Source organism: Peromyscus maniculatus, chromosome 10, assembly GCF_049852395.1.
Source record: "Peromyscus maniculatus bairdii isolate BWxNUB_F1_BW_parent chromosome 10, HU_Pman_BW_mat_3.1, whole genome shotgun sequence".
Lineage (NCBI taxonomy): Eukaryota > Metazoa > Chordata > Mammalia > Rodentia > Cricetidae > Peromyscus > Peromyscus maniculatus.
Window position 1 is genome coordinate 51,321,407 of NC_134861.1, and position 72,089 is coordinate 51,393,495.

General features: G+C 35.3%; 1 long non-coding RNA gene across 1 annotated transcript; it reads right to left on the reverse strand.

Moving 5' to 3' along the window:
• Positions 1 to 10,694: 10,694 nt before the first annotated feature.
• Positions 10,695 to 53,088, reverse strand: LOC143267518 (uncharacterized). Its single transcript, XR_013042655.1, has 3 exons — positions 53,015 to 53,088; positions 35,280 to 35,457; positions 10,695 to 10,872 (listed from the first exon to the last, which is right to left on the reverse strand). It is a non-coding gene; the product is annotated as an uncharacterized LOC143267518 (long non-coding RNA).
• Between the last annotated feature and the right edge of the window lie 19,001 nt (positions 53,089 to 72,089).

Consider the following 72,089-nt stretch of genomic DNA (forward strand, 5'->3'; position numbering starts at 1 on the left):
AACATGTAAATTTTCAAGTCTTTAGGACTGAATGGGCTCATGCTGAGCACTATTACCACCAAGAGAGAAATTTCTATTATGGAATGAATTCCTACTTGTCTATGAGGCCTATGAAGCTCTAAAATCTAAAGGTGACAAACACAAACTTGACATATATGCAGCTGATCTGTAAGGGCACTGGGCTTGAAAACTGACAAACTACAGTGACTTGGATCTTTGAAGTTTGGTTTACGTTTTATAAATAGACATTGCAACAGATCCTTCCCAAAAGTAGAACCTATGGGAAAACTTTCAGTGTTTCTTGTCTCTGAAACAACTTTAGGGTTCTCTGTTCACAGAAACAGATACCCACAAGACAGGGGCCACATGACTTGGTAGCCTCCTTCCTCCCTCCATCTCCCTTCTTCCATCCTGTGTGTGTGTGTGTGTGTGTGTGTGTGTGTGTGTGTGTGTGTGTGTGTGTGTGTGTGTGTGTAAAAGTTGCTTGCAAACAATATGACACACTTTGGAACTACATTAAATTATCACTGATATATTGTCACTGACATTATGTCTTTGTCAGTGGTCATTGGAATAACTTTTAGAAAGGGAAACACATTAGAAACTGGACATGGAATCAGAAAGTAATGTCCTGAACATGGGATTGCTTGTATCATGTTTCAGGAAAGTTGGCAATTTTACAGGGTTTATCAGTCTCTTAGCTTACCAGACTGACCATTTTTACTTGAAACGGGTATGATAAGTTTTTATTTAGTTTCTTCAATGTGAATCAATCCAATGCTATTTGAATATGCCAGAAGAATAGTTGGAGAATTAATAGTTAAATGTTTTTTGGAATGGTGGTACACTGAGAAGCTGTCTGTTATTTGGAAGATTTTTAAAGTGATGTAGGGCTTATTTTTTACTTAACAATTTTCTGTTTCTTCACATTTTTCTCATAAGATAGTGGAGTTGAGAGGCTCACAATTCTTCTTTCACTAAAATACAAGATGTTACATCAGGAAATGTTAAAATGAGTTTAAATCAACAAGATTTCAAAAATTAAATTGACTCATTTTTAAAGTGAGTTAATATCAAAATGAGTTATCATCTGAAGGAGGCTGAATTGGGTTATTTTAATAAAATTGAAAAAGCAGAAAGAAGCTGATGAAGCCTGGCAGTCTCATCATCACAAACATTCTCTGCTGAGATAACGAACTCGATTGTAGCTCTTCTTATTCTTAAAATATGATAGCGCAGAGTCATGTGCAAAATCTTTGAATGAGGGAACAATTCATACTAACTAGAGAATCCTTCTTTCGAGACTAGGAGATTTTGTGATTGATGCCTGATTATATAGTAACCCTTCTACTTTCAAAGGACACAGTAAGAATGGTATGCTTCCATTTCCAATGTATGAACAACGCTGTCAGAAAAATTGAATAATGGCAGGTGACTTGTAGAAGTTATTTGAATTAATGTACTCTAGTGTTAAACTGAAAATTCAGTAGGAAGGGTTTTCTTCAAAATCACACAATCAGCAAGACTTGTTCAACTTCTGAGAAGAACTTAAGCTGGTTGAAATATTTCTGAGGTACAAATGATAGTGTGCTACATTTATTTCCATTATTACAAACTCTACAGCATGTCTCTGGACCAGATACCAATTTTGGCTAGAATCCTTGACATTAGTTAATTTCCTGATATACTTAATCTCTTTATGCTAAGAAAAAACTTGACTTCTGTCACGTCATGAATACTTACTTTGGATACATGAATTACCTTAGCACCCAAGAATGCTAAGCCTAAGTTATGCACATACTGGAGTAATTTTAGTTGTCATTGATGAAATATGATAGCTTCCAGAAAGTTAATTGTTGAACCTATGTAAGGACAACTGCTGAGAAGCTTGTAGGGTATGAGGATTATGGGATCACAAAGTACCTATTTACTTGTGTTAATAAGAGACATTTTTAGAGGGCAATGACAAATGATCTCACATGTAGGTTTATACTATTTGATAATCTTATATAGTAATGTGGTTTGGTAACTTACAAGGTTAGACATGATTAACTGTCCTTGTACATGTCTGAGTTTGAGAAACAGCAGTTCGCCAACTTACTTAACTAGGGTTCAGGACAAGAATAAAGTTAATTGCTTTCTCTATGCATGCATGTTCTGTAAAGCTAAAATTTTGATACAACGTTGCTTTCATATTCCAGTACTCTAAATTAGTTTTAGAAGTTATTTTATAATCTTTAGGGCATTACTATCTATGGATTAAATTTATCATATACATAAAAATGAATATACAAGTCTTCTATGAGTACTTTGCAAAATTTCTCAGTGGACATTGCAAGAAATGCCTATGTTGTTCTCATTCCATTATCTTATTATTATCTATCCCAGGGTTACATCCTAACTGCCCATTTCTTCTGTTGATTAGAAGTTGATAGTGCTAAAGGAGATAATCAGTTCAGACAGATGAGGGAGGCATTGATTTTTTTTTAATTCTCCAAATCATAGTACTTGTCCAAGTATTCTCAATGGCAAGAATACTGTTTTGTAATCCTTAAAGTTCTCCACGCTGTGGATAATGACATATACTACTCATACTTGAAGGATATTTAGTCTTGAGTAGAGACAATAGTATCTTATGAGAGATGCTTGTTCAATTAAAGAGTTTCAAAAGACCTAACCTTTCAATCTCTTGCCAATATCCTTATAAATACATGCTCCATGCTAATTCACTCTATTTTTTCAAGCCCAGAAACTGGTCCAAGAAAGCCTTAGGGTGTAAGCCAGGGTGTTGTTAATCTTCTCTTTTGTAATTACTTTTTTAATTTTTGCGAATATAATACAATTACATCATTTTCCTCTTTCCTTTCATGCCTCTAAGCTCACCCATACACCCTTTCTTACTTTCTTTCAAGTTTTTCTTTTACACTATTATAATTTTGATCTGTGAATGTTATTCTTTCATGGATTCATTGTTTACCTAATCTAAGTATCAACTCTATCTTCTACTTCACATGGCTTTTAAGAAATGATTCATTTGCAAATAAAGGCACTGAGGCATGACATGTAAAGCGTGGCCATGACACTGGGATCATCTATATATACCAGTAGCACTGCAATAGTATCAATAACAGGTGAAGGTATATGTATGGTTATCCGGCCTACAATTTTTCTCCTTCCAATTTTTAAAATAATACAATAAAATTAATATAATAGGATAAAACAAACACATCAGAGTTGAACAAAACAAACAACCAAATAGAAGCAAAAGAGTCCCAGAGACCACTGGTTTGCACACTCAGGAATCTCATGAAACACTAAATTGGAAGCCATCATATATACAGAGGTGACCTAGTGCAGACCTGGGCAGGCCCTGTTCATGCTGCTTCAGTTTTTGGGAGTTTGTATGAGCTTTGATCATGTTGAATTAGAGGGACTTTTTTCTTGGTATTCTCCATCCTATCTGAAACATACATTCTTTCTGCCTTCTCTTTCACAGTTTTCCCTAAGCCCTGAGGGCTGGGTAGGAGGTGATTTGATGGAGATATTCCGTTTAGGTCTGAGTGTTACAGGCTCTCTCATTCTCTAAGTAATGCCTGGCTGTGGGTCCCTAAATTAAGTACTGATTGGCCAGTAGCCAGGCAGGAAGTATAGGTGGGACAAGGAGGGAGGAGAATTCTGGGAAGTGGAAGGCTGAGGCAGGAGACACTGCTAGCCACCGCCATGAGAAGATGTAAAGTAAGCCACAAGCCACATGGCAACTTATAGATTAATAGAAATGGCTTAATTTCAGATGTAAGATCTAGATAGCAAGAAGCCTTCCATGGTTATATACTTTATAAGTAATATAAGCTTCTGAATGACTACTTTGTAAGTGGGCTGCAGCACTGCGGGGGGGCTTGTCGGAATGCAGAGAGAAACTCTCCAGCTACATACACCACCCAGTTTAGAGTCAGGGCTTACTACATATTAACAATGTTCATTTTGTATGATTTTTTTTCTGGTGCAATAGAATTTTGTTATGTTTGAAGGTTGTAATTCCTTTGTTCCATAGTTTCTTTGAACTCCTAATCAACGCATTATGGTTACACAATATTGTTAATTTCATTTGATGTTAGTTAACCTATTGGCTTAGATAGCTCTTTAAAATAAAGTGATTTGGATACAGTAAGCAGCAAAGGGCAAAGAGATATCTCAGTAAGCAATTTGTTTGAACTTGCAAGCATGAAGTCCTGAATTTGAAGAACAGTACCCAGTTTAAAAACTCTAAGCCTGCTGGTAGTCACCACCTCCCTTTTTTTCCTCACTTCTGTTAACTTTAATCATCTTTGCAAGATAAGGAAAGAATGAAACTCTCACAGGGGACTCTTTAATACTAGCCCTGGTGGAATAGAGGCAGGAGTTTTACTGGGGCTCATTGGCCAGTCCATATACTCTAATTGTTGAGCCCTAGACAAATTAAATGTATCAAAGTAGGTAGGTGAGATACTTGGGACTAATACACAAGGTTACTTCTGAATGCCACATACACCTGAAAATGTATGCAAACACATAAACACAAACACACACACACACACACACACACACACACACACACACACACACGGATATTACAGTTCTAAACACATGTGCACCAAAGCCTGGTGTACCTAATTTCATAAAGCAAACACTCTTAACTAATTTCATTTTAAATACATCTTGTCTAACTATTCTATCCTTTCTCCCTAAGGCAGATATTGTCATTGTTAATGAAATATATTTCCAGTAGACAATAAATAGATACTGAATTTTAATAAATATGCTAATCTATTTTTATTTAAAAATTGAGACAGCCCTCGGAGTTATTATTGAAGGATGTGTGTTAATTCCTACCATTTCATGGGTTGTGTAATGGTGGTTGGTATTTTTTCCATTTCTCATTTATTATTTTCTGTAGAATGTATATGTATTTATTTTTCTCTTTCGTATGTATGATTCCTTGAAATATCTCTTGTTTCTGGCTTTCTCTTTATGGATTCCTTAGTTTATATTTGTCATGTGTTGTTTTTCTTTTCATTAAATTTTGAAGAGCATCATTGCTGGATATAGTAATGTGAGTTGGCGGTTCTTACTACTCAGAGTTTGAAGTACAACATTCTGTGCCTTCTGTGGCTTAGAGATTTTCTTGAGAAATCCTCTGTTATTCAGATGAGCCTACATCTATGACACTTCTTCTTTTTTCAATATATTTCTTTGGCCCATGTGCTTAATAGTTATTATTAATACCAGGAACTAATCATCTTTTCTGTTACTATGGTCTATGGTCTACTACTAATAACTATATAAATATTCTGAATTTTGAAAGCCCCTTTCTTGTCAAACTTATTCTTTCAAATAAATTGAAATATTTTCAATTTTACTTCATTTATATATTAATTGTGACAAGAAAAACTCCTATCTTGGAATCATTGATATTTTGTGTTGTTTGATGTAATTATACCTTCCTGAAGACTGTAAATTTTCCCAGGATGATGGAACACAGCAAAAGGACTCTCAGTTTGGACTACAGTCTAAATGTAAATATGATTATAAGTCTGTATTATTAGGGTACAATATTTGAAGCACATTGAGACCAGCAGTAAAATCTCACAGGAAAGTTGGCTCTGAGTTATATTAAGATTAAATATTCTTCAAATACATAATTAAAAATGTGATGAATTGTGGATATTGATTAAAAGTGCCTATGATAGGCACATACATTATCTCACTATCACCATTGATATGATGTCATAGATTTTGAATTCTTAAATTTATTTTATGTGTAATTGCATACAATAATTAAAGATGCATAAAGAAATGGAAATCAACAAATCAGTCTCTTGAAGTCTTACTTCTTAAAATCATAACTACCACAAACCATATTTTCTCTTTCATCTCTGTCAAGAGGAGGTCTTTGAAGGGTCAAGAACAAAATAAATATCACTAAAAGCAATTAAAATATGATTCATTCAATTATGAGAAGTTCTTATTTGCTGGAAATCTATTTGAATTTCTTTCTCCCTAGAATTTTCTTTCCAGAGAACTCAGATCATTTGCATATGAAAACACTGAGACTTGGAAAGATTTACAAAGTGCAATTAACATGCACTGCTCAAAAAGACCCTTGAATTTATGTAGTCTGAAAACAGAATAATAGCTTCGATTAAAAATTGGTGGAAATATATATCTTTCCAACAGAGAAGAGATCAATGGACTAGTAATGTGATGATTTAGATAAACTAGAAATTAATAACCAAAAAAACAGCTTTTATTTGTGTTTCCTTAATTAAGTTATTCTTCTGATGGCTTAGAAATATTTTATAATGTGTTAGAGATTGACAAAGTGCTGTCCTTACTGAAATTTTGTATCATGTTTATTTTTATATGATTATGATTTTTATTAAAGATATTAACTTTCATTCTTATTGGAACTAAAATATTTTATAAACAATCATGCTGATTAAAAAAGTGGTAGGATCTGATAAATAAAAGTAGAAGAAATGGAGAATAAAGAGGCAAAGACAAACAAATCCTTTGTCTTCAAAGAGAACTCTCTAGTTAATTTAAAAAGTAGAGTTTTGAAATTCCAAAAGGGAAAAATAAGTAACAATATGATGGAGGTCCCAAGGAAGCAAGAACAAGAACTTGCAGGTACATAAAGAATAGGGAATGGGCAACAGGTACTAAGATATAAACTTAAATAATAGTAAAGAAAAGGTATTGGCCAGGACAGAAGTCATGGAATCAGGATTAAAACAGATAAAGCTGCAAAAGTTATTTGACAACATTTCATTTTTTACGCTATTGAGATTAGTTTTGTAAAATATGATACTATCTGCATGAGAGTCCTCTGGACTGATGAAAAGAATGTGTGTGTTTACAGGGTTGAGTTGGAGCGTTCTATGCAGGTCTCTCTGTTCATTGCATTCTTCCTAGGGAGCTGTTTAAGTCTTGCATTTATTTTAATTCTCTATCTGAATGATCAATTTCTTGTTCCTTGTCTTCTTTTAGAGATAAAAAGAGGGAGGGGTAAAACTAAAAAAAAAAAAAAAAAAAAAAAAAAACAAACAAACAAAAAGAAAAAAACTTTTCTCCCTGTCTTTAATGTGGAGGAAGACCTGGGAGGAATTATGATCATAATATATGATATATATTGTTATATATAATGTTTTGAATAAAATATTGAAATAGATGATAATATATACTATTTTCAATCAATTTTTTTTAAAAAATATGCTAAAAGCTGACACTATGGTCCCTCGTAAATATATAATACAGTATATCCAGTCATTTGGTTAGATGTGTCATTGATGAAATAATGACCACATTACCTTGCTTAGCCTCCATCTTCTCCTTCTTCCTTTTTCAGATATAAATATTATATATAGTGTTTCTATTAATGAATATTACCTTTTACCCTTCTTAGTGGTACCATGTTGGTAGGCAACACTAAATGTTTATATAGAATCATATATGGGCACATATGTTTCTCCTTTCACTTTAAAATAATATAAACAATGTAATGTATTTTAAATTATGTACTGCCACAGCACAATTATTCACAATGGAATCTTGAGTTACACTATAACTTCATTCTCTTTTTACTGTGTGTATAATTGCCCTTTGTTTATCTTTTTCATTGTTGGTATACAAGTTTACTTATATTTACTTATTTTCTGGACAAATTAGTAAAAAGCACAGCTTTCTATAGTCAGACATATCAGGCAACTAACTGTTTTCACTTTAATTCTGTTAAAGAAACCCCTCCCACTATATATGTATTCATATAGTGCCTTTCTTCTACAATTTGAACTGATTGGTTTTCTGGCCAGTAGCTCAGTTGCTGCCCTGGGATTTCTCTTCAGGCCCTTCCACCCACTCCCCTTTGCCTTTTTTCCTAGACTCAAACTTTTTTTTTTGCTTAAATCCTGTATTTATTACACTTCTATTTAATTCATTATGCAATAGGAGAAAAATCTTATGCAGTCCTCCTGAGAAACTCCTCCCAAAAATGGTTCATAGAAGGCAAAATGTTTGGAGGAAATCTTGCAGTGCAAAAACAAAACAATCTTTCCTCTTAACATACATTTAGCATTCTAAGTATTTTATTTGGAAACTTTTACAAAATAGTGAGTGAGTGTATGTGTGTGTGTGTGTGTGTGTGTGTGTGTGTGTGTGTGTGTGTGTGTAGGAACTTCCACACTGATTTCCATAGTGAATTTACTAATTTATATTACCACTAGTGGTACATTAGGTGACCCAACTCAGCCCTCATTAGTATTTGCTTTTATTTGTGTCTTTGTTGACAGGTGATGTAACATAATAAAAAAAAACTTGAACTTCTTGAAACTGATAGAGCCTATTACTTAATTTTTAGTATAGTGATTGTGTAGTGATATATTGTGTACCCTAATAAACTTGCCTTGGGATTGGAAAACAGAGCTAGCCACTAGATTAGATATAGAAACCAGACAGTGGTGTCACACACCCTTAATCCTATTACTTGGAGGCAGAGATCTGCCTGGATCTCTATGAATTCAAGGCCACACTCGAAACAACCAGACAGTGGTGGCACACACCTTTAGTCCCAGTACTGGGAAGGACACATGCCTTTAATCTTGGGAAGTAATATCTGGGCAGAGAAAGGTATATACGGTGTGAGGAAACAGGAATGCATTCTCTTTGGGCTGAGGATTTCCTAGAGGTTAAGAGCTAGTGGCTGGCTATTCTGCTTCTCTAACCTTTCAGATTTCACCTTCATATCTGGCTCTGGGTTTTTTATTATAAGACCTTTTAAGATTCATGTTACATGATCGTATTAAGTATGCCTCAAAATTTAAATATAAAAGAAAATTTGTTGCCAAGATGACCCAACTATCTTCTTACTCCTGAAGATAAACAATATTCACACTTTCTCATTTTTCTTTGTGAAACTCCTATTGAGGTAACTAAAATTTTACTTGCAAGTGGTAATCAATTGGAGATTTCTTCTGGGTTAGGGATGGGACATGTGTCCACTTCTCTTTTGAACTATAGGACCCCATCTGGTGCAGATCCATGCAGGCCCGGTATGCTTTGTCAAATTGTGAGAATTAATGTGTGTTGATCCTGGTGTTTTATGGGGCCTTGTTTTCTTCATGTCTTATATCCCCTCTCAGAGCTCTGTTCAGCATTACAGAATTGCACCAAAAGTAGATATAAGTTGCATAATCCTAGACAGAGGAATCAGCCAATTCCTTGAGAAGGCAATTTCACACCCAAATTTAAAAATATGTCTATATTTAGGAAGAAGCTAAAGATGTGAAAAAAAAACTATTTTTTGTATCAATAGTTTATGGCTTGCAATATTCCATCCTAAGTGAAAAAAACATAGTTTATGAGATTGTTGAAACTCCCGAGGCTTACAAAACTCAGGAATAGCACAAAACATTCTTCTGAGGGCTCTCTAAGGTTATATAATCTGGGTAGAGGAGATTCTTCAGTGGTATAACTTGCTGCAGTTTATACATGGAATGAAGAAGCCCCCATGGATTCAAATCCAGGGTAGGGTGTGACTTTTTGGTGAAGTAGATGGCAGAGAATTAAATATGCTCCTGTAAGTAACCTCTAACCCATGTTCTTATAATCAAATTCAGTAGACTCATAGGTTCACTAAGCTAACAGAGGGAGAAGCATATCTTTGAGTTGTCTTACTCTCACTGTCTGGGATGAATAGGCATTTTTATGTATTTTTTCAGGAAATATAACATAGTAGACTGTGATTTTAAATAAGACATTCCTAAAATAACTTCAGGGGACAACTAATTAGAAACTTCAAAAATGTTCTAATGTTCTTTACAACAAAATCTCTTAACGTTCCAATGACTTTCAGAAATAGAATTGGAAACCATTAAAATCTATATGGAATCAGGCAATACAAGTTATCAAAAAAAAACCTTGAAGCACCTCAGGGCATACTACCTTGGCCTTTTAAATTTGAAAACTAAATCACAAAATGAAAGTCATTTAATCTGGTATTGACATGGAGACTTGCATGTTTAGACCAATGAGCCAGATTAAATAGTATGAACTGAACTCACACATCTGTGTCATCACTTCAACAAATAGTTCTATGAAAACTGATTTCCTATATGCAAAATAAGGAAATTGAATGGTTGTCTTAAAGTACATAGAAAATAAGTTAAATAGTTGAATGATAGTTGAGTTGCCTCAGACATAATAACAGTTAAGTTTAGTTTGCCCAAATTTGTTATAACTAATATAATAAAAGTAATAATTATGAAGGATTAAAAAAATAGAACCTCTGGCATGTCAGTGGCAGAATTTGGACTTACTATCCCCATTTTAGAAAACAGTATGAGATTTTTTCTAGAATTAAATATCAAACTCCTATATGACACAACAAGTGAATTACTGGGTTTCAAAAATCAAGATGCAGTTTCTCCATGAAATCTCCACACTCATCCTCATTACAGCATCATTCTCAATTTTCCAGTTATGGGATCTACCTAAACATTCACCAGTGAATGAATGAACAAGAAATACTGTACCGCCCAAACACAGTCACATTTTATACCATGATTTCACCATAAAATGAAATAAACCCTGGAATCATAAATCCAAGAACACACAAACGCAGAGGATGTTATGTTAAATGACATAAACCAGGAAGAGGAAGCTACTTTTGCAAGATTACATTTATAGGCAGAATCTTTATGACCTGGATGCAGAAGTAAAGTGCTGATTTCCAGGAGTTGATGGCAGGATGTGGGGATGAAGAAATACTCTCAGAGGTGCAATTATTTTCTGGGAGCTAGAAAGAGTGTGTTGTAGAGATCACCACATCACAGAAAATTGCTAGAAGACAAAAAAATTAAATTATTCTTACTATACAAGCAGGTAAGAACTATATGAGTTAATAAATATATTAAGTAACTTGCTTAAATATCCCACACTAAATATATTAATTTGTCTGTCTACATGTGTTTAACATTACTTAATGTTTAAAATTTTTGAGGGTATAGATCGCATAATATGTGAATTTTACCAAAATGGCAAAAAATTTTTTAAAAAGTCACCTAAAAGATTGTTACAAGGACAAAATGGTAAAATACAGACCAAGCAAATATCTTTTATCCTATTGAAATACTTGTAATCAGTTATCATATATAACTCTCAAAATTCAAAAACATAAAAATAGCCCATTTTAAAAACTGGCAAACTATATGAACTGATGTTTTCCCAAAGAAGTTGTGAAGATGGTATATAAGCATCTGGCCTTATCATATCAAATGGCCTTAATCATTAATGGATGCAAACTGAAATAGGTATCAGTATGTTATAGATGTCTGTATATAACCAATTCAAAGAAAAATAGACTTGAGAATACAAGAAATAGCAAGGGTGATGACCACAGAAAAATACTTTAATGCTGTGTGGAATGTAGATGCCCAGGCTTGTTAGTAACCATTTGTACTGTCTTATAAAGATAAACTTATGCTCAATGTGAGTCCAGAAATCTCATTTCTATGTATTTACCAAACAGAAACAAAGTGGATATTCTCACAAAAGCCTGCACATGAATATTTATAATATCTTTATTAGTAACTTCCCCATCAATGGAAATATGCCAGATGCTTCATAATTGGTAAATGAATAAATTAACAACAAAATGCACAAAATTCATTAATGTATCTTGGTTGTATTAAGCTGGATGACAGATGCCATGCTCAATAGGCCCTCTGGTCCTTATTTCCAGTTTAATGGAGTTCTTGACAAAGGAAAACTACAGTATTTATCTGAATGCAAAGGAAGAAATGTGCAGATTGGGAATAAAAGAGACAGTGTGAAGAAATTTGAGGAATGGTCAAATTGTTCTGTCTTGCCCCTTGCAGAGTTAAGTGGAATTTCCATTTGTCTACTGTTATAGAAATACACACTGAGCAAAACAAAGCAAAATCAAAACCTGAATTTTACAAAATTTAATTTTGTTTGAAGCAAGGTGTCATATGTAGTCAAGGCTGGCCTCAGTTCACACCATCTGCCAAGAACTGATAGGGTAACAGTTTTGAACAAACATGCCAAAGTTTAGGGAGTATGAATTTAAAAATAAAATATAATGAGTTAAATAGTAACAGGATATAAAAGGTCAAGTATTTCTAGCCACTATCTCACAGGTCTTTGCTCTGTTCAATCCCCATCTTTCCCTATAAACACCCAGGTAACTTGATTAGTGATTTCGGTTGTCAGCTTCATTCTCAGCCCTTATACATGCATGCCCTTGCTCTCTTTCTGCTGGTTTTAGTAAACTATGTTTATAAATGATTTCCGATGTCATTTCATTTATAGTCTTCTCCCATCGCTGAGGTCCAGGGAGATCTATTTCCTGTAATATATCACACTTCTTGTGTGTGCCCATTTTGTCCCATTAATTGTAGTAAATCATGTTACTTTGTTTTGTAAGCATTTTAAACATTCAGGTAAAATATGGAGAATATTGGGTATGAAGTACAGAAGAGAAGGATATTTGAGAGTGAGATTTCAAGTGGACTGAATAGATAACCCATGCCTTTCTTAGTCATCATATGTGCACCCCAACTCTTCTTTGCAACTTTTTTCTAAGAAACAAATGTGTGATACATACATGCATTATATATAAACACAACAAACTTTCTGATACATTTCTATAGCCCATACCTCTGAACCACATGCTTTTCTATTTTTACCCAGTGGCAGAGAGGAGGAGAATGTGTATCTACACAAAGATAAACAGATTATTTGTTCATGGCTTTGGAAAGCTCTAATGTAGAGATGTTCTTCCTAAAGCAATCAAAACTTTAGCTCAATAAAAGGTTTTTGAGGTTTTTTTTTTCTTTTTTGAGCTTTACCACACAATAAGTCGAGCTTACAAATAACTCCTTCTGCAACTTTAAATTACTTTATATATTTATTGAAAAACTTGGCAGGGTTCATAGATAAATTTTCAATCTTCATTTTGTATATAATCTGACAATACCCCTGACTGTAGAATTGCAGTAGAAAATATTGAGTCTCTCCATATCTCCCTCGGAGGTGAAATTTCTCCATCAACTCTACTTTTAGAGATGCTCCTACAGGGTAACTCAAGCAATAATCTAGAGGATTCCCTTGAAAGAGGAACATGCTTTCTGCTCTGTACTTTAAAGCTTGTTAGCAAGTTGCTTAGTGCAGGTAAGTGGAAAGCTAGGGATTGATCATCAAAATTCCAGTAAATTTTTTGCAAATTATCTTATAGCAAGGAATTATAATCTAATTTTTCAATGATTCAAAGATTTTGACAGTTTAGAATTCCCAAATGTTTAGCTTTATCTCCTAAAACTGAAACAATTGTGTGTCTCTTTGTCTGTCTCTGTGCCTGTTTCTGCTTCTGTTTCTGTCTCTCTATCTATCTTGTTCTCTGTGTCTATGTATTATATGAACATATATTGGATGAAGTGGCAATTCCCACGCATGAATTTGTCAGAAGGTGTTTGTCTATTACACTTTGATAAAAATACTTTAAAATTAAAATGTAATATAAGAAAACATGGCCACAAGAAAAATATAGTGTGAAAACGATACTAGAGGCCTACCTATCACTAAATTGCCATTATTAGGCTTTCTGAACATCATTCTGCAGTTTGGGTTATATATCTACATTTTCTTTCCAGTTCCAGGGCTGACATTTTAGTGCCAACCTTTGAATAGAAAACACATTTAGCAATCTTACATTTCAATATGTTTATGCTTCTGCTTTATTAAAAACCAAACTAAGGAAAAAACATTCTATTGACTGTAAATTCAGAATTATGCAAAGAGAACACATTTAGCGGTAACTTTATTAGCATTAAAGAGGTCTAGAACTTTGAAAATAAAAGTAGGTTTGAATAAAAACTTAAAAAATGGACTAGGAAATCAATAGAATTTTTCTTCATGACTTCCGGTGTTTGAATAGGATTTCTCATTTCAAAATGAAAATAACCTTTTTGTGGAAGAATCTGAAGCCATGCCACAATGTCATGCAAGCTTCTCTGTCCTTTGTGCCAGGAGGGTCACTAGGGTGTTTCTTGAGACAGCAGTTGCAGATAGGGATGTTTAACAGAGCCTTGACAGAAGCATTTGGAAGAGTCACAGGACTAACCATTAGGATTCTGGAGCAAAGTTTTTTTCTTAAATTGGCTTGTGTTTAACATTTTTCTCTATTTATGTATATGCGTATTTGCCTGGTTGTGTGCAGTGCATCACATGCTTATAGGTTTCCCTCAAAAGTCAGAAAAGGATATTAGGATTCCTTTCACTAGAATTACAGAGTTTGTGAATCACCACGTGGTTGCTGGAAACTGAATTTAGGTCCTCTGCAAGGGTAGCAAAAGCTCTTAAATCACTGGGCCATGTGGAGGTAAATTTATTATCTTCCATAGATAACTATGTAGTTTTGAAAATAGCCCCTATCTTATTACTAGGCCTTTGTAGAGACATCACCATATGCTGCCAAATTTATATGTGACCTGACCTCCTTATCACAACTGGATATTGTCTGCTCTTTGAGTGTACAAAGTTGAGCATGGAAAAGAACCAGACCAGCCAGTCTTATGGAGCAAGACTCTGACACAAACCTATGAAATAAATGATAGATATAGAGACAGGCCCAGATAAAAAATTGAAACAAGAAACTTTATTAGCTTTACATTTTTGATTATTTCATTCTACCTGTATTGTATTTTTACCTGTTTTCTCTTGTTCATTTGCTCTTATAATCATCATCTGAATGTTTAATAGAGGAAACTTACATGATAGTATTTAGCTAAATTAAGAGGTATGACTATAAGACCTGATTGATACTCAAATTTAAAGTAGAGTCTAAGAAACTTAAAAAAAAACCAATAAACTTAGGGTTTTGTCAACTAATTATTTACAATAATATGGGGAAAGATTGAAAATGTCATGACTTAGGATATTAGATCAATCCCTACATTAGGGAGTCATTATGGAAAGGCTTTAGTTGGTTATTTTTCACTTTGCTGTGCCTAATTTCCCATCCATGCTGGTTTAAAGAAAGAGAGTCCATGACATCTTGGCTCTTTTTTATTTGCAAAATTGGTTTGGTATCTAAATGAAAACAGCAAAAATCTATGAGATACAAAGTTCTTATCCTCTGTCACAAGCAAATTTAATGCCTCAGATAAGTCAATTTGTCTTGAATTTACTTTTCTTCCTTTTTTTCCCACTTAGTGTTCTCAGTTACTATATTTTAGAAGACTTCACCCTAACACATACATAGATAGACTGGGAAAATAAGGTATATATGTAGTCAAATGTTTTCTCTGGTCCTTCCTGGTCCTGCGGTCAGGACAAATCTCTCTCACCCATGGTCCCACAGCCACTTATAAAATAACCACTTAGAGCCTTATATGAATTATAACTGCTCGGCCATTAGCTCAGGCTTATTACTGACTAGCTCTTATACTTAAATTAATCCATAATTCTTATCTATGTTTAGCCATGTGGCTTGGTAACTTTTCTTAGTTCTGCCTTGTCATCTTGCTTCCTATGTGTCTCGCTGGCAACTCCTGACTCCACCCTTCCTCTTCCTAGCATCATTCTTCTAGTCTGCTTGCCCTGCCTATACTTCCTGCTTGGCTACTGGCCAATCAGCATTTTATTTATCAACCAATCAGAGCAACACATAATTACAGCATACAAAAAGACATCCCACAGCACTTTCCCTTTTATGTCTAATCAAAGATGATGGTTTTTAACTAAGTTTAATTACATATAACAAATCAGTTATGAAGCAAGAATTACAGTCACAATATCTAGTCTATATTTGGCAAATTTAAAGAAAATATCTATCAAGCCTATATTTGTGAGTCTAAGGTTTCATATCTAATTTATCTTTTCTCATAGTCAAGGAAAATTATAACTATTGAGTCTTCAACTATATCAAAGACCCCAGGAGGATATAATGTAACCAAAGTAAACAGAAAGTACATTGTAAGCAACTTCCAAAAATCTAGAATGACAGAGGTAGCTGACTGCCTGGACAATCCCAAGGTGGACCTACAATGTTGGAGCATCCTTCTTCAGCCTATAGGCCTAGAGTCTCTCAGTCACTGCTCTCTGTTGTGTAGAATACCTGGCAGTCTCCTCTGCAAAGCAGGAACCTGAAGTACCACCTGGTCTTTCAAAGTTTAGTGGTCACTTTCCTATGGGTCCTACATGTCCAGTCAATACAACAATTTGTCAAGCAGTCCAGGCAAGAACAGTTTCTTGTCAAAATGTCTATTTTTGCCAAGAGAAGATAAACTTCATGTGGAGTACCTTCAATGACCATCATCTTCCTTAAAGTAATTGGTGCTGCCAGGAGCAGATGTGTCTCAATGACCAGAAAGTCGAACTTCTTAAAACATTTTAAATGCCATTTTCTTTAGGTCTTCGAAATATTTGAAGATTACCTACCTAATTGAAATATATCTATGTGTGCCTAGCAAACTTACCTAACATGACTATAAGTTTGATTATCATGGATGACTAATTATTAATCTGTTTTCTTAATCTGAGAGTGTGTGTATATATATATATATATATACTAACAAAATTAACTTTATATTTGTATCAGTAAACTGAAATCCAGAGCAATATAAAACATTTTAAGTGAGTTATTGCTCTTTAAAAATAGATTCAATAATCTACCCTTTCATCTTACCATATCTATAAAATATATAGGAAGTAGGTCTCTCTCTTTAGAGACTGAAGTTCAGTAATGTGAGGTTGGCTTTGGCTTGTCCTCTTCCTCTGTTCTTTAAGAATTTACCCCAATATCTGGCTGTGGATTTTTCATTAATAAGACATTTTAAGATTCATATTACAATGGGCACCCAATATAGGGCTTGAGTTTCCACCTAAAACCTGAAAAAACTTCTGACTATATATATATATATATATATATATATATATATATATATATATATATGTGTGTGTGTGTGTGTGTGTGTGTACATAATATGTGAACCATCCTACTATAAATTTTTCTAACCAGCTTGAGGTATTAAAACAGATGAACTTGTGACCCTTTCTATGTTTCTGGCATTTTGCCACTGTTGATGATTTACCAGTTTATGTTATTATTGTAGAGTTTATATTCATCTATTGAAATGCCTGAAGTAGAGCTTAAGAATAATTCACACATGATAAATACAAGGATTATTTTTCAAATTAATTATGAACCTGGCCTATAATTTTCTTATATTTCCTACATTAACTTATAAAATGTGAACAACTCAGTAGGATAAATTATTAGATTTATCATATATATTTGTAACAACATAGATAAGGAACTTAGTCATCTTATGTGGTGCATCTTAGAAACCAACAAACATGCTTTGTAACATTTGTATCATAGTTTTCCAAAGGTAAAATGCCATTAAGTTTCTTTGTCAGTCTGTCTGTCTCTCTTACATACACACACATACACAAACACACACACACACACACACACACACACACACACACACAGAGAGAGAGAGAGAGAGAGAGAGAGAGAGAGAGAGAGAGAGAGAGAGAGAGAGAGAGAGAGAGAGAGAGACATGGAGGAGCAGAGATGGGAGTTGATTATTACTAATTTTTTTCATGTTTAATGCAAATGTTAAGAGCAGAGTCTAGAAGCATCAGAAAACAGAGGATTCAATTCTTTCTCTCCCTCCCCCCCTTTCTAATTATGGCTATGATCCTGTTCATTTCATGGTGTTGTCTTATGAGAAACTAATCTGTAATCACATTTCCAGAGCTCCAGAATGAGAACAAATTAGCAAAAAATAAAGTGTGACAGATTCTGTGCCATAAAATGGGGAGAAATAATTAAATGTTTTATTTTGGAGGGATTTCTGCCTAGTATTTTTCTTAGAACATCTGTGACAGTAGATGGGTATAGTCAGAAAACAGCTTGCTTCCAGACTCTTCACTTTTCTAGGGTAATAAAGAATCTTTTGTAAGTGCTGGTATTGTAGAGCTCCTAGAAGTAAGGAAGAATCATTGTGAACTGAGAAGACAGTCTCCACAGTTCTACAATCTCCACCATATATACTTATATTAATTAATATTATATTAATTAATATTTGCATTTATATTAATTAATTAATTATAATTGAAATATTGTGTTGGATTCATGATTCTTAAAGTAAGAAGGGAAACTGTAACAGGGGGACCACTGTTCTCTTCCCAATCAAGTGCAGGAGGCCATTGCTATTTGAAAAAAAAAATTCTTCATTTGATTCTAAAATAATCATCGACATTTATATTATGAGTGAAATGACCAAGCAATTTGTAAATGCTTAGAGATTTATAGTTGTGTGAGTAGTTTTAAGTATTACAGCAGAGAATAACATTCTGGCTGACAGAAAACTTGTGCCCTTGATAGGCACTTCCACATTTGTTATATGTCACATTATGCGGTGAGGGTATAGCAAGCATGATATCAATTTGTCAGAAATAAAGAGACAAAGAAAGTAGATCATTTCCTCTTTTTTTATATAATTATAATATTTTATGATCGTGTGTCTCTTTCAGTATGTATGGACATAAATAAGACAACTGTATTATTCTGTCAAATCATAAAAATATTTAATAAAGCAATAGAACAAAATTTAGATTTACGTTCAAGACTTGAAAATAAACAATTTAAGGTGAGCATAAGATTTATAAGAGCTTAAACTTTCATCAGTATGAGTTCAAGGAAATGGGAGTACCTGGAGGGCAGGAAAGAATATGATTAAACTATATTATCTGAAAAAAATAAGTTATAATAAAAATTTAAAGAAAGGAATATAACCTGAAAAACTGTCAGTGTTTTTTTAAACACTGTATGTACAATTTAAACATATATTTTTTACTTTATTTAACTTTTACCAACCACCTTGATATCTCTAGATAGAGTCACTATCACTTCTCACTTGAATTATTATAAAAATCTCCTTTGGACTCTCTGCTTGCATCCTGCCTCTTCTTTACCAACACTTACATTAGTCATAGTGAAGATGTAATTTAAAGTTCTAATTAAGCTACTTGTATTCTCGGAATTCTCAAGTTATCACTGATTTCCAAGTAAGGACTGTGGTGATATTTTATTTGTGCACCCCAATAAAGCTTATCTGAGCATCAGAGGAAAAAGCCAGCCACTATATTAAACATAGAAGTCAGGCCATGGTAGCACATGCCTTTAATCCTAGCATTCTGGAGGCAGAGATTCGTCAGGGTCTCTGTGAGTTGAAGGCCGCACTAAAAACAGATCTAGGTGTGGTGATACATGCCTTTATTTCTAGCACTACTTAACCATAGAGGTCTGGAGGTCTGTACAGACAGACAGGAAGTGATGTAGCTGGGTGGAGAGAGGAAGTAAGGCAGAGCGTAGAAAGGCATATAGGAATGAATATACAGGAAGTAGATCTTTTTTTGGCTGAGGATTTACAAGCAGTAAGAATGTGGCTGGCTTCTTTCAACTTCTCTGATCTTTCAGTTTCCACCTCAATATCCTGCCCCAGGTTTTTATTAATAAGACCATTTAGTGTAGCTTGAAATTTTCTCAGCTCCTACTAGGGCCCACAGCTGCTCAGACCCAAGTAAACACACAGAGGCTTATATTAATTATGAAATGTATGGCCTAATGGCTCAGGATTCTCTCTAGATAGCTCTTATAGCTTAAATTAACCCATTTCTATAAATCTATACTTTGCCACATGACTTGTGGATTACCAGTACTTTATATCTTGCTTCTCCTGGCACAAGGTATCAGTGTCTCATCAGCTTTGCCTTTCTCCTTCCTCTCTCTCTAGTTGGAATGTCCCGCCTAAATTTATTATGCCTCACCATTGGCCAAACAGCTCTATTTATCCACCAATCAGAGCAACACACATTCACAGCATACAGAACAAGATTCTGCAGCAGTTTCATAATATGTCCTACAAAGGACAAAACTGTACTCTGAATTTATTTATCTACAGGAGACTATCTGATATCACATACCTTGCAACAAACTCTACTGACTGCATTGGTGCCATGGTACTTCTGACACACACACACACACACACACACACACACACACACACACACACACACACACAAATGCCTGCCTCACAACCTTTGCTGTTGCATGACCCTGGTGATCTGTGATTCTACCATATGACTGTGTCTATCTGTTCTTCACCTCCACACCCTCCACATTCCTTGGGTATTTACTTGCATGTTATTTTTTCTGTGTGTGATTATCTACCAACCACTTTTAAATATAAGCTTACAAAAAGCAAGGAAAATGTCCTTATTGGCTTTTGTCAACTTGACACAAGCCTAGACAGGCCTGGGAAAGGAAATCTTTTAATTGAGAAAATGCCTCCACTAGATTGCCTGTGGGTAAGTCTGTGTGGTATTTTCATGATTAATGATTAAAGTGGGAGGACCCAGCTCACAGTAGGCAATGCCAGCTTTGGGAAGATGGTCCTAGGTTGCATGAGAACAAGCCATGTTGCAGGTTGAACAAGCCATGGAGAGCAAGCCAGTAAGCAATGTACCCTTATGGCTTCTGTTTTAGTTCCTGCCTCCAGGTTCCTCACTTGAGTTCTAGCCCTGCCTTTCCTCAGCGATGGACAATAATCATTGTTGTGAAATAAATCCTTTCCTCCCCAAGTTTCTTTTGATCATGGCACTTTGTTTTATTTGTTTATCTGTTTGTTTTTGTTATCACAGCAATATAAAATGCTATCTAAGACATATAATGTTTCCATTTCATTAGGATAATTTCATAACGTGACATTTTCTAACAATATAGATGGATAAATGGACAAGTAGATTATTTGCTATTTTAAATGTCGAATGAACTTGGCTACTATAATATGTCAAGATGATATTATTCCCACATTATTGTCTTCCTGGTGCTCACAGAAAATATTAATTTTTAAGTAGATAGACACAACAAAGTAGATTAGCTCCTGAATGTGGCCTACTCACATTGAATTAGTTTACAACCTGACTAGAATAAGAATGTTCTAGTTAGAGTACTACTTTTCTTACTTGGAACTAGGTCATTAGTTTCTTTGTTACCCTCAAATGTGAATTGAAGTCCAGGATACTCCTGGGTTGATAGTTTGTGATTCTTTTAATATCATAGAATTTTTTCATATTGTATGAGATAGTTCCTTAAACATAACTCATAGTATATATATGTATGTATGTATATATACAAATCTACATGTTCATATCTATGTATATGATACCTAAATTTATTTGTATTCATAAAAGCTACTTATATATGCATAAGTGTATATTCATGTATGCATTTATGTTTGATTTTATATATATATATATGAGTTTATATATATATAGACATTCAAATATCTCTACATATTTACACACACTCATGTAAAGTTACACCTCCTATGTTTTGTTACTTTGGAGAACCCTATTAGAGATTGATAGATGATGGGCAAAGAGATGATATGTTAACACATACACGGCACATATGAATAAGCCTGAATTTAAGAATACACAATTTATTTACATTTTGACTGCATTTTAACTAAAATATAACCTTGTAGACAACATCAACTTTTGGAAGCCATGTTTATTGTTATAGTCGCAAAGCATTTTATAAATGTATATGAATAAATGAATAGGAAAAATATAAACTCCACACCATTATCAGTAAGACAATTTCTATATAACATTTAAGCAGAGTTTTAAACCATCTTCTTTTTCACTTAATTTTCTCACTGTGGACAAGTCTACAACTGTTTTGAAACAGCTAAAAAACAATAAACATTTCTTCTCTTCTCCAATACATGTAGATCACAACTTCCCACCTCCCCCCTATTCCCCCTACCTTCCCCAGATCCATGGCTCCTCCATTTTTCTTCAGAAAAGAAGAGAACTCTCAGTGATATTAACCAAACACAGTATTAAAGAAAACAATAATATTTTTATTAAACTCTCATATCAAGGCTGGACTACGCAACCAGGAGGAGGAAAAGGGTCCCACAAGCAGGCAAGAGACAGAGACACCTTCACTCCCACCGTGAGGAGTACAACAAAACCCCCAAGCTAACAAAAACAGCATGTAGGCAGAGAGGCTAGTCCAGACTACTGCAGCTTGCATTGTTATTGTTTCAGTCTCTGTGAGCCCATCTGAGCCTTGCTTAGTTGATTCTGTGGGCCATGTGCTCCTGGTATCATCTACTCCTGACTACTACAATCATTTCTCCACCTCTTCTTTAGTGTTTGAAACTCTACCTCACTGTGGGTTTGATCTGTGGGTCTCTGTATCTGATCCATCAGCTGCTGGAGGAACCCTACCAGATGACAACTGGGCTACCAATCCATTCATGACAATAGCAGAATATCATTAAGAATAGTTTCACTGACTATTTTATTTTGTTGTTTGTCATCCTTGATTCTACCCTAGGTCTTTAGGCCATCCTATTTCCAGTTCCTGGCCATCCAGGCAGTGTTAGGTATAGGCTCCCTTTTGTGGCTTGGGCCTCAAGTTAGACCAATCATTGGTTAGCTACTCTCACAAGCTCTGAGCTACCATTGCCCAGGACATCTTACAGGCAAGAAGCATTGGGAGTTGGAGGTTTTGTGGTTGGGTTGGTGTCCTAGTCTCTCCACTGGGAGCCTAGCTTGGTTTCAGAAGATGGTTGATTCAGGTTCCATTTTCTTCATTACAAGGAGTCCTTACTAGAGTCACCTTTCTAGGTTCCAGGAAGTTTTTATTGCAATAGGTTCCAACATTGCCCCCTAAATACCCACCTATTACAGGGTTCTCTCTGGTACTCTCTTCCACCATCCCTCCCTCCCCCACCTGATCCCTCCTGTTCCTATCTCCACCTGGCCCCATCCACCCACTAGATCTATTCTATTTCCCTAGCTGATTGAGACAGATGGAGGAAACAACAGCACATATGAATGTATTTGAAATACCAAATTCTTAAGAATAAAATCTATATTTTAAAACCTCAACATTAAATTGCAAGCCAAAAGGTATCTGTTTAAGTTTAGAGAAGATAGATTTATTCCAAGGCCTATGGAAGTTTTTAAAATTAATTTATAATATTTTCTTTATTACTTTTATACATAGTGCTATTATATATGTAGATAGATAGATAGATAGATAGATAGATAGATAGATAGATAGATAGATAGATGTACATATATCATATATATCGGGAGAAGAGTATAAGCTGCTGTGGGATAACAACCTTGTACCCTGTTATAATAAAATGCTGATTGGCCAGTAGCCAGGCAGGAAGTACAGGCACAGTGGGCAGACAAGGAGAATGCTGGGAAGAGGAAGGGTGGAGTCAGAAGTTGCCAGTCAGGCAAAGAGGCAGATCTGAGAAAAAGTATCAAACCATGTGGCTAAACATAGATGAGAATTATGGGTTAATTTAAGTGTAAGGGCTTGTCAGTAATAAGCCTGAGCTAATGGCTGAGCAGTTATAAATAATATTGAGCCTCTGAGTGATTATTTTTATAAGCTGCTGCAGGTCTGGAGGGGACCAGGCAGGGCCCAAGAAACCTTCAGACTACAGTAAGCAGAGCAAAATTCATCAAGATTTTAAAAAATAATTTTCATTTATCTTTTGAGATTATAATATAATCACATCATTTCTCCCATCCCTTTCCAGCTTCCAGATCTTTCCATTTGTCCACACTCTTCTCTCATTTTATGGAATCTTAAAATATATGTGTGTGTGTGTGTGTGTGTGTGTGTGTGTGTATGTGTGTGTGTATGTATGTGTGTGTGTGTGTGTGTGTGTGTGTGTGTGTGTGTGTGTAAATATAACATGATCAGTCCATATGATGCCCTTAGTATGCCTATGTTTTCCAGGGTGATCCTTTGCTATTAGAGATTCAAATGCTTTTTACTGTGATTTCTTTTATTGCTAATTTGGTACATAAATTCCCAGCTAATTAGCCTATATTTCCTTTTATGACAGTTCACTGATCATATTTTCATGTTTGTGGTTAGCTTACTAGTAATAACCTAGTTGAAACCAAGATACTATTTTGTGTCTAACCATGAACATAATATTTAGCAGAGTGCCTGGCCTATCACAGTTTTTTGATTGAAAACCCTACCACTACATGTGAAAGTATTGGCTGAAATAGAACATGTGTTCTTGAGTCTTCATATTCACTAACGTCACATTCAATAACTTCATATTCATAGCATTTGTGTCACATGTTCATTTCACTACTTACCATTTATTTTTATTTTTTCTTTTTTTGAGATTAAAATATAATTATATCATTTTCCCATTCCCTTCCTTCTCTGCAAATCCTCCTAAATATTTCATCTTGCTCTCTTCCAAACACATGGCCTCTTTTTTCATTAATTGTTGTTACATGTACTTATCTTTTTCTAATATTTACCTTTTCTTTGGAATACTTGTATGTGTGAATGTCTATGTGCTGATGAGTGCTGATGCTTTCAGAAGCCAGAAGACAATGTTAGATATCCAGGATCTGGAAATATAGGCAACCACAAGTTGCCTAACATAGGTTGGGAACCTATGCTAGGTTCTCTTCAAAAGCATCAACTGCTCTGAATATTTAATTCATCTCTATAACACCTCATTACTTATCTTTGGTGTCATCAATTTTGTTATTTGTTTCAATTTTTCAGTTTCTTTTTTTTTAATTTTATTTTATTTTACAATACTCTTCAGTTCTACATAGCAGCCACAGATTCCCTTGTTCTCTCCCTTCCTGCCCCTCTCCCCTTCCCCCCAGCACACCCCCCATTCCCACCTCCTCTAGATCAAGGTCTCCCCCAAGGACTGAGATAGACCTGATAGACTCAGTCCAGGCAGGTCCAGTCCCCTCCTCCCAGATTGAGCCAAGCGTCCCTGCATAAGTCCCAGCTTTCAAACAGCTAACTCATGCAACGAACCCAGGACCTGATATTACTGCCTAGATGCCTCCCAAACAGATCAAGCCAATCAACTGTCTCACCTATTCAGAGGGCCTGATCCAGTTGGGGGCCCCTCAGCCATTGTTTCATAGTTCATGTGCTTCCATTCGTTTGGCTATTTGACCCTGTGCTTTATCCAACCTTGGTTTCAACAATTCTCACTCATATAAACCCTCCTCTTTCACACTAATTAGACTCCCAGTGCTCCACCCAGGGCCTAGCTGTGGATGTCTGCATCCAGAGTCCTCAGTCCTTGGATAGGGTTTCTGGCACAACTATTAGGGTGTTTGGCCATCCCATCACCAGAGTAGGTCAGTCCCGGCTGTCTCTCGACCATTGCCAGCAGTCTTTTGTGGGGGTATCTTTGTGGATTTCTGTGGGCCTCTTTAGCACTTTGTTTCTTCCTTTTCTCATGTGGTCTTCATGTACCATGGTCTCCTATTCCTTTTTCTCCCTCTCTTTTCTTACCCAAACTAACCAAAAGACAGAGAGAGAGAATCCAAATCAACAAAATCAGAAATGAAAAGGGGACATAACAACAGACATTGAGGAAATCCAGAGAATTATCAGGTCATATTTCAAAAACCTCTACTCCACAGAACTGGAAAACCAAAAAGAAATGGACAATTTTCTGGATAGGTACCACATACCTAAGTTAAATCAAAACCAGATAAACTATTTAAATAGTCCAATAACCCCTAAGGAAATAGAAACAGTCATTAAAAGTCTCCCAACCAAAAAAAAAAAAAAAAAAAACAACAACAACAACAAAAAACCCAGGACCTGATGGTTTCAGCGCAGAATTCAACCAGATCTTCAAAGAAGAGTTAATTCCAAAACTCTCTAAATTGTTCCACATAATAGAAACAGAAGGAACATTACCAAACTCCTATGAGGCTACAATTACCCTGATTCCTATACCAAACAAGGATAAAACAAAGAAAGAGAACTACAGACCGATCTCCCTCATGAACATTGATGCAAACATATTCAGTTTCTTTATATACAAAATAAGGACAGCATATGCACTTAACTCAGAGGATTGTAGTGCAAATTCACCCATTTATCAGAGTGTTTAACACATGGCCACCTATTGAAACTGCCTTCTACATTTAGAGAAAATCTTGGAGTTAAGTTAAATGAAAGAACATATCTGAACAATGGCCCCATCATGGAAACAGAGGATGTAAGGCAATGTATTTAACATATATAACTGATGCTTATGTGTAAGCATTATTATACTTAATTTCAGCTAAGACAATATAATAACCGATATTGATTGTCAACTTGACAGGTTCTAAAATCACCTAGTATGAAAATCTCTGGCCTTCATTGGGAGTTTATGATTAGGTTTGTATGAATAACACACTCTCTAAAGAATTTGAAAATGAAAAAAAAAGAGTTTAAACCATTCTTCTCTAATCCTCTGTGAATGATATATATTCGTCTCTCTTACCACAACATCAATTGTTCCTGAGGGATGGTCTTTATTTAGTAGCACTTAAGTTATAATATTTCATGAAGAAAATATTCATACTTTTTCTTAAGAAATTGTTAGATTTTACTACAAATATATTTACATCTCAGTAAGTATATAAACAGGCAGAAAAAACTAATAGAGTTTCCTAGTGAATGAAGGGGATTTTCTCTTAAGTGATAAATGAATAAGATCTAGCCAGTTCATTGCTTATGATTAAAAACTCAAAGAAACCATTTTCCCCACGGAAATATCAACAGGATGTGGAAGAGAAAGAAGAAAATCTTATAGTACCACATTTTAGTATTTGACCAGAATTCATGTCTTTGAGTACAGTAAAATGTTACATTAATCAATGTAAGACTCTGGGCAAAGGAGGCAATGTTTTGTAAAAAGTTATTGCTCTCTCTAAGGTACTTTGCATTTTATTTAAATTATAGTTAAATTACAGCTATTATATTGCTTAAAGTATTACTTCCTGAAAGCAATGGGTCACTATGATAATTATTTGTCTATCTTTTTCAATAGTTTTGCACAATACAACCAGCTGTGGAAGTAAATACACCTATGTTGAAATGCATCTTCTGTAGGAACCAGTCATATCATCTTGGATAAATAACTATTACAAACTTCAGTTAACTATGTAATTAACTCTCCTCCTCTCTCTCTTCTCTCTCTCCCTCTGTTACCCTCTCTTTCTCTTTCTTTTCTTCCTAGCCTAAATAAAGTAGGAAGCTTTGCTCTACCATGATCTGCTTCACCGAGACTAGCAAGATAAATGACCAGCAAGTGGAAACACGAATCATCCCAAGTCGTTTCTTCTCTTACTTGTTGTATTGGATTTGTCAAAGCTATGAATAGAAATGTGTGTAAAAAGAGTAACCAAAATATAGGAAATGAAACTCAGAAAAGAGTATAGTGTTGCTGAAAAAAACAATAGTGTGGATTTTGTAGCCAGACTGCTAATTAATCTACTAATAAACTGTTTGAGTTTTAACCTTAAAGAATGCTAACTATTGAGTACTATAGAAGTTTGAAAATAAACTATTTATTGATATTTGTAGAATCCAAACTATATGCAATGAACGTCATCCACAGAGTTATTTTTATACTGAATAGCAAAATACCGGTTATTAAAACATTACAAAAATTTTTTGTTATTCTACTCCAAATCCATGTTGCAATTTTGAAGTTCATAGTATTTTTCCCTTTCATTCTATGACAGGAATCTTAGCCAATGAGGATGAATTTTGAGAGTCAAAATATAGGATACTATTGCGGTCATTTGTCTAAAAATTTCTAGATATTGTGGTCAAGCAAAGGCAATAAGCAATGTACATTAAACATTATACTTTCAGAAATCCCTGTAAAAAATATCTCACATTGTTTTAAATGGAAGTGTTATTTGTAACCATCCTCTTCCCACGAAAGTAGTCATTAGGGACATTAGTGCCTGTGTAGGTCCATTATGAAGCCTAAACACTTCCATTAGATAAAAGAACTAAAATGATTATGAATAATGTTCTCTTCCTTCCAAAGTATTCTAAATCAAACACTCAGTAGTACAATATGTTTTAGGTTAATTGGTTTAATCCAGTTTTAATTAAGTTGATGTTTCCATGCCAACAAATGGTTTTTAAATTGTTGAAATCTTGATGTTTCAGAATATGACTAAAATTAATTACCTAAGAGCATTTGACTCAATATTTTGGAACCATGTAGTGCTATTTTAGCATTGCTACAGAAATGATTTTAATACTGACAGCTAACCATGTTGAAAAACTTTTAAAAATTATAGCAATGATAGGAGGTATGCTTTTTTTAAAATTTTGTACATTGAATTTTTAATGATTCACATGTATGATAGATTATATGTAGACTAAAGCAATGATATATAGATATAGATATATAGATAGATATATGGATAGATTATAGATAGATATATAGATAGATATACAAATAATCCTTTAAGATGGGCTTAGTGGAACAGGTCTGTAACCTCAGCTACTAAGAGGGTTAAGTATGTTAATTTGAAATCTGCTTTGGCTGATGTAATGAGTTCAAGGCCAGTCCAGGCATCTTATAAGAGCTAGCCTCAAAATAATAGGGTAAAATTTGGACTGGAGTTATAGTGCAATGGTTGAGTACACACTGAGCATGAAAGGGGTCCTGTGTACATACACCAACATCCACACACCCACACCCACAGAGAGAGAGAGAGAGAGAGAGAGAGAGAGAGAGAGAGAGAGAGAGAGAGAGAGAGAGAGAGAGAGAGAAGCACAAATATAGGGAGAAAGGGGACATGAGGTAGAGAAAGAAAGAGCATCCTACCACACGTACCACTGTGTCTCATTTCTAAAATTTAAAATACATATGCATTTGGAAGTGAAAGGATTTATTTGGCTTATAGGTTACAGATTATTGTTGAGGGAAACCAAGACAGGTATTCATGTCAAGAACTTAGAGGCAGAAACTTAATGAAGCAGAAAACAAAGAGGAATGTCTTGCTTCCCGGGTCATGCTCAGCTACTCCTTAAACAGCCTTGGATCACCTGCCTGGTGAAGGTACCATGCAAAGTGGGCTAAACTCTCCTTCATCAACCAGTAATTAAGAAAATGCTCTACAAACAAGCCCACATACCAATATGGTGGAGGCAATTCCTCAGCTGGGTATCTCTCTTTCCAGATATGTCTAGTTGACAATCAAGAATAGGTACCTTATGTACATGCATAGATGGGATGCATTTGATTAAAATAAAATGCATTATGGGAAATCTATGTAACCTTCTGTTCAAAGAAAAAGTATTAAAACTAAACAAAATTAGGTGTCTTTGGACCAATTTATAACTGGCGACCTGGAAAGAACAGTAATAAAAAAAATCACCTTCAAGAAATAGTGGTATTAGCTGAGAAAATTTTTAATACAAGGAATTTGACATTTATATTTGTATTGTCTTTCATTGAAATATTCTACTAGGAAAATAAAATTATATAAATGTATAAGAATAATAAAAAAGGAGGCCATGCATTTGAAAAGTGCAAGGAGATATAAATGGTGAAACTTGGAGGAAAGAATGAGAAGGGGAAATGGTGTAAGTAAGTATAATCCCAAAAATAAAAGAAATAATTTTTAAAATTTGCATTAATTTTGAGCATTAATGAGACAGATATGTTTTGTGTGTGTGTGTGTGTGTGTGTGTGTGTGTGTGTGTGTGTGTAATTCCAGAATCAAACAAGTCTGTGGAGTGTGCCTGTACCCTGAAATCTCTCAGCAGTTTAAGATAGGAATCTGGCTTTCACTCCTGACTTGAGTTGAAAAACTTGGATCCACTTCATAGGGACAAAAGTTCATGTTTTAAAAGCCAGCAAGTCTTTCCCTCCCTGCCAGAAAGCTGGATCCAACATAGGTTATTTTACTGACAGCCTGTCAGTAGATAAACTAAGGGATGTACCACCTCTGCTGCTATGACCCCCCCTGCTCCCTCCCTCCACTTCCCCTACCTAGGGATTACTTGATATTGGAACTGACAATGGCTGCCTGTCCTCAATATGACCCCTGTGTGCAAATTATGTGTATTTCACTTGTTCCTTTGTCTTCCAGTTATGTATAATCTAGCCTGTTATCCCAAAAAAAACAAGCTGCCTAGGAAGCAGACTTCCAAGGGGTTTTTTGCTTATTTGTACTCACAGTTATCTGCCACTCTGCCCTCTGTTCTTACTTGTGACCTAAGACCACTGGACTCCAGACTCTGCATTTTGATTAGTTGTAGTTTTCTGTAATTGTCTCCATCTGTTACAAAGAAACATTGTCCCCCCCCACACACACACACACCAAGACAAGGTTTCTCTGTGTAACAGCCATGGCTGTCCTGGAACTCACTCTGTAGACTAGGCTGGCCTCAAACTCACAGAGATCCTCCTGCCTCTGCCTCCCAAATGCTGTGAATAAAGGTGTGTGCCACCACTGCCCAGCAAAAAGTTATCTTGATGAGAATTATATTTCTTTGTGGGCATAAGGACAAATATTTAGAATGTAGTTAGGGATAATGCAGGCAGAGTAAAGTAGTTGTTGTAGGGTCACCTCCAAGAATCATGACCTCACAAATTGGTAGTTGACTAGGTTTCCAGTACTAGGCATGATTTTCTTCTTGCTGTGTGTGTCTTAAGTCCAACTATAGATCTATTGTTTATTGCCAAGGTATATATGCCACTACTGTACTCATAGGGTTATTGGGCCATGATGGCCATTGCCATGGCTCATAATCATCTTTGCTCAGTAGGACTGTTGTTTACTTCCTTTTTTGGAAGCCTCTTGGAGGAGGAGACATTCATGTTTGCTGAGGAGTCTTTGGGCTCTGTGTTTGAAATGCATGATGTCTTCAGTAATAGGGAGTTATCTGCACATATGGGGACAAAACAAGAAAAAAATAGCAATAACAAAATGTTTTTGGAGTCTCTTAAACAAGTGGTTATCCAAAACCAAATGGTCAGTCCTGAAAACATATACAAACAAATGAAACATATACAATCCAATATTGTCACAGACTAAGAAGGTTATATTCATGTATTGAAGGGGGTGGGAGGAGAATATAGTAGGGTTTGGAAGGAGGAAACAGAAGGGTTCATTATAATTTCCCAAAGTGAAAAAAAATTACACTAACTAAAAAGAAATGTAGCTAAGTAAAGCATGGAAAGCCAGGCAGTAAGCTCTCTTCCTCAGTGTTCTCTGCTTCAGTTCCTTCTTCCAGGTTCATGCCCCAGTTTCTTCCTTGAATCCTTTGACTGTAATATGAAAGTCAAATAAATGCTTTCCTCGCCACAAGTTGCATTTGGTACCTGTTTTTGAATAGAAATTTCTACTGATCGTGGAAGTTACTGTGCTATACCTGACCATGTTTTTTGTTTATTTGTTTGGTTGTGTGTGTGTGTGTGTGTGTGTGTGTGTGTGTGTATGTGTGTGTGCAGGCGGAGTTTTGGGATCACAATTAGAAATCTGAGTTGGAAAAACCACTGCTTAATGGACTATTTTGTAGGGAATTGGAAGATAAGCATGTTGACAAGTATAGATGATGGAGGCTGACTTAGGGAATTTCAGAAAAGTGGAGCAAGTTAAGTTATTTATACAGGTTTGATGACAATCTCAATCATTCATTAATGTTTGTCTTTCATTTCTTCCAGAAGAGCCTTGGGATAACAGCTACATCCCCTCTCTTGTACAGTCATGATTGTCCAAATAAACACGTTATTTGATTGAGATCTAAAATCTTTTCCACTTTTAAATAACAAACAGTGTTAGATAGTGCTTGCCCAGAAGTTTGATGTTATCTGATGACTCAAATCTTCCTAGCTTTGACAATTTTCTAAACATACTGACTAAAGGAGTCTTGAATCAGTATTTACCAAGTTAAACATTTTCTACCATATCTGATTTTGGAAGTTAGTATCTCAAGCATTTAAGGATGGTCAATATTGTTTATTTTAGAATTTATCAACGAGTTCAAATGGATAAACTGCACATGAGTTAATTGGCATGGTGGAGCTAAGATAGAATAAGGTGAATTAGACCACAGTGGCAATTACAAAGCAACGCAGGCTGGGCAGAGGACATCATGGGAATAGAAAGAGGCAGGGTCCTGGGGAGGCTCTCAGGAATCCACAAGGTTGACCCACTTTTGTAGCAGGAATCTTAAAAGTACTTATTAATAAAATCAAACCCGAGGCCAGTTATCGGGGTCAATGCTGGTAGATCAAAGAAACAGAACAAGCCACAGCTATCTCACCTTGTCAATTCCTCAGCTGGTCCTGTTTCCTCAGACTGGAAGCTTCTGTGTCCTCATCCCAATAGCTCTCAGCTGAACTGCTGCTTAAAAGCCTGAATGCTTAGTCAGCCACATGCTTAACCAGCCAAATGCTTAACCAGCCAAAATGCCTCTAGTTTCTGGTCCTCACGCATTATATACCTTTCTGCTTTCTACCATCACTCCCTAGGATTAAAGGCTTGCTTCCTGGGATTAAAGGCGTGAGTCACCATGCCTGGCTGTTTCCAATGTGGCCTTGAACTCACAGAGATCCCAGATGGATTTCTGCCTCTGGAATGCTAGGATTAAAGGCGTGTGCTATCACTGCCTAACTAGTGGCTTTTTGTTCTCTGACTCCAGACAAGTTATTAAGGTACACAATATTTTGGGGAACACAATACCACCACACACTTTGATCTGCTGGCAGTGGTCCAGAGGGTGCCTGGACTTGTCTTCTCTGGTATCAGCCTAGCAAATAACCTAGCTGTCATCATAGAGCTTTTGTCCAGTGACAGTTGGAGGCAGATACAGAGATCCACGGCCAGGTACCAGGCTGAGCTCCGGGAATCCAACTAATGAGAGAGAGGAGAAATACTGCAGGTAAGGGATGTTGAGATCATGATGGGAGGATGTGCAGAGATGACCAGCCACATTAGTGGAAGCCCACGAACTGTTGAGTGGTGGCTGTGGAACCCACATGGGCCTGGACTAGGCCCTCTGGATATGGAAGATGGTTGTTTGGCTCAAACTGTTTGGGTGGAACCCAGGCAGGGGGATTGGGATCTGTCTCTGGTCTATGGGCAGGCTTCTGGAATCCGGTGCCTGTGGTGTGACATCTTGCACAGCCTTGGTGCAGTGGGAAGGGTCTTGGACCTACCTAGGCTCAGTGTGCTGGGTTCTGATGACTCTCCATGGGAGACCTCGATTTGGGGGATGTGGGGGTGTGGGGTGGCTTGGGAAAGAGGGCTGGGGGGGTGGGAGGAGGAAGGAGGGGGATCTGTGGATAGTATGTGGAGTGAGTAGAAAATTTCTTAATAAAGAAAAATGAAAGAAAAATAAATAAATAAAAACGAAAAAAAACAACAAAACCAAAAACAAACAAACAAAAAAACCCAAGGCAACACAGGTCACCATTACACTGGTGCTGGGATGGGATTTCATTAAGATGCTTCTGGGAATTTTGGAAGTGCTAGAGGCTGGAACCAAGTGATGTGGCTCTTCCAGTTGCTGATGCTAGGATGAGAGGAAGTGATGTTGCTGGAGTTCCTACCAGGACTAAAGTATGTAAAAGGACAAGGAAGCCTCTTTGGCTCCTTTTCAGTCTCCTCTATATCTGCCACTGCCTGACTCTAATGAGGTTGGAGCCTCATTAGAAAGAGAAGCCACAATTTGCATAATGTTGGACACAGCACCACAGAGTGATGGCCAGTGTAATTAAAGGGTGAATTTGGAGCTGTAAGATGATGGGATAATGGACAGCACATTATGCTTCTAATTTAGTATTCTTGATAGTCTACTCTTTTCTCTCTTTTATTAAATGCATCTGTATTCCTCCTGGTGATTCCAGGCTTTTTTAAGAACACTGTCACATTCTTAGAGTTTTCTATTTAACATTAAAATTTCTAATATTTGACTCAAATCAGTGTGTAATGGGACATCTCTCCATTCCATCAGCTCTTTTCAGACAATGGTGTTCCAGGTTTTCTTACCTTGGAGCATCATTACGTCTATTGCATAACCACTCCTAAAAACATTTATTTACCTATATGTATCCTCTGTTTTTAAATGATAAGGATAAAATAGGAATAGAGAGTACAAGTTACCTTTTCATTCAAACCTACTGATGTTAGGAAGTGAGAAGCAACTAGTTAACAATGCAGATTAAGTGTGAGGTACATAAAGGATAGGACTCTGATTCAACTGAGTGTATGACTATGGAAAACTTCCAATTTCTTCATTTCAAAAATAGGAGTAACAGTCACTTTTATGTATAAATTTTCTTGAGCTAATTAAAATTAAAGTTCAGAGATCTGTAGTAAAATCATTTGGAACCCAGTAAAAATGAATGCCCCTATAGAGCTACTTGGGAGTACAATCACACACACACACACACACACACACACACACACACACACACACACACACACTAGTATTCACCCTAGGACAGTCAGCACAGAGCTGAGTCTCTTTCCATAATGTTCAGTTTGGGTACTCTCTTCAGGATCACAGTGTCTTTGCAGCAACCTTGCTTGAAGTGTGGCTCATTTCTCTGTCAGAAAACTGCATGGCCTTTTTGCATATTATTTTAGTCCATCTTATGTTACCTGTGCTTTGAGGTGCTGACCAGGAAATTATTGAGTTACTATGTGGACACAGTAAGCAGGTCCATTCTCTTATGTTTGGACAGTATTTCATCATGTTGTAGGAAGCAGGTAAGCAATATTTGATTTAATAATAAATATTATTACTTTTTCAATGAGAAGAAAAGCAGGAAGAATTCATGTTGTGGGGAATAGTAGATAGATAGAAAGGCCAAACTGGGATATGAAATGAGACTTAGTTTCAAAAAAATGTAAAACAAAAATAAATAAAAATGTTGTAAATGAAAGAATTTGACTTATACCTAAAACCTTCCCTGATTTAAAAAAAAAAAAAATACATTAATGTGCATGACGACTTTATAGAGTAAGAATCACTGGCTATTTTTCAGTAAGCCAAATGAGAAAATAAATTTTAGTTATTTGGGAGAAAAATAAACTTCAACATTGCACCCAATCTATTTTCTTGTTCCTTAGTCACATGCCACATCAATAATGTTAACCTATATAGGTATACAATAATTGAATTTTTAGAAAGGATGAAACGATAGTTTTGATGAAAGAAAATCAAACAACAATACTTCACTTCTGCACTGCAAGTCTTATATCCTAAACAGAGGCAAAAAAAGAGAGCGTTTGGCTTGGCTCACCCAGCAATGCATGTTGATGAGGCAAGGTAAGATTAACAAGCTTACTCAAGAGAAGCCTCTAGTCTGCAGCATGCTTGAATATTAATGAGCTTCCAGATTCACTCTCTCTTCATTGGACTAAGTTTTCTTGAAAAGCTCATTCCATCCAGGGTGTAACCTACATCCTGATTGGCGAGACATCCATGGAACCAAGCCAAGGCCATTGCTCTCAATGAAGTGCTGTCTGAAAAGAGACCACAAAATAGGACAGTGAATATTTGAGAGGAGCTTATGTCTAACCACTTTAATAATAAGCTGACACATGCCTGCAATAAAATTCTGAGTCAAAAAATAGAGTGGGATCAGCATTATGCTAAGTCAAATCGCTGCAGCAAAATGAGAATAAATAACTATGTGCTTGGAACAAGATGACTTGAGGGAATCACAGATTTACTGAACTGCGCCAGATCACAAAAGCAGTCTAATATCATAAGTTATCAAATTTACATAAAAATATGAGGGCATGCAGTGGTATAAAATACCTTGTACCTGAAATACTATAAATTCCTGTATTTTTCATTATGCCAACAGATTATCATAGTTGAATTTAACTATTGACGTATCTATTCATTAAAAATATACAACAGGTTGCAGTATCTATTAACAGAGAAATAATAACTAAAATATAAGTAAAGTAGTTTTTTTTGTTTTTTCGAGACAGTAATTTTGATGCATATTTCTTCAAAGTAATGAAGTTTTTTTTTTTTTTTTTAATTTGTGTGTCCTTAGTCCTTAAAATCCTTGAATAGTAAGCACACATACTTTAAGAACTAGCACCAATACTTCATATAACCATACGGAGCTGAGAAGAGTCACTGTATAATAAAATAGAATGGTAAATGTGGTCCAGTGCATCATGTACTTCCCATGTAGACATGAGGGTCTGAGTTTGAATATCCAGAACACTGTAAAGGCAAATCTAGTTGGACTCATCTGAAATCTCTGTTCTCCTAGAGGGAGATGGGCGGCAGAGACAGGAAGATACTTGGAAGCTTACAGGCCAGGTATCCTGCCTGACAAAGCACAATGGTGAACAATAAAGAGAACTTCCTTCTAACAAGCTGTCAGACAAGGATGAACACGGAGACTGTCCTCCCATCCCTGCACCTTGCTAGGGCACCTGCATGTACCCCCCACATGCATAAACATCATACATACCTATACACATATGAATCACACAGCGTCATATGCAAAAATCAATACATTATATATACCATGTTATGAGCAAGCCATTTTCAAAGTCTCTGAACTTTAAAAAGAGAGCAAGAAAAGGGAGACAATACATTCCAAAGGATACTAACACTGAATCATGCTGAAAATGAAACACAACACATATTCACACACACACACACACACATACAGTTAAGGATTTGTTTGTCCTCATTCTTTTAGGCTTAAAATTAAACCCCAATACTAGTCATAGTAAAGCTTTTTTGAAGAAATTGATTCTTCTTAAGTCAGTATTCATTTGTGAGTTGAATTCTCTTATTACCCAATGATAACTTATTGTGTTGAAATTCTATAACTGTTAAGAAAATACTAGTTAACTACTGATAGAAAGTTCTCTAGACTCTTCTAGAAAACTTCGCAGATGGAAGGCCTATGTGGGCCTTGGTTAACTCATCTTATGAATTTATAACACATTCACCACTTGTTTACTCCTGGATTTAAGATTTCATTAGCTTATAAATTGTACAATCACTCTTTTCTTCATGTCCCTCCTTAGTCTTAACATTTTACTTCCTATTTAAAAATATTACAGTGAATATTACTTAAAAGTGTGTACACGTACATGTGTATAAAGGTGTGTGTGTGTATGTTTGTGTGTGTATGTGTGTGTGTGTGTGTGTGTGTGTGTGTGTGTGTGAGAGAGAGAGAGAGGGAGAGAGAGAGAGAGAGAGAGATGAGCACATATATGTGAATGGGAATTATATCTGTCCTTATAAATGGAAGGTAGAGGAAGGTATTGGGTTTACTAATCACTTTACCTTCCAGGCAGTCTCTTGTTGAATGTGGAGTTTGCACTTTCATCTGGCCTGGAGACCAACAAGCCTCGTCGAGTGTCCTGTCTACTATACACAGTACCAGGATACAGCAAAGTATGGGATCCTGCCTGGCTTTTTCATGTAGATGCTAGGATCTTTATGTCTCATGCTTGAGCAGCAAGTGCTCTGAACTACAAGACCATCTTTCTCACCCTATAATTAATTTTATTGGAAAAATTTATTGGTGTTGTGATTAGATGCACATACATAAATATGGAATAAACATATTGATGTTCTGTACATTTTGTGAAATTATCATATACAATCAAAACCAGGGTAATTTCTTCAACACCCCCATAAACATAGTCATATTTCATCACTTATTCTTTTATTTTTATGTGTGTTCATTCAATAATTTACAACTTTTCTAATTTTCATTACAACCATTTCCATTTATTTTGTGTGTGTGTGTGTGTGTGTGTGTGTGTGTGTGTGTGTGTGTGTATGGAGGGGATCATACCATAGTTTGTTTGTGTGTTGTGTGTATTTAGAGGTCATGGTCAACTTGAAGGGGTTAGTCAGTTTATCTTTTGATCATATGGGTCCCAGGGATTAATTCAGGTTGCCAAGCTTTATTAGCATTCGTCATAACCTGCTGATTCTTCTAGCTGTCCTTACAACTTTGCAAATGATGTAGTCTCATACATACATTTACTATGACAAGGAGGACTCTGGGCATTGAGAGAAAGATCTATTCTTTTTGCTGTTGACTACACCTCTCTCTAGCCTTTCATATAATTTCTTGTAAACATATTCATGTTGAGGATATGAAAATTTGGACACATTTTATTCACTACTTTATCATGATTTTTGTTAATCATAGAATTTTTACTATTATCTATTGAAGAATGTCTGTATTTATCATAGTCATACATTGCTACATTTATACATATGTACATAATATGTAAATACAAGCTGAAAATTATTTTTACCAGAATTTATTGTCACTTTCTTTCTCATTCTGATGGTGCACAGTTTTACATTATATTTCTTTCTCATTCTGATGGTGCACAGTTTTATATCATAATACTTTTAATTTGTCCTTTCTTCTTTTTTCCCCTGAGACAGCATTTCTCTGCGTAACAGTTCTAGCTGTCGTGGAACTTGCTTTTGTAGAACAGGCTGGTCTCAAACTCATGGAGATCCTTCTGCCTCTACCTCCTGAGTGCTGGGATTAAAGGTGTGCACCACCAAGCCCATTTAATTTTTATTTTCTTATTACTAATATTTTCAAATATATCTTCAGATGATCATTTGGCATTGCATATTATTTTTCATTAAATAACTTCATTTCTAATTTTAATTTAAAAGTTTTAAATAGATTTATGTATTTATTATAGGTTTTCAAAGTTTGTTATGAATTCTGGTTATAGATATTTGTTTTGACAATATTGTACTCCTCTCTGTAGATGGTTTCTCTTAATCATCTTTTTTAGATTTTACATAACCCATGTTAACTCTGATGTTACAATTCATTAAATTTTATGTCTTAATAGATCATAATTTTGTTGTCTATAATGATATTGTATGTACCATAGGATCCTTAAAATAATATTTCTGTATTCTTTATTTTGTTCAAAAATGCTTTATAGGTTTACATTTTAAGTTTAAGAGCAAGTTCTATTTTAATTGATCTTATATAAAGTTGGATGCTCAGATCAAGGTCAGTGTTTAGTTTGTTGGATGTTCTGTAGTTGCAGTACTCAGTGATTGCATTTCCCAGTTGCTGAGATTACAGTCATAAGCCACTGCATTCAGCTTTCCCAAAAAATTTATCATAAAACTTGGAATCAGTCTCTCTCAGAGGAACATATTTGCACCTTGTTCCTCTTATTAATATCTAGGCTTTGAACTTACACCTTTATCTTAGTTTTATAGTGAACATTTTTATAATTTTATTGCACCAATTTTCAATATTTTGTTAGGTTTTCTAGAACTTAGTAATTCATGTATTATATAAATAACTTTCTGTTTAATCAGTTTCTATTAATAGTTTTTGTTAGATTTATATACTTACTTAGTTAATTCTTTAATTTTGCTGGTTTTATTATCAGTTTATTGACTTTTTTATTCATCTAATTGCCAATTTAAATATTTTGGCCATATGATTCCTTTTTTGGGTTCACTTAATTACATAATACATATTTTGATGTATTTTTATTTCCCTGAATTTTTTCTATTTTCTTGAGATTTCTTTGTCCATGGATTATATGGTACTATCTTCTGTTTGTTTAGAAATTACTCCATATTATATTTTCTGTTAACTGAAGATTTTATCCCACTATGGTCAGAGGATATACTCTGTTGGTTTCTTTTTTTTTTTTCTCGTTTTTTCAAGACAGGGTTTTTTTGTGTAGCTTTGCGCCTTTCCTGGAACTCAGTTTGTAGACCAGGCTGGCCACGAACTCACAGAGATCCGCCTGCCTCTGCCTCCCGAGTGCTGGAATTAAAGCGTGCGCCACCCCCGCCCGGCTTGGTTTCTTTTAAAATTGTTCAAGCTAATTTTATGTTCCAAATATATATTATCTCAAGGAATATACCATTTGTGCTGAAAAACTAACTTTATACTGTTAGTTTGAGCATATATAAAAGTATGTATGCCAATTAGATTCAGTATGTTGAATATGCTTTTCAATTTTTTATATTATTGTACCCTTGACTCTAAATTTTATCTACTTTTTCATGCTAAAATTTATTTCAGATATTACTGCTTCTACTTCTATGGTTGTTAGTTGTGTGAACATTTAAGGTCAGCAAGTTGGTATATCTTGCATATTTTTAAAATCTTTTCATAGTTTCTCACTTATCTTTAGTTTTTTTAATGTTTTCTATTTCATCGAAAATCAAATTACTCTACAATTTGGAGTTTTAAGTTTTAAGAGTGCATTTTATTCTCCTGGCTTTCCTCTACTTATATCATTGAATTTCCATCACCCTTTCTTTTTATTGATCAATTCACCAAACCTCTATTTTTATTGCTGCATTGGGACAATTCATATTTAGTGGAATTGTTACTGTCTTATCCAATAACCATGCCATCTATTTATTTTCATTCCACTTCAGTCATCTTGAATTGTCTACAATTTTTTGTTTCTTGTATTTCTGTGTCTATGTGAATATTTCATCTTTATTTATGATCGGTATTTTTTTTGAGTAGCGTTTTTCAAAATCATCTTCAGTCATTGCTCTAGGTATAACAATACATGTGACTTACACCAATTCACTGTTTTCACATTTCAACTTTGAGTAAAATATAAATTCATTACCATTTGAATGTTTTTGCCTTTTTTCCTATGATACATTATTCTCTCAAATATCACACAGTGTTAATTCTTTTTCTTCTGATACCAAATATGACAAATCACAGAAGTACAAAGAAACATATTTCACACAGTCATATTCCTGCCATTTTACACTCAGTGCACCAAACATTTGATAAAGATCCAGTTTTATGTAGGGTTACAGCCTGGTGGTCTTTTCCCATCCACATTGTTAGCATGGCCATTGTGATGGTCCTAGTACAGTTTTTTAGACAGTCATGTTCCTTAAGATTTCATGGATGTAGCTCATGACATTACCAGGAGACATAATTTCGCAGACAATTTCTGGTTATTCTGACTTTTCTAGTTTTTATTCACCCTCTTCTGCAGTGGTCCTTGACACTTAGGTTCAGGAGTTGTGCTGTAGTTGTGTCCAGGACGACTGGGCTCCACACTCACTACCTATAGTGGGACACATCACACAGACTTGAGGTAGAGGGTGGTGGGGCTTGGACTTGCCTCTACTGAAAGTACCAAGTTCTGCTGACTCCCCATGGGAGGCCTAAACTTCTTGTAGGAAGGAAAGAGGGGTTTGTTGGCCAGGGGAGATAGGAGAGACAAAAGGAGGGAAAAGGAGGATCTATGATTTGTGTATGTAAAATGAATTAAAAAAATTCTTAATAAAAAATAAAATAATTATTACACTCCACAACTATGCATTTATGTGTGTATTTTCTGTAATTATCTCTGTCTGTTAAAAAGAGGAGCTTTCTTTATAAGGGGAGAGGACTACACTTATTTATAGGTATAAAGAAAAACAAATGCATATATATGTGTGTGTGTGTGTGTGTGTGTGTGTGTGTGTGTGTGTGTGTGTGTGTGTGAGTGTATCAACAATTGATGAAGCAAGACACCAAGGATTTAAAAGAGAGAAAGGAGAGGGTACATTGGAGGGATTGGAAGGAAAGTGAGAGGGAAAGCAATGTAATTATATTGTAATTTCAAAAATTGGAAAAAGCAATTTAAGAAAAGATGAAACATTGTAACTTCAACATGTTTCTTCATTTGGAGGTAAAGTGTTAGAGCACATTTTCTCAATAATCAGAAGTGACCTAAACTATTGCATGTGCAGGACTCTGTGTGTGTGTGTGTGTGCGTGTGTGTGTGTGTGTGTGTGTGTGTGTATACGTGACTTTTGGCAAGTCCATTAATTCTTCCAAACCTTGATTTCTACCTATATTTGCATAAAAAATCCACTTAACTAAATTTGTCAGGATTGGAAACATCTTATTTTTCTGGGACAGATCCTCAATAAATGACTCAGAGAAATGTTCCAAAACATTGATTTCAAAAATTGACTAGTTCAATTCATAACAAAAATGGACAATTATAAATCGATATGCAAATGCATTTCTGTTATAAATTAGTCATTACTTTTGTGCCACTGTAATCACCATACTGAAGAAAGGTTTGGGGAAGAAAGGTTTGCTTTGGGTCACAGTTTCAAAGGATTTCAATCCATTCTGGCAAGGAAGATGCAATGGATGGAGAATTCAATTCATGGCAACAAGAGGTTTTAAAGCACTTTAAAAGCAACTAATACAGACAAAACCTTTACCTGATGGTCTCTGTCATCCGCTGACCAGTTTTGTAGCTTCCTACTGGGTTTGCAGACCATTTACTGGGGCTTCATAGATGTTTAAATTTGGATTCAAGATTTATATGAATCAACCCCTAACAAACATCTGTATACCACACTGCTAACCAAAAATGTTTTGCATCTGATCAATTAATTTGTGTCTTCAGCAGTAAAATAATGTGAACAAACATTTCAAAAATCTGAAAATTAGACCATCTTGGACTCACCTACCAGAGAGGCCAACAGGGCAGCAGCAACCACAGGGTGAACCTAAGAAAGCTTATGGTCAAGTTAGGGCATGAATCCCAAAAAAGATGTTTGCTATCATTTTCCAACTGTAAAGGTCCTACCATGTTTTGTCTGTGCTCTGATAGCATAGGGAAACTTGTAGGTTGACACCAAACAAATGCATTTAGTTTGTGCTTTAAAAAGAACGTTTAGACAAATAGTATGGTTAACTTATATTTTCTTCGATGAGAAATTTCAAGACTTTGAATCAGTGTTGAATCAGAGTAGTCTCGCCTGCCTGTGATGACCAAATCTGTCTTAATTTAGAACAGTTGAAGTCTGGGCAGGATGATTAATATATAATGTAAAACTTTTTTTTCTAGTTTATTTTAGAATGCCACTTAAAGAAATTTTGAAAAGCATATTGTTTGTACACTAAAAGAGAATAAATTGGATGCAATTTATGTAGCTATATTATTGTAGTAGTACCTTAGGTAAAAAGAAAAAAAGACAGTTATGTCTAAAATAAAGGCAAAGAAGTAAGCTGAAATCAACTTTGGATTCTCTTGATTATAGATATAAAGGGAAATGAAGAGTCACATATTGGGGCAATAAAACAAGAGATAGCAAGTTAATGTTGAGAACATCTGTAAAATAGTGAAATGAATAAAATCACTCTTAGACACATTTTTAAAGGATACATGCCATTTATAATTCATCTTCAAAGAATTGAGCACAGAGGCTTAAACACAGTGAGTACACAACAAATAAACATGTGCACATGTTTCAAGCAGAGGGACACGTTCAAGGGGTACCTTACTGAAGATTTAATACATGGCAGCTCTTAACACATAATATATTATTTAACAGTCCAGGATCAAGTAGGCAGTTCACAACATTCTACCAATAGTCAACATTTCTCCTTCTCACTTTCTTCTTGTTTTCTTTTAGCTTTCTCACTTCTTTTTACATTATTTAAAAAGTGTTATTACAATTTTATTTGTGGTGTGTGTGTGTGTGTGTGTGTGTGTGTGTGTGTGTGTGTGTGTGTGTTTTCCAGGCTTTTACATTATTTTTGAGAGACATTTTCCCTAAGGAAGACTGGAAAGTGGCAAGTTATTAAAATCCACTCATTGTTTATTTCACAGAAAAAAGAGCCTGTGTGTGAAACAACATTATAGCTGAAAGAGAGAAAAATAAAATAAAAAAGGACAGAGATAGGTAAAAGTGATAAATTCATTAAAAATTTAAGGAAAACCTGACAGAATCCATCCTCAAAGTTCTAATGTTATAGAATTGAAGAAAACCAACGAAGAATTTTGCCTTTAAGAGTTATGTGTCAGGCCCTCAGGCCCTCAGATGGCTCAGTGGGTAAATACACTTGACAGCAAATGTGATTGCCAGGGTTGATCCCAGATAAAAGGTTGTCCTCTATCTTTCTTATATGTGTGTGACCATGTGAACAACATCACACACACACACACTCACACACACACACACAAATACATAAATAGATGATAATATTAAGTTAAGGTGCTGTGACAAGTGTTAACCTAAACCTGATTTTACTATTTGTGTGTTCTAGAGAACATAGTGATCAGAATAATAAGTTTAAATTAACTTAAAGCATATGTATTAGTAAGGGCTGTCTAAAGAAATAGAGCTCATACAATGAAACTCTCTCCTCTATCTATATATCTATAAATGTGCATATGTATTTATATATCCGTGTGTATGTGTGTATGGGTTTTATTAAAATGGCTTACAGGCTTTGGTCCACCTGGTGAAACAGGAGCTTACTTCCAATGGAAAGCCCAAGAATACAGTAGTTGTTCAATCCACAAGGTTGGATGTCTCAGCTGGTCTTTAATCTATGCTGGAATTCTGAATAAGTAGACTCTAAAGACACTGAAGGCACTACTTACCCGTGAGAGCGAGAGCAAGCAAGGAAAGAGAGAACAAGCTTCCTTCTTCCAGTTTCTGTATATAGGCAGGCAGCAGGAGGTGGGCCCAGCTTAAAAGCAGATCTTATCTTAATATATCTGAATCTAGAGTGGACATTCTTATCTCAGATGACAGTAACCTACAGATGTCCCCCAGCCACTTGGGTTTTAGTTAATTCCAGATGTATTCAAGTCTACATCCAAGGACAGCTGCCATGGCATACAGCAGGTAGGCAGCTATTCTAAGGTTATATTTTATCTTTTTCCTTGACATGTGTATTTCAATAACCCCAAACAGAGGGACAATTTCATTTAACTTTCTTTACAAAAGCAGCATTACCCAAACATCTGGCCTCCAGATTCCCTGATTCATAATCCTGGTCCTCTTCCTTTGTTAGTGCTGGTTTCTACACTTAGACACATGTCAAAAGTTTCAGGCAGAAGTCTGGCATTGTGTTCATTTCCATACACTGTTGTTTCATAGAGGCTGCCAGCTATATCATGTGCCCTAGGAGGATAGTGGCAACTATCATTGTCAGCTTATTGCAAGGGGCTTATGATCATTTAGATAGTACATGATAGATATTTTGTTTCCAGACAGAAATAGTGGACAAGACATCTGGAGTCTATGGTCCTCTGTGGCGAATGGGAGTCTGGGAGAAAAGGGTAGAAGTGAAGCCATTTACTTAGTGATGGGTGTCCTAGGTCCATGTGACTATGACCATGTAACTTTTACCAGAGTCTACTGTTGCCTTAGGGTGGAATACAGTGAATGGGATCTCCTTAACTTTATATTAATTAATTTTGGATATAATCAAATCACCAAGCATAGTTTCTTAGGAAATGAGTGTGTGCCCAGACCCATTGTTAAATCTTTGGATACATTTAGCTCCTGTTCTCAGTGGGAATCACACACATCTATTAACAAGAGTTCTCCAGACCATCTGGAGTGTTACACTGACATTCTTTTCCCTCTAATTTGCTCTCATTGTGCCACTCAGCTTTCTCTGTTCTCGAAGGACATCCCTGAGTTTTAAATTGGCTGTTTTCTTTATTCATTATCAAAGACTAACATTAGGACAAACAGAAAATAATGCTGTGTTTCAAGGCAACAGCTGCTCCGCCTTCAACTTTGCCTTATTAAAAGTCTCTAAGTTGTGGACCACATTGAGTTTTTAACTTTTCAGACAATGACACCAGTTTTTATCAGCTTTCTCTGATTTTTAATGAGCATATTTTGCCCTGTTGTCTGTGTCAGAGGGTAGAGAGGTATGGACTTTGGTTTCTGGCTGTTTCAATTAAAGAACTGATCATTATTTTGTGTACTCTTACATCTCTAATAAATTTGATTAAGGGAATTTGTGACACATAAAGTGGCTTGGTTGACATTGATTTTGAAATGGCATTGATAATTACTCCAAACCAATAAACTTCATCTGTTTCCACAGCAGATGCTTTTCCACTAGAAAGCCCACACCATAATTTGTCTTCATTTTTCCTCTGTATTTTCCATGCATCATCCAGTACATTTTCAAGTGAGTACGAATAAATAATCTCCCACAGAACGCAGGCACAAAACAGCAGATTCCAGCCTGAATCAAGTCATCAAAGCCCCTCAGACTAAACAGAGCTGCACAACCATCGTTCCAGCTCCATTTACACTTGCATGCTGGTTCCTCAATGGGAATAATTGGATGATTTATATTCCTGCTGGCTTTTCAACACTATTGTCACAGCATAAAATGAATTAGCTTTAATAAGAACTTTCACGTGAACACACAGAAATAGAATGATTGTGAAAGTAAATGGAAGTGTTTCAGAATTATTTTGGAGAGCTGCACCAAAAGAGTATTCAAATAATCAGAGTGATTAAACAATCTTGTGCACCCCAATTATTACTTTAGCTATTTGAACATATCTAAAGTACTTTTGCATGGAAAGAACATTATCTTTAGACTTCTTGTTTAGTTTTACCATCACTGATATATGTTATAACAAGAGAAATGAAAGCTAGTTACACTTTAAGTAGTTATAAAATGTAGATCCAGGAAAATAATGTGAAATATAAATTAATTTTTGAAATAAGTTCTGAGTTATGCTTCAATAAGACACACGAGGGAATGGCTTAGATATGTTTTGAGTGTGTATTTTAATGTTTCACACATTGAGAACATGGTCTTCAGTATGTTGGGGTTAAAAAGTGGAAGGAGACCTGAAAGAAGGGATTTTATTTGAGGGTCCCAAGACTTGATCCTCTGACTGAGACGTGCTTCCTACCTTGCTGTGTGACCTCTCCCTTTCTCTGGTCACTTTAATGTTACCAACCATGGGGTGCTATATTTCATGATGTTCTCATTAAAGTTGGTGCTATGCTCTTTAGACTATTATTCCATAAATGAACTTAAGGAAGCTCATGCCTTAAAAAGATACCCAGTTGATGTATTTTGTTAAAGCAAATGAAAAAGAAATAGTATGGTGATTTTCATCATTTTAAATTATTCTATAAAATACTTTGAGAGTAATATCTTAACCTAATATAGGTAGAATTAATTACTATTTTATTTAGGAAGATGCTGAATAAAATTATATACTTGTGAAGGTAAATATATTTCTTATTTTATAATGGTTGTGGAAGTAGCAAGAATCTACTAAAATAAATTTGCATTAATTTGCAAAAGAAAAAATTGTTATAGAGCAGGCTGACTAAAAACACATGCATAGAGTCTAGTCTGTGACTTAGAATGAGTAGCTGAAATAAATAAATGAAGGAAGATGGTAAAGTGGTTGATATCAAAATGAAGAGGTCTTTTAAACAGGAATAAATATAAAGAGGTTCTTTCTGTGGATACTTAAAAGTTATGAGTGAAAGAGTTAAAATATCCTTCTGGGACTTGGGAGGAGGTTTGCTAAGTAATTTCATTGCTACACAGGCATAAGAACCTAAGCACCCACATAAGATCCAGGCAGGAAAGTTAGCATCTGTAACTCCACTGTTTTCAGTGGGTTTCATGTAGTAGTTTCCCTGAACAGAAATATTCTATCATGCTTCAAAAATTCTTAAGTCAGAAGGCAAACAACTCAAAAGAGCTTCAGGAAATACCAGAAATTGACTGGACTCACTACACCCCCTCTCTCACAAGAGTTAAAAACAAAAATTACTAAGAGTCACTCCTAGACAAGCCAATCTAAAAAGGAGAGTCTCAGACAAGCCAAACTTCAAAGATGGACCAGCTGCCTTGAAGAAGTAGAAGCCAGCTGAGCTGCTAGGAAGAGATTTAAATCAACGGAGTCACTGGGAAGGGACACTCTCCAACCAGTTGTGCTGCCTAGAGGCTGTGAAATGTGCTCCAGTTTCCCAGCTTTCATGACCTGTCACACATGCTGGGGTGGGCTTTGAGGATGCAGTGGTCTTTCAGTCATTTCTGCTCCTGTAAGCAGCCCCCGAGCCTGTATTTCTGTAACTAAGGCCAGTGAAACCACTCACTTCACTTTCATGTTGTCTATACTGTGGCCTTGAGTGTGTAGATGAGTGTGTGCTGTGCCTCCCCAGAAAAATCTTGTCCCTAAAAATGAGAAGATAGGGGAATGTAAGGACTTGTTGGATAGCCATTTGGTACAACTTAAATGGTAAGATCCAAGTGTGGTGATAGACCTTATGTCAAAAATTAAGTTAGGGAGAACAATTAAGAAAGCCTCCTGATATCAACATCTGGCTTTCACAAGCACATGTTCATCGTCATGCAACAAAATTCTCATGTGTACACTCACACCAACATGTATATACAGGCACATATAGGTACACACACACACACACACACACACACACACACACACACACACACACACACACACTATTCTTTCTGATAGTCTACAGCATTGTCATGACAAATCCCAATTTCTGAGAAACCCATAAGATAAATTTCAGTTTTTGGAATCCCTTAACATAAAAGTTAATGAATTGCTATCTTATCGTAATTATTTCAAAACAAAGGTGGCTGGGAAATAACTACTACTATGAGTAGTAGTTAGTAGATCACAGCTACTATTTATTTGTTAAAGTATGGTATCCTTTATGCATTACTAGATATCTCATATGTAGTGGCTGTGAATATGTCACTAAATGTTTTGCTAAAATGATTTCATATGTTTTTTAGAGATTTTTTTATTTACACATTTGTAATTTAAAATTCAAAGGGTGTTAAGTTTACACCAGGCCACCAAAAAAGTCTAAATGATGAACTTTTAACGTTATTTTTCATATTAAATTGAGCATTATTTTAAACAAAATGTGGCCAGCCAGAGGGATCAACAAGTAAAATTGTATATTATGTGTGCTTTCTAGTTTTAGGAAAGCTTGACATAAGCTAGAGTTATTTTGGTATACCTCAATTGAGAAAATACACCACAAAATTGGCCTGTGGGCAAACTGGTAGTACATTTATTAAACTGATGATTAATATGAAAGAGATAATTCACTGTGGCGAGTGACCTCCCTGGGCTGTTTGACCTTGGTGACATATGAAAGCAGGCTGAATAAGCCATCAGGAGCAAGCCATAAGTATCAGATCTTCATGACTTTTGCTTCAGGTCTTTCTTCCAAGGTCCTGTCCCCAGGTACATGCTCTGCTTTCTTGCCCTGGTCTCCTTAAATGATATACTATAAATTGCAATATGAAATAAACCATGTCCTCCCACATTGCTTATGGAAAAGAATTTTTTATCACAACAATGGAAATCCTAACTAAGACACCATGTAAACCTAATGATCTGAGTTTGAGCCTCAGAAACCACAGTGGATGGAGACAAGGACACTGCAACTTTATCCTCTGATAGCCACATATGAGCTCACACATATACATGTGCACACACACACACACACACTATAAACACACACACATACACATTGGTCCACACAATAATAATGATAATAGTAATAATAAATTAATATATATTAATTTATTATTATATTAATTATTATTAATATATAATATATTATTATATATTATATATTATTGTATATAATATATAGTAATTAATTATTAATTATTATATATATAATAGAAAAATCCCTTGTATTTGCTACATTATTGGGGACATTATATTCCCGAATAAAAATTTTAAACTTAGTTACACCCATAAAGTTCTCTTGAAAAGAAGATACAACAAGGTGAAACTTCTACCTCTCCTATTGCTTGGTGTATCTCTACATTTTAGTAGATGTCAGAGTCTACAAAACTTAGGATGTACAGAAAGAGTGGCTAATACCAAAAGAGTTCTACATTTAGGACTTGTTTTCCCTATCTACAGGTCTTCTGCCATGCAAACATTTGTCAACAAAATGTTCACTGGAATTATCAAGAGAACATTCATACCAAGAACTGTACCAGGTAGAATTAAAGAAAAGATATCAAGCTCAACAAATATTAAATTTCAACAATAAATTAACATTAACATGAAATATAATATGCTTTACCAATGTACTTTATTTTTTTTCCTTATAACTGTACAATTATATGTATGTAATATGTATGAGACTTGGTATAAATGTATGATACTGCATACTTAATACATGATGTAAATCTATATTTATTTAATTAAAATCTATTAAATATATATTAATTATTATGTGTGGCATATACCTTTATATATACAGAAATACATACATATACATATATATATTTCTAGATGATAAAAGGCAAACTGATAATATGCTACTTTGGACAAGATGAGGAAACAATGCATTCAAACTTGTCAACAAATTGCAATTTAGATATTCTTTAACATTTCCATAGATCATATTTCATTGCTGTACTTGTGTAAGAAAGGTTTTTATTTATTTAAGAATTTTTTAATTCATTTTACATACCAACCACAGATCTCCCTCTCATCCTTCCTCCTGCTCTCCTCAGCCTCCCCCACTTGCCCTATCACCCATCCCCTTATCCAAAAGGGTATGGCCTCCCATGGGTAGTCAGCAAAGTCTGGTATACTCAGTTGAGGGAGGATGAAGCCCCTCACCTCTGCATCAAGGCTGAGCAACGCATCCCACCACAGGTAATGGGATCCAAAAAGCCAGCTCATGCACCAGGGATAAATTCTGATCCCACTACCAGTGGACCCTCAAACAGACCAAGCTTCACAACTGTCTCCCATGTGCAGAGGACCTAGTCCTGTCCCAGACAGGTTCCACAGCTGTTGGTCTAAAGTTCATGAGTTCCTAAGAATTTGGTTCAGTTGTCTCTCTAGGTTTCCCCATCGTGATCTTGACCCCCCTTGCTCATATAATCGCTTTTCCTTCTCTTTAACTAGACTCCAGGAGCTCCCCCTGGTGCTTGGCTGTGAATTTCTGCATCTATATCCAGTTAATGGATGAAGGCTCATGTTTGTCTTTCTTAGTCTGAGTTACCATACTCAGGATGATATTTTCTAGTTTTGGTAGTTTTAATGATTTTTCTGACACGTTCTCAAGGATTTTAATACCTATTTAGCCTTCAGGAGGCCTGTGGATTAGAGATGCTCCCTTCAATAAGTAAAACAATGTCCTCTATTAAGTCCACTATTAATTTGGAGTTTTCTGTGCATTTTCCTTTTGTGGAAATCTAGCTGCACATGGCTTATGTCCCCATACCACGGTAGTGAATCATTATGTGTTGGCATTGCTTATGCATGGCTTTTACTGGCCAGCAGGTACTGTTATTATCCATTAGAATTTTTAACAATTGTCTTTTTGCTTTTTTAAACCCAATTATTTTGCTGAGTTCTAGCTATGACTAGATAGATGGAAAAATGCAGAAGTATATTAGAGACAGGATGTTGAAATATAAGTAAAACATATCAATTATGGCAAAAGTGTTTCGGTATTTCAGGAGAAAATATATTTTTTTTTCCTAATAGGATGACTTAAGATACTTTGCTAATTATTATTATTTTCTGTTTTTCATTTTACTTGCTTCTGTGTATGGGTTATGTACTGACTCACAATATTTTATCTAATATATAAGAAAAATTATATGTCATGAAAAGAATTTAAATGAAGTTATTTTGTTCTTTTTCTTAAGGAATATATTAATTAGAGAGGTTAGATGTACACCCGAATGGATTTGTGAATAAAATGAGATGGACAATGAGTACTTAGAGAGAAAAATGTCGGTAATGATAAAGAAAATTGCCTAATTAGGCTGAAATAACATAAAGGTAAAAATCCCTTTGCTTATCTTTGCTTATAATTTTCTTGGATACATATATATGTATGTATATGATATACATTATAAATATATATTATATGCAAATTTGGATATTGAGGTCATCATAAAAAGACAGATAAATACACATACCTGAACATGAATACCATATATGTGCCTATGTGTGCTCAATGTGCATATGTACACACATTGATGGACACCAGTTTTTTTATGACACTAAACACAAACTGAGATCTGTAATTTTAGTGTTTAAAATGACATGATTTATCAGTGAAAGTCTTTAGTTGTGCCATGTAAGATAAGCATGTGTTTTTAATAATTCTCATAAAACAAAATGTATTGTAAACCCCAAAGAAATGGGAAATGTGCTGCTCTCTTAGTGCAAAAAGATCTGATGGAATGGATACAAGTGCTTACAAATGAAGAACCAAAATAGATTAAATTGATGGTGAATAAAATTAAAAAGCATAAAATAAATAAATAAATACATAAAAAACAAATAGTGATTTTTAAGTTCCAAGTTTTTACTTTTAATTACTGATTTTTTTTGAATCAGGGTTTAAATTTCTAATTATAACACAGATGAGGGCTGTTCCTCCCCCTGTCTATTTGTTGACTTAAACACCTCCTGTATCCAGATTGGCATCTCTTTCCCTTACTCTAGAATTTTTTTTGTTATGATTCTTTTAAAAAATATTTTCAGTGATGTGATGGCTTGAATGATAATGTCTCCCACAGGCTCAGGTATATTCTTTTATTTTCAGAATTTCAAATAAGTTTTTCTTCAATCCTTCCATGTTTGTTGGATTCTTCTTTTATATCTTTCAATTTAACTTCCTTCCCCCATTTTTGTTATTTGTTAAAATTTGTGCTAATACTTAATCCTGACCAAAAAAAAAAATTATAACGGATTTGTGAGAGGCCATTTATTCCAGATGCCATGCAGGGGGTGCATGCATATATGCCTTTTTATTTGTAACATAGAAAAGGTAACAAAGAATCTTTAATCTTGTTCTGCCTATTCTGAATGCAGAAATATCTTGCTGACAAAAATTAATCCTTTAAGAGAACTAACAGACAAGCAGGAAAAGGTATAGTTTCGACATGAATGAGCAGATGGTCATTAATGACAAAATAAAACTTTCTTTTTCTCTGTCACCACAAGTTCTCACTTCATATAGGACAAGTTTTTGTGATGTTTCTAGAGTATCATTTTTTTTCTAATCATATATAAACATGCATAGTATAATTTATTTAAATAACATATTTAATTTCTATTTCTTCTTGTAAATTTTGTATTTTATGAAGGTAACGTCCATTCTGATTATTCCTTAACATGTCCTTGGGTCTAACACATATTTTCACATACTAATAATTAAATAAACACTTGTAAAGTAATAGCTAGTGAGTGTACAACCAAGTACCTTTGTAATGACAGATTGAGAAGTCCAGAATTTGAAATTGACAAGGTACCTGCTTTAGCAGAGATTTGGTGAAACCCTCTCAAAAGCCCATGAATTAAAATCTTTGTTCCCAGTTTGATACTATTCTGAGCTGGTAGAACCTTTAAGACCTAGGGTCTAGTGGGAGTATATGTCACCATGGAGGTATTCCTTTGAAGGTGATAATGGAATCCTAGTACCTCATTATCTTTAATTCTGTTTGCCATGGTGAGCAGCTTTATCCACATACCTTCTTGCTGTGATGAGCCTTCCTACTGCATTTTCAAAGACAGCGTAGCCAGCTGAATGTTGTCTGAATCCTCTAAAACTGAATAAAAACATGCCACTCCTTTTGTTTTTTAAAGATTTATTTCATTTTCAGTTATAAGTATCCTGGAGGAGCCAACTATGTGCACATGAATGCAAATAGTTGTGGAACATAAAAAAGGTGTCAGACATTCTGGAGCTTGACTTGTGAGCAGATGAGAAACACAGGATATGAGGGATATCACTCCAGCACCAAACCATCCATTGTTTCTTTTCTGTTCTTTTTTTCCTCTCTCTCACATCTTACATCCCAACCACAGTAAGACCAGTCCTCCCCCACCTTTCCTCTATCCCAGATTTACTCTACTCCTGTTTCCCTTCAGAAAAGAGCAGATCTCCCAGGGATACAAACCAAATACTACAAAAGAAGTGACAATAAGAATAGGCACCTACCCTTATATCAAGGCTAGAAGTGGCAGCCTAGTAGGAGAAAAAGGGTACCAAGAGCAGGCAAAAGAGTCAGAGACAACCCCCACTTCCACTGTTAGGAGTACCACAAGTATACCCAGCTATATAACCATAACATGCAGAAGACCTAGCTCAGACCCATAAATGCTCTGTGACTATCACTTTGGTTTCCGTGACCAGCTATTAGTTCTGCTTAGTTGATTTTGTGGGCTGTGTTCTTGTAGTGTCCTTGACCCCTCTGGCTTCTACAATCCCTCCTCCCACTTTTCTGTGGAGTTCCCTGAGCCACCACCCAACCAATGCCAACCAATCCATTCCTATCTGCTGATTAAACTTCTCCTTAGTAATGGAAGGTTGGCTAGCACAGTGAATTATGAATAGTCTGAGTGGTAGGACCATGTGACATGATAAATTAATCAATAACAATATTTATCCCAGTAGGAGACTGAAGGAAGTGATCACTCTAGGTAACATAGAAAAGGAGAGTTGGGAAATCTAAGCTAACTGTGTGTGTGTGTGTGTGTGTGTGTGTGTGTGTGTGTGTATTTTCCTCACCTGTCCACTCTTCTGGTCTATTGCTTAGAAGGCTGCAGGTGCATCTACAGCTAAAATTTGAACTCTAAAAATAGCCATTCTTTTCAAGGTTCTGAATGCATCCATAAGCTTTATCATATATTTGAATTATTATATAATTTTCAAAGGAAGAAGTGTTTTTTGATTTACAATTCCAGATTATAGACCATCATTGTTGGTAAATCAATTCAGTAGAATCTAGAAGCAACTGATAACATAATACCAACACTCAGTAGAAGTGAGTGATGAATTAACACCTGGCTGACAGCCTCCTATACTGTATATGGAGGAAAGATAATTAACTTAAGAAAAATAATTTACTGAAATGATAATGGCAGAAAAAGAGAAGATACACAATGAATACAAGAGAATGATCAAGCTACATCAGGAGTCTGGAGTCCAGCAAGCCACAGTAATGAATTAAATATTAAACTAAAAATTAAGATGATACACACAAATCTCAGATAGTAACACAGTGTACATTGTGGTATGTGATCATTTAAGCCTTCATGCCAAGAAGAATATGAAAACAGAATTAGAATGGCAGATAGTGTTAAATGTCAACATGACAATGTTGAATCACTTGAGAGGTGGGTCTCTGGACATGTCTGAGGGGTCTTAATTGATCACCTAATTGAGAAGGTATGATCCACTGACTGTGGGTAGGGCAATTGTATGAATAAGGTATAGAACTATACACAATGGGGAAAAGTATGAAAATGAGCTGAGTTTCCTATGTAAATATATATATATGCATATGTTATACATACATACATATTTATATAATACATATATTTAAATATTTACATATATACCTATTTATACATGTATATATATGTATATGTATGTAGTTTATACTCTCTCATTTATTCTACAAATTCATCAAGTAAATTATTTCTGCTTCAAAAGAGATTACACCTTGTTTTTTGTATGGATTGCTTTCATTCTGAGAATCTCAAACCCTGACTGAGCTATGGGATGCTGATGATTCCCTTTCTCTTTCATGGCAAACATCGTTTGCAATTGTTGCTCATTATTTGTTTGCTGTTGCTGACTGTTCACCATCATGATTAGACTTATTGACCTTCTTGCACCTGTGTGTTTTGCAAAGCACAGTAGCAGGTGAAAAGGCAAAGAATGTAGATAAATTTCAGATGGTGACATCAGGTGGCCAGATCTCCTGTTTTACTGTCCAGTAAGCAATCAGTGGCAGAAAGGGTGATTAGGAAATTTGATTTAGGATTTAAAAATACTGAAATGAACCCATTATGTCCTGATAGGCCTGGCAAAACAGGTATTTGTTGAGCCAAAATCCACAAGTAGGTAACTGATTAGCACTTAACATGCTTCACTCTAGTGGAGTAAGACACTTAATGCATTGTCTAGGGTAAAGACCTGGCAAATATGGAAGTTTGGGTGAAGCTTGACTTTTCTGTTGTGTTCTTTGGTTTCATAGCTATTAAATATATGCCAAGCCATAGGGCATTCTCTGTTCACTGAAACAGGATATTTTTTAGCTGTGATACATTTATTGTATAGGCTGGGACTTCATATGTAAATCCTTGTTAAAGGCCAAGCATTTTCAGGGTGAAGCATTACACTAGATGATGTCTGAGTCAATTATCTCAGCTACATCATCCTAAAATAGGAAGAGTCATTAGAAATATGCAAGTGATTCATAACTACCGTGTAAAAGTGTTGTCAAAATTAAACTAACTTACCTAAATTAGAAGAACAGTGTGTAGTAGGCAGAGTATCTTCTGTAAATCTAAAATAATGACCATTTGTATAATGATGAAGATGCAGGTTATTAAATAATTTTATGTACCCTGTAAGTATTCTTTTCTTTAATTTAAACAACCTAATTACATACTAGATTTTTCTGCCAGAAAATAAATTGTAAAACCCTCACTAACAGAAAAATATAGAAGCACAGAAGAGGATTCTGAAGTTATAATATTGTTTTGAAAGCATGTAGGGGAGACAAAATTTGCACAGCTTGCCAAATATTCTATGTTTTCATTCTAATAATATAATTACGACTATTTTCCTAGGGAGAAAATTATGAAAGTGTATTTATTTATTTTGCGAGATAAATTTTCTTATTAATTTAACAAAAACTTTTATGAATGAAAATCTCTGCATTCAGAGAACTTATCCGGAATACTGGCATGCCACTGGAAATATACATACTTGTTTAAGTTCTGTTGCTGTGAAGAGACTCCATGATGACAGCCAATCTTAGAACACATTTAATTGGGGCTAGCTTACAGTTTCAGAGGGTTAGTCCATTTCCATCATGGTGGGGAATATGGTAGCATACAGGGAGACATGGTGCTGGAGAAGTAGCTGAGAGTTCTACATCAGATCCTTAGGCCTAAGAAAGAGAGAGAGCCAATGGGTCTGGCTTGGGCTGTTGAAAACCTCAAAGCCCAACCCCAGTGACACACTTCCTCCAATAAAGCCACACCTACTCCAACAAGGCCACACCTTCTAATCCTTTCAAATAGTGCCACTCCCTGGTGACCAACCACTTAAATAGTCTATGGGGGTTATTCTTATTCAAACCACCACAATACTCTATATTTCCCACAGGGATAAGTGTTAATGTGAAAAATATAGTAGCATTGAAAAAGTGAAATTCTGTGGGAGTGGATAGCTGTATGAGGTTTGGACTCAAAGAAAAATCACTGAGAAGAAAGTATATGAACCAAAAAGTTGTGGAAGATCAGTGTGATCTTCTACATGTATACATTTTCCAGTTTAAAAATAAATGGTACTCTTGGTAGATACAACAGCAAGGACAAATGCCTGAGTCATTTAAACCATAGAGATTGAGTTTGGTATTTCATAGAAGAAGCAGAAATAGCATGTCTGACGGCAGTAAGAGATATTAGGTAAGAGGTCAGAGGCGTTTATTTGGTGGTATTTGTGCTTTTAAGGAAAATTGTTGATGGGCTTTAAAATCATGGTCTTTAAATTTTGAATTAGAATTTGGGTGATCTGTAAAGAATTGACTAAGCTGGAAGGAGACTGGCTGAGAACACATATTGAAGACTTCTGGCAGACTGTGGAAAATTCTTGGACCTTGACTAAGAGCAGAAACACCAAAAGATACTGCCTTCAACAGCTGCAGCACTTGGGAGAGTGGCCATTGCCCCTTGCCTGTGCAACTCACTAGAGCTGGCTTCCAGGATCCAGTTGTGGGAATGTCAACCCTGAGGGCATGAAAGCAGAACTAGCCCCGCCCCTTCCTCTTTGATGCAAGAGTTGAATTGGCCAGGGCAATGGTACAGAGCTCACCCTGGTGGTGAGGATGGGGAAGAGCTGGCAGGCTGGCCAACACTTCAGCTACCCAGGCCCAGAAACAGAGTTATGAGTTGGCCCACCCCAACATCCATCCCATCTATGATCTGCTGGAGCACATGAAGGGGCTGGTTCTGCAAACCTAAAGCTGCAGGATCTCCATGACAAAGGGCAACAATAGGATATCCAAAAGGAGTCTCAGTGAGAGCCCAGAATAGACAGTGTAGCAGAAACCAGAGGCCTCGAACCAGACCAAAGCAGTGAACACTTGCAAATAAGATATGTGGAAAAAAGGTTGACTGTGTGACTTACTGTGTCACACTATGGCTCCCATGACGAGATTCTTTTTTCTTTTTTCTTTTTTTTCTCTTAAATTTTATTTTATTGGGGGAGGTTGTTGCAAGGGCAGAGGGCAGATACGAAGGGATGGGAAATGAATGGGATTGAGATGCATTATGTGAAAGACACAAAGAATAAATAAAAAATGTAAAACAAATTAAAAAGTGGAATAAAGTCTTTGAGAAGTTATTAAAAATAAGATATTTAGATGTTAAGTGAGTGTACTTGTTTAACATGGAAATATTGAGACATGCGAAGGAAAGAAATAAGTTGCAACCTTTTTATCCCTACTAACGCCTCATATCACTTTGAGTGCAGTCATCTGTGTGACATATTTTTTGAATGTTTTTATTGCAGAAACATCCTTCCTATTCTGGAGTACCTTCTCACAGACATTGCCATACTATAGTTCTGTCATGGCAGGGTTACTGGCCAAAAAGAGAGGTGTCTGTGTGACTAGTCTAAGGTGATTCTTTGTTGATCTATTTGTATTATTACTTTAGAACACAACAGCTTTCTCAGAATGTGAGACATTGAAGAGTGATTTCTTGTGTGTTTTATTTTTATGTTGTCATATGCCTAACATGGCATGGGTTTAATCTAATTAAATTTAATAGATCAATATATAGCATTTCTTTGGGTATTCATTATAGCCACTAGCACCCCATAATCTGCCCATTATTGTTTAATCTGTGCCCATTCATTTGGAAGCTGGAAATGTGGTAATCAGGTTTACACTGACTTAGTTTTCCTCCATGGATTTTAGGAAGTTTTTATAAAATTACCACAACCTAAACAAGTAATGAATTCATCCAATTTCCTATACTTTATCCATAAACAAATATTCTGTATTTTGAGACTGGGAATCAACATTCACCCTAGAATAACCTCAAATCTACAATCCTTCTGTTTTAGCCTCCTGAGTTCTGTGATTTCACCCAAGTATCACCAAATCTGGCATAAGTCCTCCTTTCATGGTTTTAAATTATTTCCAGGCAATTTCAATACTAAATTTTTAGCCCAGATCATCATGAATTCTCACTGATGTTTCTGAGTATCTTACTAATTAATTCCATGTTTTGATGTTTGTGGCTTCCACTAGGGGGAAATAACTAGTACAGGTGATGACTGAATTCTTTGTGTGGCATAAATCTTTGATGGATCCTTAAGATTACATAGTTTGTATTGTCAATAACAATCTAATATGTTAAAATTAGAATAATCATAACTTTCCATCCTCAAGTGTAATATTGAATGTGTTTAAATAAAATCAGAATAAATTATTACCTCTGCAAATCTGCATAGAGTTATCCCATGCCATACACAATTTGTGATTTGTGGTTTTCCTATAATTTGTAACATTTGTATATAACTTGATTTGTGATGCTTATTTTTGTTGGTTTTTTTTGGGGGGGGGTTGATTTTTTTTTGAGTCAGAGACTATCTCTGTAGTTCTGGCTGGCTTTGAATTCACCATGTAGACCAGGATGTCCCCGAACTCACAAAGATCCTCCTGCTTCTGTTTCTTGAGTCCTGGGATTAAAGCCATGCTCCACCTTGTCCAGCTTTGGTTTTAATATTTAAGAAATAGAAAATCAGACAACTGCAAACCTTTCACTCTCTTTGTTCAATAAATTCATAACACTTTCTGAGAATGAATTTTTGTTTTATATATATATATTATGTATATATATGTGTGTGTGTGTGTGTGTGTGTGTGTGTGTAACATGCTATCTCTCAATTGATATAATGACATAATCTACATATCCACATACATTTACCTGTTAATACTTTCAAAAATAAACATTAAGATAAATATCTTACATGTAGCAAAGGTAACATGGTAGGCTAATTGATAGACATCAAATCTGCTATCCAGAGTAGTAACATCCCACTAAGTGAGATTGAACTCCGTGTATGTTGTACAAACTGGAAAAGCAAAAGAGTTGAAATATAGCCTGACTTGATTAAGTAAAAATTAAAGACCACAGGAGGTCTTCTATTACTCTTATATTTTATGTTGATTTGATATTTTAGAAGTAAATATTAAATTCTATTTTAAATGTGCATTCTCAGGTTTTCAATGTTCAAAGGCAATTTATTTTTATTCTTTCATTTAATTTCCTCAGCTCTGAACAAATTGGCCATCTAAAAGTATTTCAGTGCCAAGGTAATTAAAATAAATAAGAAGTCACTCCCATGATGTCTCTTAGGTGTTGGCTTTTAAATCAGTTCAAACATCATGATCCTCAGAACTATGGTTTTTGTTTATTCACATCTATGTCAGCATATGATCACAGCTGGGAAATGAGTTTGGGTAATGGAATAAATGATTTGGCAAAGCCATTCTTCTTAGAATAGAAGCTGTTAGCTGAATGACACCCCTGTGCATGGAAATCAAGTCTCTTAGCCCTGTGATTTGCAACTACCATTTAAATTTCAAACACAACACACACACATGTATATATATGTAACAACCAGTATACCCTTTGGCTGGTCACTATGATGAAGCAAGAAAACATCAGGACAATGAGTGATACAGTTACAATTTTCTTGGTGAATATTCTGGCACTTATGATTCTCAAAACTTTTCCTCAGACTTTAGTTTGTTAAGTTCTGCATTATGCACATAGGATGACTTCAGTTTCTAGCCAAAAAAATAAATAAATGAAATAAAATACACACCATCATTATGACTATTCTCCTCCTCTTAGTTGCCACAATAATTTCCATTAATGTGATTATTACTGTTATGTTTCTTTTTAATAATATTTATTTTAATGAGATTATTGATGCAAAAACAGTACCACACCTTCACAAACAAATATTATGTTTGTATATATGTATATACAAGTTTTTATTGTTGTCTTTCAGTTTCTATTTAAGACAAAGTAGTAAGAAAGTTGTATTTTTTAAATATTCCTCAGATCCTCTGTTGTGGCCCACTTTGGAGGGCATTTTTCCAAAATCATCTTTTAAGACAATGTTTTGGTAATACCTGTTTAAATCAAAGGAAGGATTAGCCATTTGTATTTTAACTTTGTAATCCACCACTCTCATCTTTCTTGGATGATGCTAACATTTGAACTTTGCCTTCAAAGGATGAATTTCTCACCAGAAATAATGCATGGGAAAAGGAGATGTACCGTAACTATACTGGCTATTGTTTTGGTACCAGCACCTTCAATTCAAGAGTGAGACTTTGGCTGCTGTTGTGCTTTCTTAATTTCCTCCATTATAAAAGGAGCATAAAAGTGTCAATCCTATACATTTCTTATAAGGACTTCAGATAACCTAGGGGGAAAATTCCTCAAAGATTTCTTTTAAGTTATAATTTCATCAGCTATTAGAATTTAAAGTTTGAATTCCTTCCCTCTTGCATTGGATACTCAGATTTTTTATAGATACATTTGCTCATAAGGAGCTGAGATACTTCCTACATCTAGTGTTTCAAGGTGAATTTGCTTTTTTTTATTTCAGCTTCTCTCAGTTTTCCTTGTCTTGCCTTCTCCCGGGAAAACAGAAGATGCCTAGGCTGTGCCTTATAGAACCTACTACAATATAGGTCCTTGACATTAGAAACTTTAAGATGGATTTTTACAAGGCCTGGCTTCTAAACTACAGAAAATTTTCTTTGCATAAGGATCTAGGTCACATATCTAGAATTACACATTGCTGAAACAATGATTTGCTTTTTACTTCTTCCGAGTCCTTGCTTAGTGTATATTGTTACTGAATATTCTATTTGGTTCAACCAGTTCTTATCAGGTAACACCTTACACTTGTCATTTAGGTTCAAGACAGAAAATAAAAAGACTTATTCAGAATTTACCTGAAGAATTGGATTTTATATTGTTTGAAAATTCTGATTCATAGTATTCATATATAGTATTGCCAATAAATATTAACAATATTTAGTCACATTTAAACTTCCCCATGCGGTGTCATGAAAACTAGGAAAGATTTGTGATTTCCCTTTTGGGCTCTAGAATGGCCACAACAGCAGCTTCATTTCAGTATTTTTATGCATGTTTAAGCTATAAACAAAGATAGCAATGGACAGAGTGTGTATTAAGATGTAAATATTTCTTTGTTAAAATTTTTATTTTCATCAGATAGCAATATAATTACAACAAATTCTAGGTCTCTTTTCAATAATTGTTATCCCATGCATATATATGTATGTTCAGAGCACATAATGTTTCTTGTTTGGGGGACTGATTGTTTGACACTGGACAACCTATTGGTGTGCTCAGAACTGGGAAAGACCAGGCCTCCTGTGCTTCTCCCTGTCCACTTTGGTATATCCACTGGCATCCTCCTTGTTCAGCTCATGTTTGTTCAGTCATATTGGTAAGACTTTATGTCATGATCATTGGAAGAGAATCTACAAACTTTAATTCACTAAATCAGCATAGTCTCTAACAACAATGTATAAACTTTTGCCTTTATATCCAGAGATAAACATAGTCTTTATCCCCTCATCAAGGAAACTTCCCTTTGAAACAAAGACCATAAACGAATGATATTTTTCAAGGTCATAATTTCTCTTTATTTTATTTTTTAACTTAAGTTATGATAGAGTTGCATTGGTAATTAATTTTCTATTGAAATGAAATGAACAATAATAAGAATGCATCTTAAAAAGACAGCAGTGAAATTTACATCAACTAAAATAAAGTTGAGTAAAATAAAGTATTAGCTTATATAAATCACATATAAAAATGTATGTTAAAAAGACAGATTTTAAAAAACACATAAAATATATAGAATAAAGATATTAAAAAAGAAAATGTTGACTTGGTTTGTTGGTACACACCTGTCATTTCAGCGTTTGGGATGCTGAAGCAGGAGGATCATGCATTTGAGACCATAACCTGCAACAGAGTTCCAGATCAACATAAGCTACAAAGAAAGATCATTGTTAACCCTCTTCAAATACATAAGTGATATTTAGCATGCATGTGTGCGTGTACATGCATGCATGCACACCCACACACATACACTCTTAAAAAAATGCTAAAAGTTACTTGAAATTGAGATTGATTAATATGTGCTTGATCTAAAACACTTTCTTGCTTGATTCAGATTCACATACAAATTAATAGTTTTCATTATGGCATCATCATATATGTGTGTGTGTGTGTGTGTGTGTGTGTGTGTGTGTGTGTGTGCATATATCCAACAACTGACAAGTGGGGTTTTATGAAACTAAAAAAAAAATTATCCATGACAAATGAAACAAAGATTAGTATATGGATACAACCAACAGATTCTACAAAATGTTTGCCACTATGCATCTGACAGGAACTTTGCATTTAGGATATATAAATAACTGTAAAATGAAGCACTAAGAAAAAAATCAAGTCAAAAAATTGGCTAATGTAGTGAATAGATAATTTTCCAAAGGAAAAATACAAATGTCCCATACCTACCAGAAAAAAAGTTCCAACCTCCCCAGCCATTATGGAAATGCAAATTAAAACTGTTTTGCAATTCCATGTCACCCCAGTCGGAATGCGTAAAGTTGAGAAAATAAAATTAAATGCTTACAATGACAATGATGTGGGGCAGAAGACATTCCTCATACACTGGTGTTTCTAATGCAAATGTGGGAAGAGGCATGAGTTTTCTTCAAAAATAAGAAAATATAAACACAATATTCCTAGCTATATTATTTTGGGAAGATAGCTTAAGAAATATAAATCAAAATATCACAGAGACACGTGCAAATTCATGTTTATAGCCTCACTATTCAGGATAACCAGAAAATGGAATGACCTTATATGTCTATCCAGAGATGCATAAGTAAAGTAAATATGGTACATATACACAATCTAAATTTATATAACCATTAAGAAAAGCCATAACAGTTTCTGGGAGCTATTCATGCAGCTGAATATCACGTTAAGTGGAAAAAAAAACAGGTTGAGAAAGAAATTAATACTGCATGTTTCTATTCACACAGGAAATATTTTTGAAATTATGTGTATGGAAACTGTTTTTAAAGTTATGTGAGTGTGTAGGTCACAAACTAGAAAATCTACCATGAGAGGGGAGAATGAAATGTTAAGGGGGGTGGACAATAGAGACGGTAATGACATATATGTTATAGGAAGACAGAAGATAGGCCTGACTAGGAGAATAAGGAGAACCATCTGGAACCGGAAGAGGAGAATATGAAAACATAGTATAATGATACATGTGTAAGAAGAAGATGCCATTATGGAACTCATTACTTTGCATAATGAAGTTACACTTTTTTTAAAAAAAGTGTTTATAAATATAAAATAATATAAAAATGTATTTAGAATGTGCCACTTTTAAATCTCTATGCTGGGGCTTATGAAGTAGGTGCTTATTTAAATAGAATGAATATAATTGAATAAAACTAACTTGAAGGATAAGAAATAGGTGAAGAGGCAGTAACTATCTCAAAAGCAAGAGGAGAGACCTGAGAACTTTGGAAATATTTATTGAATGGGAATACCCTGTGAACTTTGGAAGTATTTATTGAATGAATATAGCCTGATGCCACGTTTGGAATGGCAGGATTGAGCAGGCACTCAGAGACATTAGAAGATGCTTTTTGATTTTTTCTGAGTGTAGTATAATACAATAGCAAAGGCATTTCTAAGAGCCTTAGGAGCTGGGATAGTTGGTGTATGGATTTAAATTTTCCTTCCTTTAATATAAAGAGAAAACACATTTATGTATTGAATTGAGAGGAGATAAGCAAAACTGAGCTCTAAGGTTGGCTCAGTCTGGTTGTACGGGCACAAACTTATATTGATGCACGGCATAAATGAATTACTCTCAGGCCTGGCAATTGAGTATGCAATAATTATAGCATAATGAGATAATGAAGAGACTCTGTCAGGCATTCTTAGGCAGAGAGGCTTGAGGATGCAAATATTTGAAAACAGAGAATACCAATTAGTTTTCACGCTTTCTTATTAGTCGGACGGAGTGTTACATTTTGTCGATTCTGTACTGCAAAGAAAGCAGGAGGGGAGCAAAATGCAGCTCACATCATGGGGCTGGTGTTGAACAATCCATGGCCATTATGTGCTGGAAACAACGGAGTAATTAAAAATCAGATTGCCTTGCCAGCAACAGCCGCTTCTGAGCGGCTGTGGCGAAAGTGACACCCAGGACAGGGTTATAGCTTGCTCTCTCAGTCCTCTCGGTTCGCTTGGAATTAGGACTCCGAATGTGATGTTTATCAGCACTTATCTACAAAAACAGCATCATTTTGGGTTAATTACCATTATATGTATGTTCTAGCTGTTTGATCTCTATCAGGCCTGGAAGGGTCGATTAAACTGTACTTAAATTTATGCTGCTTTGTGGGTGTCCAGTAAACAAGCAGCATCAGTAGCTGTGCACTAAGGTTAATTTGTTCTGTAAAATTACCCAGATTTCTCCAGGGTATTCATTAGCTGCATAAGGCGGTGAAAGAACCCAGAAGCTGACAGATTATTATTACTGTAGTACATTTATTTTGATGAACTTCGCATTGGGATAACCTACAGGACTTGAACAAACAAATCAGATCATGTCAAACATTAGCCCTCACATCTATTTTAGACAAAACCATGTATGAATTCACTGAGATTCACCAGCCAATCACATTAGAGCTTCTTCATTTGGTGACTTATAGAGGAGGTTTTCAATGACCTTTTCATGTTCAGCAGATAAGTCTAGCAAATGATGTTCAGACTAACCTTGAAATCCTGATTAGTACACAGCACATTTCAGCAGTTCTAATGCACTTTGGAACATTCTTTGCCCTTTTGAGACTAAAAATAAGAGTTATTTTCTCTGGGAATCCAAGTCTAGTATTTCTTAGAAATCTGCATATATAGACAGATGGAGAAAATAAAATTATATTAATATCTATCACCTCGTGGAACTAGGCTTAAAGTTCCAAAACTTCTTAGTTACAAATGTTTTGTAGTCTGTACTTTCATGGATGTATTACAACAGATAAAGGGTACTCTGGCATTTATACTAAAGAACTCTTCTGTGTTCAGAACAACCCTTAGAAGAGTAATTGGTGCTTTGTTGTGAATTTTTCTATTTTAATTTTCTTTTCCTGACTGTATTATATATGAACATACTTACATTTTCTTTTCAAAGTAGACCAAACTATCCTTTCCAATTTTATTTTTAATTCAAATTGTGCCTAGTGAGGATTTTTGTTTTGTGTGTGTGTTTATAGTATATGTATATGGAATATGCACATCAGCATATGTGGTTGCATGTGCTCGTGTATGCATTTGGATGCCAGAAGAGAAGGCTGAGTGTTACTCTCCACCTTATTCATTTGAGACAGGATCTCTCACTGAACATGGAGATAAGTTCAAGAAATTCTCTTGTTTACCCTTCTCATATATGGTCCTGGGGTTATAGGTGCATGGTGCTCCACACAGTTTTTGTCTCATGGGTTTGGCAACTTGGACCCAAGAGCTCATGTTTGGCAGCAAGCACGTTTGCTCACAGAGGCATCTTCCCATTCCTTGGTAAAGATTTCTTGAAGGAACCTCAGATCATTCAAAGTATAGAAGAAGACCCATTGCCAGTGGGCTTCTGTTCTATGTATTTTAACAGCTGGGGTTTATTGGCTATTCCTGAGCAGGACCCAAATTTTTCTATACCATTCATAAAAAGTAAAAATATGTTAGAGACAACACAACTGTAAATTCCTCTTTTCTATAATAATATTTCAGTATCACTTTCCCAGGAAATATAGTATAATTTTGAGGTTTTCCTGTTGTTTCATTGATTCACTTAAGTATGCCATTGATATAAATTATGTATATATTTATCATAATACATTGAAACATTACATTTATATAAATTCTATGATCGGCTTTAGAAGTCCATTTTTCAGATAAAGAGCCTGTAGTTAATATCATTGAACATAAATCTTTTTCCCCCTATGGCAGTGAGTTTCTGAGCACATATTCTCTGAAGTGAAATGATACTTTAAAGCTCTTAATGCTTTCAGCACAGTTGCAGATTTTCACTCAAACAGAGGTTAAATGGAGAACTCTTTTCATTAAAGTCTCAGATTATATTAAGAGTGACTGTGGCTGCTTAATGAAATAAAAGCCTGTTAATTGTTTTGTTTTCAATGTTCCAACTGGTAAGATTTTCATGACTAGTCTTCATTAATGCTGGTCTCCTCTCAGGGTTACAAAAGTTATTATGTCCTCGGCACTGCTCCGGCTCTGTACACACTAGTAATTGCATTTTCTCTAGAAGCTTTATTTAGTTAGACTTCCCGATGCCTGCTTAGCTCCACAGAAAGAAAATGTATCTCTAAACCATTAGATGGTAAAATAAATTATTTAACTCTTTGCTAACAATTTTGACTTTCTTGTTTTGTTTACCACTCCAAAGGCAAATTTTCCCAAATTTCACTTTTCATAACACAGAAACCTGAAACTTTACTTCATTTAGTTAAGGTTTAGATTGTATTTCATAGGAGATGGACTAAGTCAATGAAGAGAACAAAGAAATGAAAAGCTATTGCTGAGCAAATTCCGATGTCTGTTGAGCTCACTATCACTAGTGCCTGCAATGAACACAATCCACTTCCTTCATCTCCTGTTTTAGTTATCAATGTATCCACATCCAACCTTCAGACATTTCATAAGGAAAATTTCCCTCAGTCACTGTGTGCTGGCTGTTGAGATGGAAAACCGTGGGCTGGAGGGTATAAAGGATGTTGGCCTGTCATTGCAAGGTTCTGGATTCATTTCCAGAAAGATACAGGAGAGTGACACCCATCTAGCCATTGTAACTGTGAACTTGGCAGGGAAGAATTATACAAGCAGACACAAGCTAACTGCCATAACGGCTATCATTACTGTTTTAAGAATACTGGCAATTATCAGTTGCACTGAGTCATGAAACTGGTTTGGAAACTATTGTTAAGGGAAAACACTCCTCAGTTGCTCAAAATTTTCACTTCCCTCTCTATAGTATGCTTCTACAGCCTTTCTATAGCACACGTTTTTCAATATCAAAATGTTTTATTTGTGTAGAAAATCCAGAATTATGCTTACTTTACATTGTTACTTCTCTTAACACAGTTAATTCCAATGCATTTAGAAAATTTAACTGAGATTAATAGAGATGAGTAGTTTAAAAATTATAATTTACTTTTGTTTGGGAAACATATCTTAACAGTTATTTTTATCTTAAAATAATGACTCAGACTGAGTTATGGAGTTTGGCAAAAGATGAGTATTATGTATAAGATTATACATACATATATGTATGTATGCATATAATTTACTGAAGAACCAGATAGAGGTAGAGATTTATGAAAAGATCTACAATTCAGATGTTTCCAGTTATGTTAAATAAAGGACCTGGAAGAAAATGCTAGCTAGCAAATACTATAAAGATTAAACAATACATTACTCTCTTAACTTACATCAGACATTTCACAGGCAAGAAGCTATTAATTTTTGCCAAACAATTTTAAAACAACATTTTGAAATCAATTCATTTGATTTGGTAATTTGAAATTTAAATACAATGATTATTTAAGGGATGGTAAATACGTAGATGAAATATCTGAAGAGAAAACTATTGCGCAATACAAATAAAAACCACAGACTATAACTGAAATTTTTACTTTCAGGGTTCTTTGTTGTTGTTGTTGTTGTTGTTGTTTAGGTTTTTGAGACACAGCTTCTCTGTGTAGCCCTGGCTGTCTTGGAACTCACTCCATAGACCAGGCTGTCCTCAACTAAGAGATCTATCTGCCTCTCTGCCTCTGCCTCTGCCTCTGCCTCTGCCTCTGCCTCTGCCTCTGCCTCTGCCTCTGCCTCTGCCTCTGCCTCTGCCTCTGCCTCTGCCTCTGCCTCTGCCTCTGCCTCTGCCTCTGCCTCTGCCTCTGCCTCTGCCTAAGTGCTGGGGATAAAGGCTGTGCATCAGGCCTAGCTCTCATTCACAACTCCAGGGTTAAACAGTTTGATCAAAATGCTTTAATATACATGAAACTTTTAGTATTTATTTTAAAGTGTGGTTTCCATGACATAAATCAACACTTTAAACACTGTGAAATAATTCAGTTCTGCACTATTGTGAATTTTTCTTCAAAAACATGTACAATTTTATTTAAGTTATTTTGGGTTTTCAGGAAGATCAACAAAATAGACTAAATGCCACTTCTTGAAACACACTAGAGTTAAGAAACTTGATGGAGTTTGAGAGATGTGAAGGTCATGAGCCCAGTAGTTTTAAGAGGAAAGTCATATTCTTCTGAAAAGCATAAGTAGATTAAAGACGAAAGAGGAAACTGTATACCTTGAATTCAGCATTGAAACATTTGCAACAAAAATCAAAAATGTGTTGGATAGAGATGACAGAAGATTTAATTCTGAAATAGTTGAAGCACTTTCTCAAGAGAGCACTTGAAGATGATTTAGACTTTTTTAAAGTGAAAAAGAAAGTCGAGAAAGATAAGTGCAATTAAAAATTATATATATTGGTCCCTGTTGGCTTTTAATGCACTTATAAAATGTGTCTGTCAGAAAAGAAATGTTGGGTCAAGCTATGAATTGAAAAATGTTTTGATTGGAGACATTCAGTAGAGATATTTCCATTGAGTGGGCTGAATGGATTTTAAAATTCCTACACTGGGTGTGCATCAATTTATACAGAGTATACAGGAATACCAAAGTGATATTCCCTTGATTAAGGGGTAAAGTAATATTGGACCACTGAAACATGAAGTCTTCATCCATAAAGCATAATTGAAATAGATATTAGAATAACATTTTTTAACATTTCATACATGTATGCAATGAAACATGTCACATCTACCTTCCATTTCCCTATTCAGTTCCTCCAATATCCCCCAACTTGACCTATCCCAACTTCCTGTCATTTTTTCTTTTTTAATTTCTTCTTTACTTCCTCTAAAACTCCCTACATCCAATTAGAGTTGCCCAAATGTGGGTAGGCAAGGGGCTATCCACAGAAGCACAGGCACTCTCCAAATACAATGATGATCTCCCCCAGCAGCTACCAACTGCTAATAGCTTTTCATTAAGGGGTGAGGACTAGAGAATATTTCTCCCACCTCTGCTGGAATCGTGTATATCTTGATCTTGTGTAGGAGCTATGCAGGTAACCATAGCTGCTGTGAGTTCATAATGGCATGGCTTTATGTCCAGAAGCTAGTTTTAATTTTAAAGCTTTTGAATATGTAGACATAACATAGTACTCCCTCAATACAAGTGACTAAAATAAAGAACCCTTACTTCTGATATCTTATTGTGTTTTTATACACTTTCCAAATGGTCTTGAAGAAAAACTAGACCACAGATTCCAAGAAAAGTATTTGAGGACAAAAAAAAATGAACAAAATATGAAAAAAAAATTGAGCCTAATTTTGAGTTAATTACATACTTGAAAATTTTTTCACTATAGTGTTTTACACAGTAGTATTTTATAAGTATCATTCCAACCTATATATTTTGTTTCAGATTCACAGAACTGAATTCTTTCACTTTTGTTTTTCCTATTTCTGGTAAACTAGATACTTATTGTGTGTGCGTGTGCGTGTGCGTGTGCGTGCGTGCGTGCGTGCGTGCGTGCGTGTGTGTGTGTGTGTGCGTGCGTGCTCCCCAACTGGAATGTATGCATAATGTTTAACTGATTCTAACTCGTTTTCACATTTTTATTGTAGGGTTGTCTGTGAGTATGAGGCTACCAGTTTCATGCAGTGGAGAAGTAGTTAGGGGATTGCTATGAAAAAATAGTGTTTTTTTCTATAGTTCCACCTCGCTAGACATTAATAGATTACTTGTACTATGACCATTGCCACTTCCTTTGAGAAAGCACATTGATAATTAAATGTTATGATGTGTTTCTGAAAGTTTTCTGAAGACTCACATATACAGCAATATTTTTTCTCCCTCTTTTTAAATTAAGACATTTTCTATTCATTTTACACATCAAGCATAGATTCCCCTGTTCTCCCTCCTCCCACCCCTTCAGCCTCCTTTCCCCCAAAACCCATCCCTATTCCCACCTCCTCCAAGGCAAGGTCTCACATGGGAGTCAGCACAGCCTGGTACATTCAGTTGAGGCAGTTCCAAGCCCCTCCTCCCTGCAACAAGGCTGCACAAAGTGTCTCATTATAGGCACTAGTTTCCAAAAAGCTGGCTCATGCACTAGGGACAGGTTCTGGTACCACTGCCTGGTGGCCTCCTAAGCAGTTCAAGTTAAACAACTGTCTCACTTGTCCAGAGGGCCTAGTCAAGTACCATGGGGGCTCCTCAGCTATTGGTGTGTTTCCACTAGTTTGGCTAGTTGTCTCTGTACTTTCTCCAATCATGGTCTCCATCATCTCTTGCTCATAGAATCCCTCCTCTCTCATCAATTGGACTCCTGGAGCTCTGCCTGGGACCGGCCGTGGATCTCTGCATCTGCTTCCATCTGTCACTGGATGAGTGTTCTATGCTCTCAGTTAGGATATTCAGCCATCCAATCACCAGAGTAGTCTATGACTCCACCATAGACCAATTCCTCAAGCTCTGATCCTGACTGATGTTAGATGTACATCATTTGGCCAGAATTCTTCTGTCTGATCAGAGGCAATGAGAGAGCCAAACAGGGAATGAATTGTGTTTCATTCAGGTTGATTTTTCTCAAGTATTTTGTTAATGACAGATGCTGGCAAGAAAAAAAGCATCAGTAAAATAAAATAAAACAAACAGAAAACACAGCAATCTTTATACTTTCCTTTTCATTTTCATTTATTCAGAACATATCTGGGTCATTAGTCATGTCAGGGGTAAAACTTGTCTTTATATCTTTCTAAAGCTTCACATAAAATGGAAATTTTTAAGTATTTAGGCATTTGTACTTATAAATGTAACTTTATAATACAACATATTGACAGTATTACACTGCTGAAATGAACATTTATTATTATTATTCTCATGCACTATTTCAATCTGGTTTAAAGACTTTGGAGATCATGCTAAATTCTTCTGCTATAAATTCAAACAATGAAATAATTGAATTCAACCACAAATACACACACACACACACACACACACATACACACACA